General features: G+C 39.3%; 1 protein-coding gene across 1 annotated transcript; it reads right to left on the reverse strand.

The window, feature by feature from the left end:
• Positions 1-4200: 4200 nt before the first annotated feature.
• Positions 4201-60297, reverse strand: FREM1 (FRAS1 related extracellular matrix 1; the record flags this gene model as incomplete). Its single annotated transcript, XM_084225107.1, has 36 exons — positions 4201-4400; positions 5775-5860; positions 13095-13210; positions 13890-14009; positions 14201-14359; positions 14625-14672; positions 15378-15616; positions 16808-16957; positions 17834-17906; positions 19295-19424; positions 21534-21678; positions 22143-22344; positions 23455-23869; positions 28603-28867; positions 29594-29789; positions 31117-31258; positions 33562-33706; positions 35303-35531; positions 36310-36506; positions 37500-37685; positions 38886-39083; positions 40790-41042; positions 41418-41511; positions 42309-42517; positions 43098-43265; positions 44295-44385; positions 45538-45734; positions 46305-46447; positions 47118-47462; positions 48966-49097; positions 50895-51003; positions 52345-52668; positions 53332-53528; positions 54025-54326; positions 54874-54968; positions 60070-60297. The coding sequence occupies 36 exons, from the start codon at positions 60295-60297 to the stop codon at positions 4201-4203; spliced, it is 6528 nt and encodes a 2175-aa protein (XP_084081233.1).
• Positions 60298-60948: the final 651 nt, after the last annotated feature.

Genomic DNA, 60948 nt, shown 5'->3' on the forward strand with positions numbered 1-60948 from the left:
ATATCATTTAAGTGTACTAATTCTGAGAACAATATTTAAATAACACAGAGTTATCCATACTACAGTCAGCATAGCTTCTTAAAGGGTAGCAAGGGAGGAAAACTTCCTCTGAAGAAGACTGAGGTTTCTGAGGGACAAGGACTTTTTCCCATCCTTCTTTAAATCAAGAATCATATTAAAATTAATTTCTACAGACTGGCAGTCTTGCTTGAATTCATTCTTCTTCTTGTATATCTGCTTGCAGACCCATACCTTTTCTCAGGTTTGTTTCTCAAAACAAACAGCATTTTCTCTTTTATATGTGGTTAACACATATATCACTATAATGTCACTATAATATTTACTCAAGAATAGGCCCAAACAGAAGAAAAAACTGAATTCAGAAGCTGATTAGAGTAAACAGTAGGTACATTATGCTTAACTATAATTGCATTTATATTATAAACTTATTTATATTATAAATATAATAGATAATATATAAAAATAATATATTTATATTTAAATATAATATCTATAAATAACTTTATAAAAATATAATTAATGTAATATTAAGCTGTATGTATAATATATAATTTTATATAAATATATATTTATGTGATTTTTTTATAATTTATATTAATAACTAACGTTATTATCACTAGAAATAAGTATTTGTACAAATCTGAAATTAAATTCATATTCACCAAAGTATTTTTGGGGGTTTTTATTAACACACATTACAGAGTTAAACATGACAATATATATAGTGTTTTGAATAGAAGAATTACTGTAGCACCAATCTTCTGATGTAAATAATGCAGAATCACTAGTATTCACTGAATCATACGCATAATTCTCTCAAAGTTATTTTTATAATTTGAGTGAATAAAGACTTGAAGACATTCAATAAACTATCCATGTGTAGGAAGAAGATCTGGAAAACTTTTCTGATATTTTTCAGACTAAATACTTGATATATATAAAGTTAGTAAAAACTCAAGGGTTTTAGAATACTTTAGAATACTGGTTCAGAAAAAGTGCTCCTGTAACCTATTTCTTTTTCATTTTTTTCACAATCATTGGCTTTGAGTTAACTGCCTCCCTGTCAAATTTGTTTGAAATATTGACATATTTAAAAGATATTTGACAGGGAGTGATAGTGGTTAAAAGTGACAAGCAGACACAGTGCTCACACAGCCCATCCCTTATAGAAATCTAAGGTACTGCTAGGTTCTTTTCACTTAACATCTTGGTTCTGTTGCTCTTGGGTATGGATTTATGGATTGTTCTGGTGAAGTAAATCCTTTGTTTATCCAGAAAGTGCGGCATCCATATGCGAACACTAGAATTTACATGTTCCTTTTTTTTACTTTCTGCCTTTTGAAATACTCCTTGCAGTGCTAATCCCCTAAATACTGATTTTTCCTGGAGTTTACTCAGTGTCTAATTAAAAAATCCTGAAGATGAAAAAATCCCCAAAACTCCTCAGGACTGCAGGCCCATCCATTACTAAACTTCTTAGAAGCTATAATTTCCTATGTCAACAGAAAAAAAAAAGAAGTTGTGTTTTCTCTGATTTGAGTATGTTTTCCTCTTCAAACTCTAGTACCTAGTAATAAAAATAAAAGATGTAAAGATCTGTGAAAAAATACCCATTTAAGAACAGGAAAAATAAAATTTATCAGTTAAATGTTTGGAACAGTTAATTGTATTGGAAAAAAAATTCAGCAGCCTTTCAGGGCAGAAATATGCTTGCTCTGCAATACAAGAATTTTAGTTTGATTAGTGTATTGCGTTAGATATAACTAAGCCAGTAAACTCATGCAACTAAGCCAGTAAACTCATCTGTTGTGTAGTGAAATCTTCCTATGCAGAAATCACTTTAAAGTAGTTTAAATGAAGTACAGAAACGGAAAAATTTCCCCTACTCTCACAAAAGCAAATCTGAGGTCACTGTTGTGTCAGATAGTATGAGTCATTTATTAGTTACTGATCAAGTAACAAGCATCTATGTCAAAATCCCCGCTCTGTTGATATCATTAATTTATTAAATAATTGGGAGAGGTATTTGAATAATCTCAATAGGCTTTATCAAATTAGCATCAATAAATTCTATATATTTTATTTTAAAAAGGCCCTAAAGAAATAAAAGGTTATGTCTCAGTCATTTTTCCCTTGAATTCCAGAACACACCACTAAAAGATACTGAGAGTGCTTTTTTGGATGCTGCTTTTTTTTTTTTTCTGCAATGAAAACTTTCAGGAATAAAGTCAGGTCTAAAGCCAGATATTCAGGAATAGTTGGCTTGGAGACAAGTAGCATATCGATGTTGACTTAGAAAACTCCTTAAACAAAGGAGTTTCTGTCTAGCAAAAGTGTCTAGAAACTTCTCATAATTATTATAAATTATTTATTAAAAAAAAAAAAGAGAAAGAGAGAAAACCTAGAAATATTTTTGTCTGCATCTGTTGATAGCAAGAGAAAAGGTGAGGAGGCTCTGTCCCCAGTATGTTTTTTCTCCGATTCTGCAATGCACCCGTATTTACTGGCAATAGTCCTTTCAGGGAGGTTCTTTCCTATTTACAAAGACTGTTCAGCTGCTCACGTGTTGATATAAATTGTCACAGCCAAGGAGGAAGGATGAGTAACCCATGCATGACAAAGGCAAAAAGAGGAAGATATAACCCCTGAAACAGTGTCCTTTAGAGAGCAGAGGTGATTCTGCTCTGTGTGTCCCTTGCAGGACTGATAAATTGCTATGAGGAACCCAAGAAGGAGGATTTGCAGCTCTGTTGCAAAATTGATCCAGAGGCTGGCTGAACAGATGAGCAAGGGGGGGGATCAACTGCCAGCAGCAGGCAGGCAGATGGGAAGGGTGAGAGTTCATAGGTGCAGGGCAAATTCACCCTACTCACTTCCAAACCAACTGCCACACACTGGCTCCTATTGAGAGGAGCTTTAATTTTTATTTTTTTTTTTTAGGAAGCCTATGCTTGTATCCTCATTTCATTTTTGTTTGGGTTTTTTTGGTTTGGTTTTTTATATTTGTTTGTTTGTTGAGTTTTTTTTGGTTGGTTGGTTGGGGGGGGTTTTTTGTAATTTTAAGACTGGCAGTAAAAATTTCCAAAAGCAAGCTTTTGATAGGTCAAATATAAATCTACTATAACGTTACAAAATGGTTATGGTGCAACTGTATTTTTCTAAAATAATAAGTTCTGGCCAGCTGGTTTTTTCCTATTAATTGCTGCATTTTAAGCCATTCTTAGAAATAAATCTGGATTTTTAAAAATTATTTTTAAAAGCCTCAAATCCCTAATAAGGACTTAGATTAATACTTTTCAAAAGCCATAGCTGCTTTACTACAAAAGATATCTCACGATTACATTGGTTTATACACACATATAAATCCTATTGATGTTCATGTATCAGTGAATATCCCCAGATAATATCCTAGGATTAAGTTGTTGGGTTTTTTTTAAATAAATCATCATTTGCTTTAAGATTTGATTTAGAGATGTCCCATTATTTAATTACACTAAAAATTACAGTACCATCCTGCAGTTTCTGGAAATAAAAAAGAAAATTTTTGCTTAGGAATGTGAAACAGATGCAACTCTGTGTGGACATATCCATTAGGTTCTGAAGCTGGCCTTGGGAGGTAGAAGAACTACAAGGCTTTGCTCCTGTTGGTACTCTAGGCAATGTCCAGCCATTGGTACTTCTGTAAGATGTACTAGGGTATCCACCAAACAAACTCCAGTACTTACATGACATCACTCACATTATCACCCAAAAGATATGGTTTTAGACAACTGTTTACCCTCATTTCCAGCCCCAGCAGCATTCCTCTTTTTGTGACTGCAGAGTAAAACTGCAGTTCACAACCCTTCCTTTAAGAGCCAAGCAAATCAACTGACATGGTACTTTCTTTAAAGAAAATGTTCTTTTACACAGAAGTGTGGTGAAAGCCTTGAGACCCAGCTCTTTGGTATAAAAATACATGTGAGTAAGTGACACATCAAAGTCTTTAGGGAGATTTCAAAACCTTAACATGGGCTTAGTTTTTGCAGCTGATCTTTATACCTTTGTTAGAGGCCAGTGCATCTGCACTTCTGGCCGCATATAAAATAAGCCTGCTGATAATTAGAATGGTTTTCTAACACAGTTAACATACTGATATAGCATGGATGCCCATATTCTTTCAGAGGCATCCTCCATCCATTACAACTTTCTTGAACATATATAGCTGTTTGGTTTGACCTTCTTGCAGTCCGTTGCTTGCCATTTTCCTCGCTTCTGCACAAATACACAATTTCTTCCTTTCACTGGAAAGTGGTAGGAGCCTCTTCTCCAGTTTATGTAGGTTACAGGCTCTCCTCCATTCCACTCCCAGTGTCCAGGATTGACTTGGTCATTCAAACCTGTGTGAAATCAGTAAGACCAAATCAGTGATGTTTATTGTCACTGGAGCCAGATACCAAGACAGTCATGCTGTTCTAAAAGTTGTTCTTCAGTAAAAAATGCATACAGTTGCATGCTGAGAGAAAAAGAAAACCTCTGGTAGAACACAAGCAAAACACAGTTTAGGATTTAATTATTCCACTTGAATCAAAGTTAGTGCCATATGAATAAAGGAAAGTACACTTCTCAGCAAGAGTGGTATCTAAAATGTTTTTTCTCCTTTCATCTATTACATGTCTATGACCTCATAAGTTTCTCTTTTGGTACTTGAAATAGCAAGGAGTCTGGGCAGCATCAGATGCTTTCAGATTTCTTCTGAATATAAAATTCTGCAGATCTTTATGGACATGATTTACACTGTTTAAATTAACAGTTGTAAAATTTGTATTAATTAGTACAATATAAGACATATCTTTTCCCCTAGCCTCTGAGTTACTAAGACCAATAGGTGTGGCATAATTTCAGACATAACTTGTCTTCTTATGACAGACCAAAATAAGAAAATTGGCATAACAATCTTGCAGTCATTATCTTAGTCAAATAAGTTTATTTCTTTCAAATTAGCAGAATTATGGTATCATTAAACATGATCCAAAACTAACTGTATTTTTCTAAGTTAGTTTAGTATACCTAGTAGGTTCATCTCAGAAAATTACTAAGAGCTGATAATTGCAGTTCAGAATCAGAGAGAAACAACATGGAGGACAGTATAGCAGAAACAAGAAGGATTAGAAAAAAGCAGTGGCACTAATATATGAGCTAAGGCAGTCATTCACAGAAAAGAGGTATTAAGAAGACCCATCCATATTCCATTTCTCATTAAATATCAAGTGCCTAATAAGAAGTAGCTAAATCTGAAAGTATGTGATGAAATTTTCATTAGCTTATCATCTAATTAATTCATAAGATTTCTAACAAAAGACAACACCATTAAATTAAGAGTAACACAAATGACTTAACTAAGTTAAAACAAAATAAAATAAAAAGCTAAATTAGGGATAAATAAGGAAACAGTTGAAAGAAAGATAAGATAAAGAAAATTGTAAAAGCTAGAACTATTTTCATCAGCTTGTGTCAAAATAGGAAAGGTTTCAAGGCAAAAACAGTCCAGCAACAGACATCATGATAAACACATCTTTTTGATAAGGACTTATAAAAGTAGCCAGGTAAATTATGGCGTTTGGTTTATGCCTTGCACTGAAATAATAAAGCAGCAGAAATTTGAGAACAATACAGTGTTTGAAAACTGTGCTTGAAGTGCTACAGCAGTTTCTGCTTTTCAACGTGTACAGGAACTGCAATCTGCAGAGGGAACTTGCATCCAATATACTTGCCTATCCAAAAGGGCATCTTCCCACTGAAGTCCCACAGCCACTGCATGTGTTGCTCATTAGCTACACTTGTTAGACTCCCCAGGTACCTAAGCTCAACGAGAGAGGGCAGAGTAATTAGCATTCCACAGAGTGACAGACAGCTCCCATCAACTTATCAACAACGGGTGTTGATTCTACTATAAAGCATATAAATAGTGAGTCACAGGAAAACCACAACTTACTGGCATGAAGGAATAATTACATGAAGATGAAGTCTTAAAACTGTGGATTACGTGGGGAGGAACCAAAATCCTAGCCTAGGATTTCTGTTTTCTCTAACAGAAAAATTAAATCAGTTTCGCAACTGAGGGAAATGTATACAGGAAATATGTGCCTCATACTCACAAACTGCGTTTTAAACTATTGGCACAATTATTGATACCTTATTTTCCACAAAATAATAAACTTACTACACTGAAATCAGAGCTACAGAAAGATACAACTTCATCTATTTGGTGGTAGAGCAGGAGATTTAAAATCATGTTTTGACAATATTAAAACTTTGAATAATACATTTAAGTGGCAATGGGGTTCTGAGAAGTAATCATAGAATCAAAAAATCATAGAATGTGTTGAGTAGGAAGAGACTGACAAAGACCACAAAATCTAGCCTGCACATGAACGAACAAAGAACGAACAAAGTGAGCCTGAGAGCATTGTCCCAACACTTCTTGAACTCTGTCAGGTTGGTGCTGTGATCACTTCCCCGGGGAGGCTGTTCCAGTGCCCTCCAGTTCCTCTGTGTGAAGAACCTTCTCACAATATCTAATCTAAATTTCTCCTTCACAGTTACACACACATCCTCTAAAATCAACGTTCAGGCTGTTACACCATTCCCGCCCTTCATTTCCTCCCTCTCCCTCTATCCCAATCCTTTATTTTTTGCATTTTCATCCTTTTCAATTTTGGATTTCAGCTGAGATGCTCTGTTTCTCCATCCTCCTATGAACCTGCACTCAGTAAATGCAAGCATCCCATGGCTTCCCCCAGTTGTTCATCACAAGAAATTTGGTATCTGAAATTGGGTATCTGAAAACTCATTCTTCAGAGGATTATCTGCAGTGAATACACATTCAGTTCAAACTGGAGAGAAGTTTGTATTAAACAGACTATTTCTGAATTACGTTAATGTATAAGTTCTGCTCTGCATTTGTACTTACAGTATGCCAGCTCCAAAGGAGGATTTGCAAACCCTAGCCACTGAGTGGCCTTGCCACTGAGAAGTCTTCCAACCAGTACCAAACATATAAGCACCAGCAGGCTACTCTTAAGCCATTTAGAGATCAGGCTAAATCTTTAGGCATTAAGAGACAAATGTCATTCTTCACATTTGCTGGGAACCATCAGCCATCAGTGGCTCCCCTTTCTTATTTATCTGCGCTGATGTATCACCTTTTTACATGTCACACCTGGTGTTGCCATCCCTCTGATGCTGAACCTCTGGTGCTGACATTTCTTTTGTCCCATATTTCTGGCTGCCGCTCATTCTAAAAGCGATACCAACCCCTTCAGCCTCCTAGAATATCCTCGGTGATAGGGCCAGAGCAAACAACACTGTTCATAAAAACATTTTAGAGAACAAAAAACCTTTTCTAACATCAGAATAAGTAAATGGTATTGTAAGGATTTTATCAATTTCATTACTTTTGCCAGATAACAGAGATAGAAAATCACTATTGCTCCAGATGAAGTGATGTCTGTCTTCTTTAAGAGCTGGGGCAGCAACCAGGCCTGAAGAATGGCATGGCAGACTTGAGCTCACTATGGAGACCATAAGCAGATGTTAGAGTGAAAGCCCATCAGTAAGCATGCTGCCTAGTTAGAGATCCATGCACGGAACTCCATTCCCATTATTGCCCTGTATGTCTTCTAAGAGTACTGATCCCATGGATTCCATATGATGCCACACAAATTAGGGAAGTGGGAAAAATTTACATAAGAAGTATTCAAAGTAGTAGTCCACAATGTTCTGCACAGTCCCTACTGCACAAAATCTGGACCATTCCTTAATCTGGGCCCACAGGGCTAGGATATGAAATAAATTCACTGTGTTTCTGAAGGGGGATGCTCCTGCTGCAAAGTCCTCCTCCATTATCCCTGCAGGCCAACCAAGGCAGCAGGGGATGGAACTGCCCTCTGCTCCATGCTGCACGATGGATCTGCCAAGGCCAGCAGGTCAGCTGGGTGTTAGCCCTTGCCCGTGCAATCACAGCTGCCCTGAGGCAGGCACTGTGCAGTAACAGCAGGGCCATCAGGGACACTCTGAGTTCCCAGGCCACCAGAGAACAGCATGTAAAGTTTCACACTGACACTGGTGTACACTCTCCTCACCTAGAGGTGAGGAGAACAGCCTCAGAACTGTCCAGTAAAGGTCAGGAGTGCGCACCCACTGCGGTAGAGACCCCAAAACCGCACCCGGTGAAGGTGTCAGCTGTACTTCAGCTGTGCCTCTCATCAGGGTGAGGCGTGCCTGTATGTCCCAAGGGTGACAGGCTTCCACCCTTCTGGGCCAATCTGTCAGGCACAGAATCTCTGGTGAGCTGGGAACAAAGCTGTTACACTGACAAACACTGTTGGGAATTTTCATACTCCATCTTTTTCTACAGACAGAGTACAGGAAAGCAGGCATAGTTAATTCAGGGTGTCCTCCCAGGCTAACTGCTTCAGCAGCAGGATTCCATTCTGCCTCCCAGGGACTGTGGTTGCACTGTCCAAATGGACCTGAGAAGAGGTTTGCACAGCAGTTTCAGTGGTATCACTACTAGGTGAACAAGAACAAAACCAGAACATTTTATCTGGCTTCTGCTTAAGGACACTCAAAACCCAGGAACTAATTTACTTTAGGCAAGCATAAAACATCATGCACTAAAAAGCATCAATATGTGTCAGTAACCATGCTATCATTTATGACATACAGACATAGTCTGAGCAAAAACAGTTTCAGACTTCAATCCATGTACCGGGGAGAGACTTCATCACTGTGAAAGGAAAGCACTACAGTAATTATAATGCAACCTAATCTTTTCTCTATAGGAGCGCTTTCTAAGTACAGCTTGAGAAACACATTACTGAAGAGAGAACAACTGTTCTAATTGTTATACCTGTTTAGGGGGGTTATGTATTTTAGGGAAATGCAAACTATCCTGAAAGAACATAGCACTTGCATAATGTTACTTGCTGAACCTCGAGGCATAGGATCAGACACCGGAAATTACAAGATAATGTTATTTATGGAGTGTGCATCTAACACTTCCTAATGTAAATCAGTAGAGATAAGGGGTTATAATGCCTTTTTAGGAAAAGAACCCAAACAAAACCAAAAACAAACAAATAAATTAACACCAACCAAAAGAAGCCACAGCAAACCCACACACATCACTTTTTTCTGTGCTGAACCATCCATTTAAAATTGTTCCTGCATGCTTTAGAATTTTTGTTATTGAGTCATTGAGTCAAGAACTTCCTTTATCTTAGAGCAGTTGCACAACTTAGGGAAACATTTTGGGTAGCCATTGACCTTGAAATATTATATGGAAAATACTTAGCACAAAGACTTTACTAATTTTCCATTAAATAGTCTGATACATTTAGGGGTCTTGTACCCTTCTGGTAAATTTAACATCAGCAAAAGCACACTTGACTAAGTATGAAGGTCTCCATGGGACACAGCATTTTGTTTAAACTGCTGTAGTAAATCCGTGTCCTATACTGATGTTGAAGGGTGTGGGGGTGACTGAAAGTCTGTGCTTATCTCAGTTGTTTGTTTGGTCACCTAGGGAGTTATCCTGATGCCTTGAAATACGTGTCTAGTGTTGCTTACAACACCTCCTATCATTCAGAACATTCAGATGAGAGTGGCAGACATGATGCAGAGCTTGCAGGAGCCCTGCACTTCCAGACTGGCAGTTCAAAGCCAGACAGCATACACAAGGCCTTTAAAATTACTCTAGGTACCTGGATTCCTCTGCTGCAGTCACATATAATAAGATGGGATAAACCAGTCCCTTAGAGAATCTGTACTAGAAGAGGGCTGATGTTCCCAGGGAACACTGAGCCATCATGAAGTACCTAATCTATTACTTTAGGTGTGCTTCAGCCTATAATTCCCAAGGACCGGGGCCAAATGTAGCTGATCAAACAAAATAACATGTCCTGCCTTACATAGCTAGCAGTAAAGGACCTGAAATCTAATAATATTTGAAGTTGAACATTGAATAAATGTTCAACTTCAAAAAAGATAAAGGTATAATATGGCTAACAAGGCAAAAGACACAACTGTGGGTTCTATCTATGCAGTTTTTCCGTCCCTTCAGTGGCAGCAGTGAAACTATCTCACACACAAGTGAGCCCTGCTGCACTGACCCTTGGGGAGGACATGTTCCTATTGGAGAAACAAGAGCTGTGGCATAAATCATCAAAATTGCTTCTAAATCAGACTGCTGTGGGATCACTCAGCCATAATATCCCCCAGATGCTTCTCTTCACGTTGCCAAGAGTCTCTTCATGCATACAAACAAAGCTAGAGAAATGAGTTCTTAAAACACCTTTCTCTCCAATGAATTGAAGAAGGGTTAGAAATAGTGCAAGATTTTCACAGCAATTAACTGAGATTTCCCTGTCCCCCCGTCCCCAGTTTAACACTGATATATAGAAACTTGCATCAAGACAAGCACATATTTTTGTCTGCTTCTACCCCTGTACATGGAAACTGAAGAAAAGGGTTGTATACCCCCTGTAACAGATGGATACAGTGTATGTCAATATAAACTCAAATAGGCCTGCATTATCCCACGCATATGTAGTTATGTCCAACCACAACTGCTTCCACAATAACTTGATAGCATTACTGTGGTGGAATAGAATAATAAACTATCATGCTGGAAGGAACTTCAAGGATGATCTGGCAAAAGGACAGTCCTGACAAGATGGGCTAGCACTCTGTCTAGCTAAACCTTGAAAGTGTCTGATGTTGGGGAATCTACTGTCTCCCTGATGAGAGCCTTCTAACGGCTGATCTGACAGTAAAAAAAAAATTCCCTTGTGTGTACTTGAAATCTTCCCAGGAAAAACTTGTTCCCGTAGCTGTTCATCATTTCTATGTGATTCCTTGTAAAAAGGGAGTCCCCATCCTCTTCTTAGTCACCCTCTAAGTATCAAAATACGGTGATAAGGGCTCGCCTATGCCTTCTTCCTTCATATGGCAGGCTTTACCGTCCTTTGATCAACTTTGTGGCCCTTGTCCAGACACTTTTCAGCCTGCCTACTTCTGTATACTTTTTGTATAGCCTGTTCCCAAGTCCATGGTCTCAAGATTGCAAGATTGTCTCAAAAAGGGTAGGGTAGGGTAGGGTAGGGCAGGAGACTGTTAGTGAATCAACTTCAACAATGCTTGGGCTCTTTTCCCTGTTCTGCATAATAGAAAAAATTCTAGCAAGAAAAATGAATAAGAGTTTAAAATTATGCCATTTTTTGTAGTAGTAAAAAAATTATTCTTTTTTTCATGAAAGTTGGATGATTTACTGAGAGTCAATTCTAATATTTTCATTTAATATCTAGTTTGTTTGATTTATTGAAAATTGAGTAGTGACCTCCATGGTAGTTTTATTTCCCTGTTGGAAACATTTAAATGTCAATAGAATCAGTATTAATAACAGAAACACCACAATTAGCAGTGGTGATGATTGCCGGAGGAGCTGGGGAAAAGCACAAAATAAAATTTAATAAGTTATGTTCTTTTACTACATTTTAGCATGTTCCTGGAGCTGTACTTTTGTAAATTAGTTCCAGATGGAGGCAAGGACTACTCAATTTACTGGGATAAATCTTCCTTAGTCTATGCTAGTATGACATTAATTGAATTAGCACCACCCTAGGATTCATTTCCTTGTGGATTCAGTGATATGCCTTGATTTTCTGTGTATTTTTTTTAACACTGTCCTTTAGTTACTGTTGTTTACATTTATTTACTTTTATTCAGTTTATTATCTACATTTCACATTATCAAGAAGCTACCACCTACAAAAAATATAGGTCACAAAGATCACACTCTTTTAGAAGATAGGAAACACCTCCCAGAAGAGTGACATATGGTTCCAAGAGATCAATTCACTGTTGAAGCCTTCAGAAAAAAAATTATAAAAATATTTTCATTTTATACTGTTGTTTGTTAACAAGTAGCCTAATAAAAGCAGATAATAACAAAAAAATTCAGGAGCTGAAATTGTAAGTAAACAAGCATTAACACAATATTTGGGGTCAGCTCACAAAAGGACATAACATTTACATTTTAGTAAAGAATATCTTCCATTAGCTGGGAGGTAGCAGTATAAAGACTTTTCTTTTGCATGTTACCAAGACAACATGATCTGGCATAACTAAGTGGAATGAATCAATGCTTGTTATGCATGCTTGGCCATGATTCACTGTTCAGCATGTCCTTCCATTACTTACGGAACATATGCTGTTTCTATCATTTCCCACTCTTCCCTGTTTCAATTTTCCTTTGGAGTAATGGAGAGGTCTGAAGTAATGAGGAGGTCTGTTTAAGCCTCTCCTATTTTTCAGGTTAGTTTTCAATCTGGTGCTCACAATTTAGGACAAGGTACAGAGCATGCCTATCCTTGGACAAGCTTCATGATACCATGGCTAACATTTTTTTTAGTGATAACCTAATACACCTAAAGCCAAAATCTCAAAGCACGTATCCAGAAAACAAGACTGGCAGGTTTTTTGTCTCCTACTTTGAGACAACTATTATTATTATTACTGCTGTTGTCATGGTTGTTGTTGTTGTTATATCCTTAAAAAGTCAGAAATGCACTGTTAAATTGAATGCAAAAGTTTTCAAATAGTTACAGAATCTTCAAAGCTGCATCTTCAGAAAAATACAGTGAGGCACACAGAAGCTGGCGATATTTTACCATTGCTATATCAAGAGAGGTAGTGCCAAGGAAGTGGTGGGTAAGAGAGGATTAAATCCTGAGTGTCTGCTGATTCTGAGTTTATCACCTCCCAAACTAACTCTCCCATTAGGAAAGTATTCTCACTGCAGATGGACAGCTTTGGGAATTCATGTTGTGATTAAGATAGCATCACCACCTGAAGCATTATAAGACTAATATTCCCATCTTCCACTGTGTTTGAATCCCAGGATTTGTGCAATTTTGGGGGGGACCTGTGCAAAGCAGCCGAAGCTGGGCTTATCCAAATAAATTTGTTCTCAAGAGCAGCATTTATCTCTGGGCAACAGCAGTGCACAGCAAATGCATGATGGTCTCTTACTGTTCTCTGCAAGCCTGAGCAGCAGTGTTCCAGGTGACCTTGTGATTCACTACCAGGAAGTAGCAGCTGCCCTCATGATAAGTCCATCCAGAGGGACATTTCTTCATAGTTACCTCCTAAAACAAAAGAAAAAGAGGTAAAACAGACTTCTGTCTATGCACAGATAGTCTGTGCACTAGTGTCCAGAATTAAACCAGGCATGAACTTTGTTGTCTATAAATAAAGCTACAGCATTGCTTAAAAGATTTAAATAAACAATGCCTGACAGAGGATCCTATAGTTTATAATTAGTAGATTTAATGGTGACAGTAGGATTGAGTTCCAAAAATCCTCTAAATATTTTATATTAATTTGGACACAATTTTCTGTCTCCTGTAGTCTGTACAGGGAAAGCAGTGCAACAAAATTCATCATGGCATCTTAAGTGGTGGGGAAAATGTATGTTTACAGAATACCTAAGTTAGCTTATTTTACTAAATTCCACCTATTCTCCCACAGACTTCATTCACTGACTGTGTTACGCCCCCACCATGACAAGCACCACAAACCACAAGTGCTCATGTGGTTTGTCCAGCAGCACTTGTGGATGACAGAGAGGAAAGGCAACCACAGCAGTCAAGTCCTCATCATATTCCTGGGAAACTTCTGTTTCTGCTGAAAGCAAACCTGAATCTGGATAAGATTTTTGCTCTGTTCAAGTAAATAACAGTTGCAGGAAGGTCCTCTGCTTTAGAGTATCACCAGTTGTAGACTTCATGCTCTGATGTAGACACATACACATGGCTACATTTTTACCTTGCTTTGGGAATTCCACAATTTCCATGATATCCCATCACACTGAAATAACTTCTGTGTGCTTTCTTCATAATGCAAGAGACCCTTTAAATCTGGTGCACAAGTCTTTTGAAAAGAGTCCTGGAAAGAGAAAATGTCATTTGAATATTTGAAGGAAAATAATTACACAAAACAAGTGAAATGAAACAGATTAATTAGGTCTTACATTAAAATTATATGCCATGAAAAGTCTTCTAGGTGTTAAATTATTTTGGAAAACAACACGACTGAAAACAGATGGTGAAAATGCCCATGGAAAAAAGATTTCATACCTTATGTCTTGATCTTGGTTCAGCTGCAAGTTCTGCCTTATCAGCCAGTGGGATTTCTGTTTTCCTTGAGGAGATTACATTTATCTGTGGTTGTGCCTTCTTGTTGGTTTCAGCTGAGGAGGTGTCATCCTCTACTTTGAGTGATACAATCCCATGATACTTCATTTTACAGTATCACACAAGAACAGGAGAGGAAAGAGAGGGTTAGTACATACAAGCAGCTCTTAAATAAACTAAATTACAAATAATAAAAATTAACTATTATAAAAATTATCATAAATCAAGGGAAATTACACCAAAGAAAAAGAAAGATAGAAAAATAAAGTATAAGACATAACAAATTATTAAGAGTGATAAAGCCTGGAAAGAGCAGAATCAGAAAGAAATCATGGAAATGTCCAACCAATACCCCTAATACTCTTACTTTGAAAATCACATCTGTTTCATTTCTAAATACAGATGAAGGAGGAACCTGAAAAACATAGAACAGCAGAATGAGATGGGTATGTTCATGTATTATAGAAACAAGAAGACTTTATGCAACATTTACTACTAGGTTATACATCATGCAGAGCATGTCTTGGTTTAGTACTTTCTCTTTTAGTATAGAAACATATCATTTCTGAAAGGAGCCATTAAATAGAACAGATTACAAGTGTAATGCTCCACATAAAAAGAGATTCCAGTAACTCTTAAGGTCACAATAGCAGAAAGTTACTGAATACCTTGCTAAATCAATATAGCTTAACTGGGAGAATCAGTGGACAAGGTTTAAATACTATTCCATGTTTAAGCTATCAGTATTTTCAGCTTTATAACCTCAGTACCAGATGCTCAGCTTCTATACGTTTGCCTGGTTCCACCAACTTCTAACTTAACCATAATTTTTATAAAATTGGAAGTTTCATAATTGCTGAAGGTGCTTCATGCCTGTTTCCTCACCCCAAGCCTTGATTTTATTCCTCTCAAATGGATCCTCAAAATGTTTGGTTTGGTTTTGGCTTTTTCCTTACAGTTTTTTTTAAATAGCCCCCAGGTCTGACTCAGAGCAAACTCATGTGGTTTGCAGTTATTGTGTGGTCAGATAGAACTGCTACAAAAATGGCAGTTAAATGAAGATATCACATCACAATAAATTCACAAATCAGTTCACCAGTGAACTACAGAAGAGTCTTACTATTCTGCCATTTCCAGTTACTCTCAGCCTGGTCCTTGACCGATTCACCAAGCTGTGCTCCTGCCACATATCCCCTCCATGCTCTCTCATCCCTTTGGAAGGAGGCTGTGGGATGCTTTCCAAGGAAACATTGCCAGGCCTGGAAGGTGATGAGGAGCCTGAGGAAACTGGAAACAGTGTGCCTCTCCCCCAGAAGTCATGCTTGCTTTGGCCAGAAGAATGGGAATAGCTGCATTGACCTGAAAGCATAAAAAATGGCAGATGGTCAGCTCCAATTGCATGAGCAAATAACTGGTCATGTTGACATGGGCACATAAACAGCTTGTCCTTAAAAGTTGGATGATTTTTTTCACTTGAAGTAGTTGATTTGCTGTTTGTTCAGTCACCCTCCTTACTGGGGTTATCTATGACTATAACTGCAACTACTATCTATATAAGTAAGATTTTATATGTGATGCATCTGTCTTCCCACAGGTCAGAATTCAACCAAGCATCTGCTGAAAACACCTGGTTTCATTCTTATACTGGGCTTTGAAGTGCTGGGGTTTTTGGCCCTGAATATATAGGTATCTTTAACTACCATTGATGATAGTTCCATCATCCCCAGAGAAGCCTCTTCTTGGAAATCCAGGATACTGCTGTTTCAATGAAGTCACTGTGTCAATTAAGTCCTGATTTACACTAGGAATATTTAGGAGAAAACCAATCTGAAATTTTAAAGGGGCTTTTTGTAACATGAAGCCTAATTCACTGAAATGTGGATATTTTAAATATTGTTTCACTAAGCACCAGAAGAAGAGACACTTTTCAGCAATGAGAGGCTGAAACTGCTTTTCTAGTTATTTCTATTTTTCTACTGTTTTCCTGCGATCCTGTTTCTACAGTTGACTCCTTTTTGGTCTGGTTTCAGACACTCCACATTTATCACTGAAAAACATAATGATAATGCAGTCTTCAAAGACTAAACTATTTGCTGTGAAGTTGTGGACTTTGCTTTTTAAGCGCTGGAAAATATATTGCTAAGATATAAGTTAATTTGCTACATTTCTTTTTTGAGAGGAAAGTAAATCTCTTTTAGAGGGTGTGTAACAACTAAATAATAACAGGGAAAAAAATCTAATGGATCTAAAACCAATTTTTCCTACTTTAATAAATGCAAACTGAACTCATGTTGTTATGAAAAGTGGTTTCTTTCCTGGAACTTTTCTCATTTTGTACTCATTGCTTTCCTCATGCTGTGTTTCCTAAGAGGATGCATATGATTGTGTGAGAGAATAAAGGGCCTGCAAGTGTCGAGCCTGTTTTCTCTAAAAATAAATTAGGCAGTTTGGTCTAATGGTGAATGTTAGGAACAACTCGTGGTTGAAAATAGGTAGCTGTTCAGCCAAGATTGTCCCACCTTCTTAGTCACAAAGATCAAAAGTGAATACCTCCTTTTGAGTCCAAAATTTTCACTACAGCTTTTGTCCGTGTGCCAAGAACAGCATTCACAGGGGAGTTCAGAACTACTTCAAAGACTTCATCATCTTCCTCTAATCCGTCATAGGTAATTGCTATATTCCACGTCTTGGTTGACACTCCTAACAGAAATAAACATTTTAATTACTCTTTAAGTGCTATTTCAATCAATCAGGGTGTCAGAGAAATAGATTAATTAACATGTCTGCAGCTAAAGTGGAGTAGATTGTGTATGCTATTGTGCTCCTACTGGCTGACTGGACTCCTGCTGTTCTTCCAAATAATGTTAAGTTTGAATTTGTTCCTGGGCAACGATGATTCAGTTGAAGTGCATACACTGTAACAAAATGCTGCTGTAGATGTGCAAAATTGCACTGTAATACATAGATTTAGGACTTCCACTGCGATTTTCAAGAGAAAATGTATCATAGAGTTTGTATCTGAAAAGTTTAACTTTAAAGATGGAACAGTCATTTAAAATACCTGCAAATGGATCAAAAACCATGTTAGATTGAAGTGCAACCTTTTAGGCAAATTTTACCATTGTCTTTTCTTGTTTCCTTGTTTTTACTGGGTAACTTCAGGATTGTATGTGAATGAAAAAGGGCCTTGGACATCTTGAATAACCTAAGTTGTTCTCAGTTTTGTCTAAATTTGACCTCTGTCCTGGGCTTTACCTATAATGACTGAAGTTTTTAAAGCATCCCACAGATCAGCTCAGGGTGAGTCCTATCCAGCCTAGTTGTTGGGAGATTAGGAGACATCATTTCAGCACTTTTGATATTTTAACCAAAGTGTAAGAATGTAGGCAATCTCATGCTAAATAATAAGGGTACCAATTCACAAAAGAAGCACTTCCAAAAAATGAGCCCAAGTCTTAAATACTATTCAGCTTCTGTAGCTACAGATATGTAATTGATTGCACTCTCCAAAGCAGGAGGTTACTCTTCTAAAATCAGTGAATTAATTTTAGAGTTACTCAGTGCACTATTTCATACCTGGATCAAACTGAACAAGCTTGGAGGGAGCCCCTGTGAAGTCCTTTCCCAGCCTAGCAGATATTTCATTGACCTGAGAAGAAATCAAACAGTAAATACTGCACTATGACCCTTTTCACCAAACCACTGCATTCTGCTGTATGCTGAAGGAACTTTGTATGTCTCTATAAACAGACAGGCCAACCCATACATTGACTGGGAAAAAAGATAAAGTGCTGAAGAATAAACCTTCTTATGCACAACTGTCAGTCTGTTCTTGCTCATGGCTTTAAAAATGCATCATAAAAAAAAAAAATCCCTATCTTATAGCTGTGCTCATTCCCCTCTGAGATTGCCATTTGACAACACCAGGTAACACCGCTGTTCACCATGCCTGGGGACCCTGCCATACCTGGCTCCTGGAAAAGCACATCCTGTCATCTCAGAAGAGCAGCAACCACTTGGCCATGTTTCCCTACTTGGCCCTTTGTGATGTCTTGAAAGAAGCTTTTCCGCACAGAGCCTTCTGCCACTCCCAAAGACTCATTAGGAGAGATGTGAACCCTACATATGTAAATATAGGGATTCCAGCAACTCCCTGGAATTTCATAGGAGGCACCAGAGGACACCAGTTTCCATACTGTGCATGTTTCCAGCTCTTGATGCTGGAACCAATTTCACTGGTGCGTTTTTGCAAGTGACTGCTGGAGTAGAATCACCAGTTTGTGAAGGGTAGGACAAGATGGCCCCTGAGGGCATCATTAGCAAAAATCTCACTAATTTCAGTAGAAGAAAAATCAAAATTATATTTCTTACTAGGGCTATAATCCTGAGAAGCTCTGAGGGGAGAAAATGGTATTCCTCTAGCAAGGGGAGCTGATAAAATACTGGAATTTCCATTTTATGAGGAAAGATAAAATTTATGAAGGCAAGTTATACAAAACCTGTTTTACAAAATTATAGCCTGCAGCTTTCAGTCTAGTCTTTTTGACATAAGACAGGCAGTCATGGAAGGTATAGGGGATTTTCCTTGGCTGTGGGCAGTAGGAGGTGAAATGGAGAAGGCTGCTGTGGCTGTGTAGTTGAAGTACCTATACTTCCTTGGCTCCTACAGCCTGAGAAGGCAAAACAAAAGCCCCAAGGCCCCAGATTGCCCAAAACCTGGATTTTAAAGTGGCAGATCCTGGAAACCAAGCTCCTGAGCATAATGCCAGAGGAAAACTGCCTGCTCTGTTTTTTCATCAAAACTGAAACGCTACTCCAAAACATTCCAGGTTTGGTTAATTAGCATTTTTACTTAAAACACAAGAAATTTTGTCAGAAGTGTTTCAGCCATCTGTAGTAGCAGGGACAATGTCCCAGTAAGTATAGATTGAATCACATGGCCTCTTTGATGGTTATTGAAATATATTTACATCTGAGGAATAAAATAACAGGCAGCACTTATTATTATTAAGTTAGGTTGTTGGCTTTTGGCTTTACCTTCACGGTTATAAAGGCAGACTCCCCCAGGTGTCCTGCCCTGCTGATTTTCAGAGACACCACTCCTGTGTTTTCACACACTTCATATTCAGTCTGCAACATTTCAATTCGAGACCATCGTAGCTCCAGCCTGTGGGAGAGGGAGGAATGTGAGTTTAGAGCAAAGCCACCTGGCCAGCCATCCCCAGCCATCCCTGCTGCTCAGGGGCTGTGTGAGGAGCCTTCTCTCCCGACTGCTGATTTAGCCAATACACATCCTGAGTCTTTGTCTCCAAATCAACATATTTGTGTGATTTAACTGATTAGGAAGAGGCAGTAATGAATCTTCCAGACTAGCCCTGATGTACCCTAAACCAGCCAGAGGGATTCTGCAGTAACTTTGAGAAAAGCAGTTTGTCCATAAAAACAATAGGCCAAGGCAAGTTATCATGTTTATCCTGGTTCCCTTTAGCCTTGCAGTTTTATTAAACTCTCACTCCCTACTCTTTTCTCAGCAATATCCTCCTTTCCACCCATCTGCCTTCATCTGCCCTCTATCTCTCCTCCTGTAGCACACAGAATGTGCTCCAGGACTTTTTGTCTCTGTGCAAGGGCCTTCCCTCCTTCCCTTACTTTAGTACTCTGCACACTTCACTCTTCCACCTTTCCACTATCTGATTCCAGGTGTCTTACACACTGAATTTTAGAATTTTTTATGGAGGCAGTGTCTGAACCTCAGAAGACTGTGTGCTGCACAGGATCACCAGTAAAGATCTTTCCCTTTTTAAAGCTGTAATAAAAATTAGCGAGAGTCAGAGAAGGATGAATGAGAGTGCAAAGAAGGAAAATAAGCTGAGCCATTTACAATTTGACCTTTACTAAAACAAACTTCTAGGCCTTTCATGGCTGACTAGATCTATCACCAGTCAAAGTTCCCTCCTGTCCTCCTCTATCCTCTGATGCTAATTTTGTGGGAAACCCTTTTAGAAGCTGATTTGCTTTATTTTTGCTAAAGAAGATGGATGTGCCAGATGTAGTCCAGCAGCATTCAAATAAAAGCTGGGACACGAACAATAAATTGCATATTTTGAACCAGTGATCTTTGTGTGATAAATACTTTAAATTGAAAAATTACCTCACAAGGTTTTAAATTCAATATTAAAATGCTTTTTTTCATTAAAATTACCCTTTGGTATACTAGCAGATAACTTCACTGAAGCACCTATTTTCTGCAAAACCAGAGTTTTTTCTTTGCTCTTCTCCTAAAACTGTGCTATGCATTGCCATTCATTTACAAGGAGTTGCATTTTCACGTGAGAAGTGGCATCACGTAATGGTGATTTTTTATCTGCAAGCCAGCATAGAGCAGCTGGGCTGTCCATGCTCAGATGTGTTTGTGTATGGGGACACCTTTTGGCACAGCACATAACTGCCTAAGTGCTGCCTCCAGCTCAGCTCAGTCCCTGTCCTCCCTCCAGCGTGCAGAGAAGTGCTTTGCCCCTGGGTACAGCTTTTTGCTTCTCTTTCTTCAACATGAGTCCTGGTTTGTAAGTAGCCAGTTTAGCCCAAAAAAAGATATTGGTTTTCCTTTTTTTTTCAATTTCTTCTGATTAAATAAGTTGGTTTAACACTTAGCCTTATTTTCAGGAATAAAGAGAAGCATTGCCTCTCCTGAAGAGCTACTCGCACCTCTGGCTTTTATCATCAAAGCCCAGTTCGGATGATATTCTAATTTTTCTACATGAGGCTTATATTATGTCACAAGGAGATATTGGATAGCATGCCTAATAGATGCAGTGGGTGACAAAGAAGGTGCTGTGTGCTCTCCACCTCCTTTCAGCTCTTTTGCAGAAATATGGCACTCATAGCTTTGTCATTTGAGAGCATCCCCTCCACTGTAATCTCAAGCTTGTGAAAAATGCTGAGGGCAAGAGTGACCTGCAGCTGCTCATGAAGCAGTAGTCCCATCCTTCAGCACCCAGCATCTCAGATCTCCAAATTCCCAGCCCCACTAAATGCATTACGTATCCTGGTGAAGCCCGGAAGGCCCTTGAGAACTGTGACACAGTCTAACCTGGAGCTCAACCCTTGTTGAGCTTCAAGGCTTCACCTTCTAGAGGGGAAGAAACCTTCTCTACTCTAACAAAGGCAATGGCAGGCTGAGTTGTAGCTATGTCTGTGTCTGCATGGCTGCAAGCCCAGCCCCAAGGGGTGGCAAGCACAGTGTAGCACAGCCCGTGTCGCCAAGGAGTGGAGCTACCTTCGGGGTGCCGCAGAGTTTCCACTGGCATCTGTCACTCGAAACTCCAAGCTGTCTGAATTCACTTCTCGTGATTTGTTGATGACATAAAGTATGATTTTGCTGTTTAAATCCTTTTGGCTAAATCCTTCCTGAATGAATCCACCTAGGAAAGACAAGTTGTATGCAGGTGAACCAAAAGCCTGCTAATCATGAAGAACCATGTAGGTCATATAAATTCTTTTCAACTTTTCTTTTTGTTGAGAATTTGAACTTTGAGAAATGCAGGTTTATAGCTGAACAGCAACAGCTGCTCGTTATAAGCCCCTGCCAATTTCTTTATGTGTAACCTGTTTATCAAAAGGCCAAGTTCAATATTAATCTTTTTTTTTTCTTGATAGAAATGAAAAAGTTTCTCAACAACAGTTATTAAAAATTGTCTCAAACTCTTTGAGGATTCATAACAAACTTAAGACTCAGGTTTCATTGCAAAAGTTTTGTTATATACAGTCAAACATTATCCAAAGTTTGCTAAGAAATTTTGATTCTGTCTATCAAGAAACCATTAACAGGGTAGGGTTTGAAGTCTGGTCTGGTATGGCCCAAAATAGAGATTATAAAAGAAATCACCTGTTGTTATATTTTCCAGGTAGCCATAATGAGGACCTTGCAAAATCTTGAAAATTATTTTGTCATCTTCTGTATTGGGGTCAGAGGCCCTCAGGGACCTGGCAGTAATATAGATCCCATAATTGCCATTCTTCAGCAGTTCCACATCAGAAAAACAACGGAGATGAATAATTTTTGGTGCTATTTTGTCCAAATGATCCACCTAAATCAAAGTCAGACATTCATTTTATAACATCAGGATATTCTCTATCCTGCTTTTGCTAAAAGAGCAGTAGCCAGATCAGGGTGGCAATACCCACTTTGGCTCACGGTCTGCTGCAGACCTCTGAGTTCTAGATAAGTTGTGCTTCACGTGAAAAGTTCCCAGGCCTAGATTGCCCATCACTTGCCACATGTAGCAGGGTATAGTACACACTGGGGAATGTAACATTAATTCTGTATAACTCTGCCCTGCTGTCCCACATTCCTCATAGTCCTAATTTTTTGTGTAATTTTCTTCACAGCAAAATATAACTGCAGCAAAGGTTTGTCACCTCTTTTCAATAATAACAATGCCATCTTTCGCAAATTCTGGTGAACCTTCTAGCAGTCCCCAATGGTTGGTACTGTTCCCACATCTCACCCTCTACTGAAATAGTATTCTTCACTCATCATATACCTTGAAACTTTGTCATCAAGAAATATTAACAGCCTCTTCATTAGCATCAACACAGAATTTTGACATGCTGTGCAACCAGGCATATTTTGTGTACTGAACCATGTGTCATAGATGGATACAAAAAATCACAGCAAACAAATCTGAGCCTATGACAAAGTGTGAAGGACTTGAAAACAGGGAAAATGGGAAGTGAACAGAAATATTCTAGCAAAGAAAGAAGAATCAGAGCAGGTATCTTGCACAGAGAGGACAGATCAGAGATGACGGGATGTCTAGGTAGGGAAGCAAAGCGGCTGTAATTCAAGATTCCTGTGACATGAAGATCAGCAGTCGTACCCACACACCCATAAGTGCAAATCACAGGGTCAAGTGGGAAAGAAGAGCAGGAGAAAGTTCTATCCTTCCCATAGTGGAGATTCCTATGTAAAATTTTTAGCATGCAATTATTAAGTATATAAGTAGTTACTTGCTAATCTTTATGCATTTTGGCAAGTAGTTAGTTCCCCAGGTTAATTGTTCGTGGAACACAGAAAGCAAACATACAAGCTGCACAGTTAAATCAGAGACTGCAGCAAGTACCAGCCGTCATCAAAATGCTACATTTTTGACTTTATCATACTATTTATGACAAAGCAGGTCTGTGGTCGCACTTGCCTGAATGGTGAATGTCACTGGCTCGCTCTGCACCCTCCCATTCACGATGAAGCCTTGGTTAGTCCTATCTGAGGCAACAAATGTAAATCTGTCAGTCTGGGAATTCCCTCCTCGGTGCTTGTATGCAACATCCCTGTTGTCCACATCTTGCTGTGTGAAACTGTACTGCAGTAGCACAGCCCCATTGTGATAGAGATGACCGTACTGGGGGAGCTGAGCCAAGAGGAAGGTAAGGTTTTCTTTCGCAGTATCTGGGTCTGAAAGCTGCAGTACATCAGGAGTAAGAAGTGCCATAGCTCCTTCAGTTAGTCTTAACCCCGTGTTCCTAGATAGAGTGGGCAAAGCCTGGTCAGCTGCCTCCAAGGCAATCTTGAGTGTCCCATGCTTAGTCCTCAGTCCATTGCTGATGATGAATCTGGCAAAGAGAGGCAAGGCAGTCCTCAGCATCTGTTCTTGATTCATCATGTACTGAAATGAAATGATAATGCAGACCTTTACTACAGGACTTGCCTGCGTTGATGCTGCAAAGGTAGAAGAGCTGGGTGGAGCACAAACCTAGACACTGAGTGGAGTGGATGTAAAACTTAAACACATGAAAGCAGACAGCCAGGAGTTACAATGCACTGACAGGGATTGAGCAGATGCCAGAGGAAAGGCCTTGAAGATCAACAGTCAGATGGAGCTGATCTCAGCTTCTAGCTGCGATACAGGTGGAACACATCTAAAAGGAAAGGCTGCCTGGGGAGCTTATTGTAGCTTCTGGCATACATATTTTACACATCCTTAAAATTTATCTTCACTTGGTTACTTGGCAGTAGCACCTACAGCTTACAGAAAGAGGTATGTGAAGTGCATGACCTGCCTGGTTTGGTTTAGTTTAGGTTTCTTTCTGTTCACTGCTACAAATCTTTTCTACCCAATGTCCCCAAAGCTATCTGAAAAACCAAACTGGAGAAAGACTCAGCTTTAACTCACTTCATGGGTTTGTTTAGGCACTAACTGTATCTTTAAATTTTCTTCTATTCAGCAGAATATTATTTATACTTCTTTACAAAAGTAAAGTTTCATTGAAATGCTAAGATATTGGGCAGAACCATACAAATTGATAGGATAATGTTAATAACAGAGATATCTATAGCATATACTGGGGACAGGGGTGGGTGAGGGAGAAACCAAATGGTAGCAGAGGGGAAGAACAAACCATGTGATACAACATAAACTATTCAGTGCAATATAGAGACTACTCTGTGCAAATCTCTAATAACCCAGTGCAAAACAGCAACTAAGTAAACTATTTAGTGCAATACAGCAGGAGGAGATGTTTGGAGTGCTGACATTTGTCCTCCCAAGTCACTGTTGTGCATGATGGAACTCTGCTTTCCTCGGGATGGCTGATCCCCTGCCTGCCCACAGGAAGCAGTGAATGAATTCTTTTTTTTGCTTTCAATTTACCTATGAAACTGTCTGTATCTAATACCATGAGTTTTTTCACTCTCACCTTTCCAATTCTCTCCCCAGTCCTACCACGTGGGGAGGGAGCAAGCAGCTGGCTGGTGCTTAGTTGCTGGCTGCAGTTAAACCATGACAGAAGCATATCAGCTGGCTATGGGCTTTTGCCATACATGTGACAGCATGGTCTGCAGAAATTTATTATTAAATTTAGTTGTAGAGAAAAATAAGGAGAAAACCAATCTTTTAGCCTTTAAAATTCATCTTGGATTTCATGGGCAAGATCATTGTTTATGTATTTACTTCTGAAAAGAATTGCATGGAACATTCTCATGCCTGTAACAAAAACTTTTGAGGGCATATGAAACTAAAAATTGCTCTGAAAATGTTTCACGATCCTTCATCTCCTATCAACTTGTAGCATATATGAGTTACCCATCTTTCTACATAAATTTCAGTGATTATGCTGCACAGTACACGCAAAAAATATTTTGTAAGGTGGTTTTTCACACAGGTTTGTTCTGCCTGAGTCAGAGCAGAGTCTAGTGTGCAAAGAAATTTGTCTCTGCTGGAGTGGCACAGTTGTTTCAGACAGTATGAGGGCCAGGCTAGCTGGCTGCTTTCCCTGTAACACTGCTCTACCATACTTCACTGAAATGGGGAGTGGCTGACATTTAGCAGGCTCTGTTTCCCCTTGGTCTCTCGACTGCAGACCTTGAAGATGTACTCTTAAAATGACAGGGTCAACACCCCACGTATTGCTGTGTGACTTGGATGTGAGTGACTTACAGTAGGTCATGGAGCAGCTTACTTTATGCAGACTGTCCATCTAAAACTCCTCATTGCCTTCACCAACACTGGATGATTAGAGCTTGATCACTTGTAAACTGGCACCGTGCCATGAAACAGATGGGAATGAGCATAGGCAGACCAGGGACTATGTAGCAGTTTGAAATATGTTTACTGAGGATGGTATTCCCAGCTGGGAACCCAGAGACATCTGCCTGCACTGACCTAATGCTATTGTGCCAATGGTAAAAGGGTTGTGCTATTTGTAAACTATCAGAAATCAAATACAGAACTAGAATAATGATGATAAATACTGCGTTAGGAGAAAAAAAGGGTAAAGCACCTTCCTTGAAGACCTTAACCTTCTCTCAAAAATGCCTGGAGCACTGCAGAAGAAGTGAATTTTCTATCATTCTTTTGACGGTGTAAAAATGTTTGGATGATGTCTCAAACAATTTTTAGTGAAAGATTTAGGTAATTCAGTTCATTAATCTGAATATTCATCCACCCTTCTCCAGAATGCCAGATAGGAACAGAGCTCCTGCATGGATACACAGACTGAAATTTACCATGAATTTCATGCACTGCACAGTTTCACAGGTGATGAAACTCCCTGTGTCCAAGATGTCCTTCTGCACTTTGGGAGATTTTGGTTATTTGTTTATTTCTAGTTTATGTCTGCTTTGAAAGTTCCCCAGGAATGGAGAGCAGCCAGTATTCTCACTCTGATAAAATTTAGGATACAATTCCCAGACAAAGTTTGGAGGACATGTTGCATGGTTTGATTTCACAACTACCAACATTTCATGCTTTCTGCAGTTTGATGGCAATGGAGTTGGCTACAGGGCCTACCATCTGTCATGGCATTTAAAAGATAAAAATGGAATCATAAATAGTGCCAACTCATTACAAAATCGAGCCAGCATGTCAAAATGGAGGACATTAGCATGTTCTTTGAGCATTCTGCTGCCAGCATCTGATGTCAGGTTGCTAATCACTTGAAGTCATCTGTCCAAACAAGCACTGCCAAATCTTTCTTCCAGGCCAACAGCACCAAACAATACAGGTGAATTTATGTCTGAAGGAAGTACTTTAGTGGGAAGTAAAAATCTGGTCCGTTAATTCCTCCTCGTCCCACAATTACCCATATAATTAATTCCTTGTTGAAATAATAGTACTGTTCTGCCAGAATATTTATATGTCTACACAAAACCGATTTTCCAAATGATAACATCAAGGAAGTTAATTATTTGGATTAAAATAGTTATCAAATATCAATATTTATTAAAGCATCGTAACCTCACTTTAATAAGACTGACTTTTTGGTTTGGTTCTTAGCCATTGGCCTAAACAGAAAACACTGGGTTTGTCCACATTTGCAATTTGCCTAGAATTTTTTGATCTGCCTTTGATAGTGGGATATGTGAGTCATACTGACACAAGCCGCTATACTATGCTGCCCAAACTAGGGCTTAGATGACTGCAACCTTACTTGAATGATCTAATTCTAGTTTTGGTGAACATGTTTCACAATTAAGAAACATAAAACCAGGGAATATTTCCTCACTTTTTCTGTAGTGAGTACAAATGAATCAGACAAATCTCCTAACCGGAATTTCTACCACACTGAAAGCAGTGGAAGGGGTGGTAAAAATGTTGCATCTGAGGAAAGTTTCAGAATTACTTTTGGGTTAACTCTGGACAATACCACCTGATTCAGTATCATAGGAAGATTTATTGGATGTCTCCATGCCCCACTTGCTTGACTTGCCTGCAAAAAAGTTCTCAAACTGGATGATGTAATATGTTCTTGAACTTCGTCATGCCTCACAGAAAAAGCCATTCAGATCAGAAGTCTACTCTAGGAGGGTGTAAAAAGGGGTCTTTTCAGAACTGCAGCTCTTAGGAGCCAACCCCTTAATTTTTCTTAGCCACAAATAAAAAATAATAATAATTTTGAATTTTGCAGTAAGTCCATCTTCTGTTAAAAGCTGTTTTCAGGAAAAATTACCAACATTAGCAAAAAGTAAGCATTCTTCCTTTAGAAACATTTTCTTTATTTTTGAGCTTTTTCTTCTCCCTGATTTTGACTTTTTTTACAAAACTGTCCACAGTTCATCTGCTCTTTATCTGATGATAATTCATTGCATCCTTCTACTTTATAACCAAGAGAGGTCCATTTCTGAACAAAATGAATGCACCTAGTATAAACTGTTCTAAGTGGAAAATTTCAGAAACAGGTAAAAAATAATTATCATTAGGCTGCTGAACTGCAGGTAAACCTACAGTTTAGGCTGGGCCTGTAGGTAAACCTATGGATTTACCTCAAAATTTCAAGTGTCTACATGAATTTCCAAGTGCGTCAAAACAGCATGTCAATGGTAGTATCAAAATCTATTAAGTGGACTGGTTTTCATTATATTCCAGAATACTTAGGGATTCAAAAACCCATAATCAAATTAATATGATAAATTATAACAAATAACAAAGGTGTTATTTAATACCTGCGTGGACCAGCTTTACTATACCCAGCTGTAGCAAGAAACCAAAGGAAAATTCCACCAAGTATGTTCTCAGTCCTTCTCTCTCACTTAAATCTCAACAGCTGTGTATGTCTGAGTGCTGTAATAATGTTGAAGCTAGTATTGAGTAAATACTAGCTGTCTCTGGTTATGTTTTCAGAGTCAATGAGAAAACGCATTTATTACCAAAGCATTCCCAACTATATTTATTGCAGTAGAAATAGATGTGCTATATAAACATTGGGAATTCACACAGAGCCTCCCACTCTTTTAATAAATTATTTTAGGGGGTTTTTGGATGGTGTTTTGGGTGTTGTGTAGTGCAGGCTTTTAAAATACCTCAAAAATTCAAAGGGAAGAGCTTGGGGGGTGGGGTACTATCCCTTACCTGAATGTATCTTCACGAACAACTGCCTTGGCTTTGTGAACATAGCAGACAATCTGTCGTGCTACATCCATCTGACTGAAGCTCGTGATGGGGATGCCAGGAGAGCTGACATACTCTATTTGTCCATACTGGGGTGGGGAGGTTATCACATAAAGGAGCTCCTCTGGCTTGTCAGTCCCATCCAGCGCAAGGAGGACATCAGTTGTAATGTAGCTGTGATCTCCTTTTGGCACTCTAAGGAGTTTTGTAAAAACAGCAATGTCTCCTGCAGAATAGACAAAACAACACTAAAAGAGTCACGTTGAACTGGATGATCTCTTCTGCATTGTTTAGTCACAGAAAAGCCATCACTGGTAGAAAAACTATAAGACTTTAAAACTATAGAGAAATTCAGCACGAAAGGGACTTCAGGAAATCTTTATTCTGACCTTCTGCTCAAAGCAGGGTCAGCCATGAGATCAGCCATAGCCACATTGCTTGGGGCTTTATCCTGTTGGAATCTGAAAACTATTATCCTTTTGAGGCCAAGGATGAAGACACCACAGCCCCTTTTGACACACCTTCCAATCATAACAGTGTCAGGTAAACTTTTTGTGTTTCCAATAGAGAGGGAATAAAAAAAGACAGACCCTAAGACTGTAGAATAACCTGGAAGACAGAGCTGTTTCTCAACAGTCTTTTGCCTACCTTTTTATATTCTTGCCTTTTTTCTGTGCTGACTTACTCAGACATAAAGCTAGTTTCAGAAAGATATTTTTAGCTCTATTTGCAAAGCAGTGGGAGTCCTGGGAGGCAAAGTGCAGCACATTGTATTCAGCAGAGCCTTTTCAAATCCCAGGACCTGGCCAAGAGTGAAATCCAAGCAGTTAAATTTACAGGATCTGCAGGGACATTGGCCAGGGCCTATACAAGGAACAGATCAGGACACATACTCAAATATCTTGGTTTCAGAAACAGGTGCTGTAAAACATCAAGTTTAGTGGATCTTTACCCTTTTCCAAGTCCTTGATATTTATGTAGAAGTCCACAGCTGGGGATCTGTTGTACCCGTCCCAGAGGTAAAATGTGAAGCTGTCTTTGTTCTTGGACCCTGCAGTTCCTGCGTGGACATACCTCACAAGGTTCATATCCAGCTCTTCCTGAGTGCACTTCATTCCAGGTAGGAGAGTAACCCACCCTTGTCCTACCTGGAAAGCACAAGTATCCTTCATTGACTGATAATCACCCACACATCCTCCTCAGTTAATTGTTCCTCTGTAATAATATGGACTGTGAGAGGCAGCTGTCTTTCCTTCTATAGGCTCTTTCCTCGTAGTATGTTTTTAAGGGCAGCAAATAAGTGGAGTTTTTTCCAGCAAATATAAGGCTGGAGAAGATACAATGATCATTAATAAAATAGAGTAATATGGAGTTTAGCCACTTTTACTCTAGGAAATCATTTTATGCACACTTCTCAGTCAAGACACCAAGATGAAAATTAAACAGTTCCTGACCTAGCCTATGTTTTCTATTTCTTAATTTCACAAATCTGCTCTTGATTCTATCTGAAATCATAGCTAAAACAGTATCAGAAATAACTTCAGGAAAGTGTGGAAATTTTAAGCCCCAGAGGACCTCAGCTGCAAAAAAAATAACCCAAAAAACGCAAACAAACAGAAAAACCCAGCAAAAAACCAACCAAACAAAAAAAAAAAAAACCAAACACAAAAAAACCCAAAAAACCAAAACAACGAAAAAATGAAAACAAAACAAAAAAACCCTTACACCATAAAATTTTTTGCCTTTCTGAAGATAGCCTAGTACCCTGAATTGAACTGATCCATGAAATTCAAGTCTCATGCAATCCACAGATTGATGCAGAGATCCAGCACCAAAATGCTTTCCAAGTTCACAAGATTTAGAAACAGAATTTTATTTCTATCACATATGCATGCTATTTTAAAGAGGCTTTTTTATTCAATCTTTGTTCCTTTTTCTTATTTTAGGTCAACAGATTATCATCTCACCTTCCATTTCTAATCTTAATTTTTGTGATTCCTCTCGACTCATCCTTTCTACCAGCTTCCCTTTCCCTTCTTTCCCCCTGTTATTTTCTTCTAGTTGATGGGGTTATTACTCACTCTTTAACGTGCAACTCCTTCCATGTTTTCTGAACCCTGAAGTAATTGAATTAAAGGTTGTTTTTTTTTAAAAACAACCAAGGACTTTCCCCCATTTCCCCCAGCTTGATTTTCCCCCTTTGTGGCATTATTATCCCAGAATCTCTCTCAGTTTTCACTTCAGATGATCTGCCATGTTTTTTGCCTTCCATCTTCTCCTGTTCAGGATCTGGGTTTTAGTACCAAAGCCTCTGGGACAACATCATTGTTGTTGCTCCTTCAACAATTACACTGGCCAAACTGTCTACTTCAAAATATGACAGGCATTTGGGAGAAAAGGAAAATGAACTTCATTTTGCCCTAAAAGGAGAGAGTTCTTTGCATGCCTGCTTTTTGTTGAAGTACAAAGACTAACCTTGAGCTGAAGCTGGCCATTTTCTGGAAGTCTTTCAAATAAGTAGTAAATTCTCTCCCTGGGGGTATCTTTATCTTCTGCTGACAGAACAGCACTAGAAATTATATGACTTTCACCTATGTTCACCTCTATATCGTTCTTCCTGAAAAAATTAAAAGTCATGTATTGATGCAATAAAGGAACCTTTTCAACATGTAATTTCTCGGCCAGAATTATGGATTAACCAAATGCTGACAGAAATCCCAGTTTCAGAGAGAATACAGGAAGGGTGCCTATTTCAGTTCAAAAGAGTAAAAAAAGCAAGCAGTGCAGACAAGCTTCTCCTCACAATGGTAAGAAACAACAAAGATACCTAAAACAAAGTGATTTAACACATCTCTTATTCGTCTGTACCCCATTCTGCTTACCTTCATATAATTTGTAAGAATAAAGCAATGTAAACCAGTAGCTTGCATTATTACTGCTATTATAGAGTGCAGCAATACTGGCTCCAATGAACTGATTGCTTATTTAGGAAATGACTGTCTTTCAAACAACTAGTCTTCAAGGCTCACCTTTATCTGTGGGAGACACAACCATATCTAACTGGCTTCTTCTCTATGCTCCTTCTAGCACCCACATCTCATTTTGGGAAGGAGCTCTCAAGAGGAATGTGTGGAGGCTTTACATTCCCCAAGGGCACTCTCTGCTACAGGATGCAATCCAAGAGGTGACAGATTGAGGTTTTGGCAATCACTCTGAATAAGAGGCGCTGTTTGGCAGCCAAAAACATCCCATCACAGGTTCTTCAGTCTTTTGACCATAACTAATGGAGATGAGAGCTGAAAATCCCTGGGGTGGAAAGTGCCCCAAGATCAAAAGGTTAAGAAAAGCTTTAAAGTACTGCCCAATATTCAGCTGTTAAACTGCACTAGCATAAGGAACTCTGTACCTACAGTGAAGATGTAGTGACTGAATGTGGCAGCTAAATCACCTCAGTGCCAAACTGAACACTTTCTTAAAGCACTACTGCCTAAATACTGGCAGCACATCTCATCTAAGTAGAGGGGTAACAGGCAAGAGGCAGAAACTTCTTATAAAGGAAGGCTATTTTGGGAGTGAATGTCTCAATCTATGAAGTTGTTCACCACAGGAATGGCAAGTGCTGAGACCTAATATTGCCAGACAAGGAAGAAACAGTTTCTGGATCTAGCTGGGCAAAGCTAAAAATACTTGACTTCTTGCACTTCATCATCTTCTTTCACAGAGGGGGGGTGGAAAATGGCAGATCAAGCCATAGCACGTGAGGAACAAATAGGCAATTATCAGTAACTATCCGTACATGAGATATGCATACATAAATTATACTCTTTATTCTAACTGAAAATGGACATTCTTTCATGTTAATGTTATGTGGTCATTTAAAATCTTTTAACTAAGAAACTGACATTTGTTATTGCAGGAAGCTCTACCTGGTAAAAAAATAAAAATTACTCTGACCTGAAAGTAGGCCAAATACCCTGAGGGATCAGAAATTCCCTCCTTAGTGGCAGAGGTGAGTCTGAAATACAACTTTAGAGGTTCAGAGCTATACCCACAAAACCTTTGGACTCTTAGCTTCCTGTCAGTCCGGGGCTAGAAAACAGTCATAAGTATGGAGGTCCTGATGCTCTGTGACAAGTCATCAGTTGGAGATCCCAAGGGATGAGCTCCTTTTTAAAATGCCCAGGAGGTTTGGCTCTCTTGAAGCCAGCTGCCTATCTATAAATGCTCTGCCAGGCAATTTCTGATCTTGTCTAATTCCTTTATGACTCCTGGCTTTGAAGTGTAAGGGAAGTTAGTGTGTACTTTTGCAGCAGTTGAATTACGTCAGAGAAAAGAGTTTTAGAATAAAAAATAAGAGAATTATAATCAGAAAGCCCTTCCCCTGCTTCAGTCTTGTGGATCCACCCATTCCAAAATCCAGAGCTGCTTTCAGAGAGGTATTTTAGGCAGGTCTTTGTCTTAGGGAAGAGAAAAGCAATGCCTTGGTGGTCAGTGTTCAGCAGAGGTACAACAGCTGGCAAACACCTTGAAGCAAATTATGAAAGAAAAAACGAAAATTTTTCCCCACACACTTTTCTTTTTTCTCTATTTGCTCAATGTAGAGCAACACTAAGCAACACTAAAGCCCTCTTTTCAGTAAAAAATTTTTTGTTAAACAGGCTGATAGAACCACCTGACCTATATAGAAATATTTTTACTGACATTAGTCTGTTGCTTGTTCTGGCTTCCTCTTTGTATCAGACACCAAAGACATGGTTTAATGGTAAACATGGTGGGATACTATACTCATTGGATTTGATTATCTTAAAGGCCTTTTTCAACCTTAACAATGGTATGATTCCATCATTTGGTGTTTTGTTCCCTTTTCCATCATTTTGTCTAAACACATCCCACTGTCAAGAACAGGAACATGTGACTTACTTGCTCAGCACTGGTTTCTCATCATTAACTGGAATGACCTTTACTGAAATGGTTCTGAGGACTTTATGTTTTCCATCTGATAGCTGGATTTTAAAGCTGTCAGTGAGATTTTCAGAGTTGTCATGCATGTACAGCAGCTTCATTCCTGTGTGAGGTAGGAAGGGGGAAAAAAATAAGAGAGAGAGAGGGAGAGGGAGAATGGGTGAGAGAAATGGAAGGAACAACTTAATCTGACTCCTGCAAAATCCCTCTCATCATTTCACTCTGCTTTAATCACCTTTCTTCCATCTCCCCTCCCCATATGGTAGGGTAACAGTAAACTTGCCTTAGCTATCACAAGATTAGTTTGTTGAGCCACTGCTGTTCAGTGATCTAGCAACATACTGTTGACTCAAGGTCGCCAGCCTGACCTAAATAAGGAGTGACTCTCCAAAAAAGAAGTCTCTGTCAATCTGAAAAAGGTACATTTCTTCTCCTTTCCATATTTCAAATCACTTTGATGGGAACCATAAAGAGGATCAACCTGTCAGACAATACTTTCCTGTGATTTAAATAATCCTCAGGGAATTTTGAAGAAGCCTTTGGGAAGGACAGTTGGCTTTGTATCTATGACCATGAACCACCAGAAGTTCCAGGCCAAAGATGGCTCTTCACCATTTTGGATAACAACAGGAAAAAGCCAAGAAAGAAAGTCAAACCCAAGACTCGGGAAGGCAGAAGAATTTGGGGTGGACCCCTGATATTTCTGGAGGTTCATATTAGACAGGCAGAGAGACAAAAAAACTTTTCTCAGTTTTTGAGGGCTAAACTGAAATTTGAGTGACAGTATTGAATTCATGCTCCTCTTTATACTGATAGATTCCACGTTTTACTAAATAGCCACAGTCAGGAGGGATCCACCGTATTCCTTGCACTGTTCAATACACTTTTTCATTACAGGTACTTGAAACAGATTTGCTGCTTTAAAGCAGGCTGACTGCTCATGCTCAGCTGTGGAGTCCTAACTTGTACATTTATTGCTAAACATACAGTATATTGCAGCCTTTCAATGTCTAAAGAAGGTTTATAGGAGAGATAGAGAGGCTTTTTACCAATGCCTGTAGAGACATAACAAGGGGCAGGAGTAGGTCTAGGTTGGACATAAGGACAAAATGTTTTACACTGAGAGTGGCGAGACACTGGAATAGTTTGTCCAGAGTGGTTGTGGAAATCTGGAAGTGTTCAAGGTCAGGTGGAATGTGGATTTAGGCAACTTGGTCCAGTGCAAGTTGTGCCTGCCCATGGCAGGGGAAGTGGACTAGTTTACCCTTAAAGATCCCTTGAAACCTAAAATGTTTTACAATTCTGTGATCATTTGAAGAAATACTTAACCCATGATCAGTTAATGTGTTTTTAAATCAGTCTTCTTGTCTCTCTATTCTAGGTGCTGTAAAACATTTACAAATCTATTTGATGATGTTACATTATGTTATATTATTCCCTTTATTTTTTTTCAGGACAGATAATTTTCCTAGTCATATTACTACCCTTTTTGATACAGAGGTCTCTCAGGATGATTTTATAGACAGTTCCTAAAATCAATAGATAAGAATAGCATTAAATAGGACAACTTCCATTCCTAAACATTGTCTTGAAAATAAACATAAGGCAAGTGAATAAATAAATGATGGAGATTTATTTGGTGTGCCACTTGCCTCATCAAAATAATGAAAGACCATTGTAAGAAGAATGCTGCACCTACCATTCTTCAGTAGCTCCATGGAAAAGCCATGAACAAGCAACCCATGGCTGTGGTGATCATGGTTAATTAACTCTTTATAGTGTAGAACATCACTGCCATGAACACCATTAATAAGGAACCCGTACGAGGGTCTCTGCACCACCCCAAATACCAGAGGGTCTCTAGGCACATCCAGATCAACTGCATTGATAACAGACAGATCCAGCTCTTTCATCTCCCCTTCTTGAACCTGAACGTGAAAGAAAAAACATCCAATTCTTTCACATAAAAAGAAATAATAGAATTCTAGCTTGGTTTCATGAGCATTTTTGTGTGCACATATATCTCTTGATTCCTCCACCCTTGCCCAGTACCTTTTTAACCAGTTACTGATTTCAACCAGTTTAAAAGACAGAGAAAGTAAGCGGTTACAATGATGAAGAGAGAAATTGAGATAATGAGTTCGTGTTTGCCCAGATTAATAGAAAGTGTGTAGAGTCAATGCCAAATCTAGGGCTCAGAAACGCACAAAGGAGAAAGCCTTTTAATATATAAAGGTATCTAAAAATGTGGATGAATATAAATTTATACATCCACTTTTTACTTTACAATAAGATTAAGTTTACACTCTGCTCACAGTTATTTATATTAAAAACAGTCTACAGAGAGGGGAGAAGCTATTCCAGAAATATAAAAAAATACTCTATTAAAAATGTGAAAGCTCTTAGGAATGCAGAAGGAGACTAAAGATCTCCCTGCTTTCTAGATCCCATATTTGCTTAAAAATTTGATCCCTTCTTTTTACTTAAGTGCAAATTTCCAAGATCTATGCACTGCTCCTATCCCACTGAAGTTCTATCTTATAAGTTTGCATGGGATTCCACTGGGCTGTTTCCTGAAGTAGGCTGAACTACACAAAGTAAGGGAAATATGCAGAGGAACAGGCATCAAGACAATGTTCTTATTTATATGAAAGAGTGGGTTTTGTTAAAGTAGTTCTATGACAGGCATTTTGCTTATTTCCTTACGGTAATATTCCTGGCTATGAATTCTGGAACTTCGTCATTAGTTGGGCTGATTCGCACAAAAAATGGAGTCTCTGCTGAGCGATGCAGCCCATCAGTGACATAAAGTACAAATTTGTCTTCTGTTGGCTCCATTCCCACGTGCCTGGCTTGAACATAGTTTATATTCATGGCTTTCAGGTGCTTCAGCTGAAATGAACCTACAGATTTTAAAGAGAAAATAAGTTAGCACAATACTTTCATGCCTTCTAGTCTTATACGTCATTTTAAAAAATGAAGCTATGTCTTATATCAAAGAAAAAATAACTTGAATTTTTTAAGTTGTTTGCCATTTTTTGCCTGTAACAGTTACATTGCACATGCTACTGCAGGAGACAAGCCCTTTCCCCTCAAAAAATGCATCATTTTGTTTCAGATGGTACTCTGAAGCTTCTCACTTTTCAGTTCAGACTGCAAAACTGAGTGCACATAAAAGCAACTGAAATAGCAGGTAGGAAAATGTGTGAGGTCCAAGATTCCTTGACAGTGCTAGATTAATCCCTGGACTTGATCCTTTTTCCAAGCTAAATGATTCTATGATTATATTATTCTAATTACACTTTGGCTGACAGACCACAAAAATGAGAACTTAAAGACTCAGTGATTATGGGTTTCCAGCTGAAGGTGCTGGTAAAAGGTGGTGGCATTACAAAGCATGTCGCAGTCTGGACTGCTGAGGGTGAAACTGCCTCACACAGTTTGAAAGTGGACAAGGGAAGTCACCATCTAAGTCAAACACCACCTCCATCACTTTTGCAACTTCTTGGAAACTAATGTGGGACCCAGGCTACTGCATTTAATTGACAGATGTGTAGGTGAAGGGATACTGGAGTCTTTCATGGGGGACTGAAGAGGAAGGCAGGGAGAGCAGATTAATATCTCATATCGTGACTTCCAATAGATCTCAGTTGGAGGCATAAAACAAGGATTGCCTTTTTTGCTTCAAGGGCCAATCCTTTACATTTGCATTGCTTCAGTCTCCCTTTGAACTCCTGCCCAAAGTCCCACTGCTCTTCATTTGTCAGCGCCTGCGTTCCTCAGTACGCCCCTACCAATGCCCACACCTGCATCTGCACCACCAGAGCCCTCTGCAGAGCTTTCCACAAGCCCTCCAGATCCAACCTGCTTGATTATCCTGAATTGTTAAGACTCACCTATGCTTATTCCGATGTTGCTCTTCTCAAACCCGGGAGAAGGCAGTACGTTTTCAATGTAACCAAACTGGGGAGGAGAAACCAGCACAAACTCTAGGTCATCGGCAGTGGTGTCGGGGTCAGTGGCAAACAAATGTTTGGTACTAAGGGCTGCTGAGGAGCCCTCCTCCACCACAAAGCTTGCACCTGCGCACAAAAACATGTTCAGCATTTTTGGTCATGAGCTGATTTTACTGCTGTTTTTGTTAATAAGAAGGGAAATAATAACGAGGGGCGAAATACAAAAAATACTGAATTACTGAGGGGTTTTGTTTTAACGTTTTCTTCTCTGCTTTCACCAACATCTCTGTCTCACCATCACAGAAGTAGAGAAGAAGGGGATCATGAAATTATTTTACTGGTTAAGTTATTAGCTAAGGTTTATATACTGTGCAAAAACAGTTGTTACCTCTGTCTGTCAGAGCATTAATTACATGAGAGCTGTTAAGAATTGCTCATAATGAGCAAATTTTCATGCATCGCTGCTTAATTTCCCTGCTGGGACAATGCTTCATTTCCAGAACATCACTTGGGTGAGCGCCTGCAAATTACAAAGCTACTCTACTCATACATACGCTTAAATATTCTCTGAGATACATAACGTGTACCTGATACTTACAAACAAATGACATTGAAAGACACAAGCATATAAAAAACATACTTTTAATATGTATACTACAGACCCCACTGAAAAGCCCAGGGAATTGATGGCACATAACGGGCTGCAGTTGGACTAGATGTACGTTAAAAACTCTATTTCCATTTTAACTGAATTTCTTAGATTCTGAAGAGTACTTGATGAAATGTGGTTTCATATCTATTAATGTATAGCTTTTGTCTTTATTTGCTAAAATAATTAAATATAATGATTCTGTCCCAAATTTATGTTTTATTCTCTACACTCAAAGGTAAATAAATGTCTCTATTTATGTTTATCCTTTTGCCCTGTATAAACCTGATACCTGTTGGGCCATGAGTTCAGTTCAGGGACAAGATATATATAGATCACTTTTACCTAGACATAGCTTAGATATGCAGCAATCAGCATGTAGACATGGTGGGGAGCAGATCTGAGCACTCTCATCTCTAACTGCATGCTTTAAACACGCAGCTGAAGAGCAGCAAGCTCATACTTGTCCTGCAAACACCCTGGATTGGGTGTTTGCACTGTACAAGGAAATGAAAATAAAACTGACGAAAATTCTGACACAAAACTTTTGTGTGCTGATGTCAACTTGCTATTTCTAATGCTAAAAACCAAATAACAAAAAAAGCCACTCTGAGTCTTTAGCCATTGCAGTAGTGGGTGGCCCACTTTGTACTGCTATGGTGGGAGGGAGCTTTCACCTGTTGCAATTGATGGAGGCTGGTTGTCCACTGGAAGTACAGTGATGTTAAGGTCGTAGACAGGAAATGGATCATCACGTGAAACTGGGGGAGAAGCAGGTCCATCATAACAGCAGTCCTCCACATCTAGGCCAGCCTCGCCGTCAGAGACAATCAAGGTTAAGATCTCAATGCAAGGAGTCAGGCCAATCTCACCACCTGGAAAAAATTATTTATAAGAAATTATTTACCAAAACTTCATGAAGACTAATTTTTATCCTACAAGGACTGTCTTTAATATCAAGTCAGAAGAAAAAGAAAGCAGCAGCAAAATTACTGGAATTCTTAATTCTGACTAGTGGGGTGCTGCTTGGTTAGAGATTTGGTTTGTTGTTAATAAATAATTTTAACCAAGTCACTTCCATGATATAAGAAGAGAATGTTGAAAAGAGTTTTAGTATTGTTATAATAATTATAATGTTATAATTATAATGTTATGATATTATCTTACATTGTAATAAAATGGCTAGTAGTCCTCAAGATTCTTTGTGCACTAATGTATGTACACAATTTATATTGTGTGGGAAAAGTGTTTTTCCTGCACTCCTTCTCAAGGAATGTAGGAAAATCTTTCTTTTATATATGGTTCCTCTATGACAAATGGTAACATCCATGCTCTTTCAAAAGAAAATTTTTAATACAGCAAGTACTGCATGCATTCCCATGTGCTTCCTATCCTTACAAAACAGACTATAACAAGGGCTGTACTTAATTGCTGTACTTTATTATTGTACTGTATATTGCGCCTGTATGCAATCACATTTCAAATGTGGGCTGATACAGAACTGGGAACTGCCATCCCTTGCAAGAAGCACCTGTGGGCTCAGAGTATTCCAGCTGTCAGCACTTCTGGCAGCCTGTGTCTTGCATTGCTGCAAGGTGTCATTAATAAGCAGCCTGCAAAGGGAAGTGACTCCCAGTCTTCTCTTGTGATACCTACTGACAGCACGTTTAATGTTAGAAATTTGGAAATGAGAACCACAAACACTGCACCCTTGAAAGTAAATCTTCATTGTCCCCACAAAATATTGTCATTGAAATACTGTTTGTGGTATCTTTAGAAAGCAGAAGAAAAGTTTGTTGTTGGTGGCTACAATTAAGTACTTCCTTTTCAAATACCAGCTGTTCGTTTCAGACAGTGCCAAGCTTGAAAATATCACATCTATTCTCCATGCTAACACAGAATTGCAGAATAATTAAACAGAAAACCAGAATGTTTGGGGAAAAAAAAACCACTAAAGCTGTTATTCAGAGATGTAGAAAGAGAACCTCTTTAATCCCAATGAAAGGATAAATTTAAGTAAGAAAGGATGTTAACCAGCCCTTGATTTCTGCCAGTAATTAAAAAAAATAAAAGGTACTAACAATAAAACCACAAAACAAAGACTTTTTAAACATTTTGTTTCTCATTAAGTCAGAACTTCCTTTATCTTGTGGTAAAGAAAGACTGTGAACTGCCCAAAGAAGATAGCCTTCTAGACGAGGCAAGCAAGAGTAAAAATGGGGGTTTTTACTGCCATAAAACACATCAAAATACTCTAGTTTGTACTTAATAATAATTTTGTCAAAAAAGCCCAAGCTATTTTGTCAGCAACAATGAAAGAGTTCTTCCTGGATTTATGGTGCTTTCAGATACTTGTTTGCATATAATTTTCAATTCGAGCAGGGGAGAACATATTAAAACATGTGGTAGTTGTCCATCAGACAACTCTTTTTTCGAGCCAGTTTCTTTTTTTTCCTCTATACATGGTTTCCAAGAAGATCCTACGGGAATTCTGCAAAGGCATGGATTCAGGTTAAGATTTTTATTTTACCAATACTTGTCTGACCACCTTTCATTCTAATTCTGTCCTTAGCTCACTTACCAGTGTGCTGGTATGTGACTGAACCAGCCAGGACATCAGCTTGGGAGAAGCGATCCACGGCAATGCCGGCTTTCCTCAGTGCCCCGTGGTGGGGCTGGCGGGCCAGCAGGAACGTCAGCCCCATGTCATCGCTGTCCACATCTGTGGCATGAATGTACTCCGAGGAGAGGACTACTTCTGCACCCTCCAGGCAGTGCAGCACGGGAACAAGGCCTGTTTGCATAACAGGTAGCTCATCATTCACAGGCAACACCTGATCAGAAAAAAAATTAAGATTTTCTCACTGTTCGTTTCAGTGGATGCCGGTTGTTTCAGTACACTGCTTTGCAGCTCAAACTAACATTTTGATGCCACTGTCAGAGCACACTGAGCTTTCTCTGTGAGCAAAAAGAAACCGGCTGAATTAAGAATAAAAGACCAAACTAGATAATTATGGTTTAAGTACAAAGTGCAAGTCAAAGCTTCTCAGAAATTTGCCACGTGAACCTGAAACCTAGGGTTGAAATGGAAGCCTAACATATCCATTATCTTCCAGTTTCCAAGGTAATGCAAGGACTTTCATGAATCAAGCTTTGAACCATTTGCCTCCACACAGAAAATTGCTCTCAGAAACACACAACACACTGACCTTGACCTGCAGGATGAACTCTACAAAATGGATGCCATCTGTGGCTGCAAAGAAAACATCATCAGTGAGAGTCTCAGAGCCATCATGACGATATCTGTGGAAAAAAGATTATAGAGCTACACAAATTTTTCACATCTAAAAAGAATCCATGCTTTCTGGTCATGCCTTACGATGTGTATCCCTCCCCATATAAAAAGCTGCTCCCTGTGTAAGGGTGTGCACCTAACGCTGCTGATTCTGAATCAGAGTTTCTCCAAAGGGCTTTTGGGGTCTCCTACAAGAAGAAAACTCCCAAAGTAAACCATTCATCAGTCAGGAAAAAGGTTTCCCTAAGGATTTGACACCTATGTCCTGGCTGCTTGTGAGGTGTTTACTAAGCACGTATTTCAGGACTGAGTGCTCAGTTTCTGACAAATGGAAATGGAGCCAGGGAGCTCTAGCTCTGCCTGCATGTGTCGTGTCTTCTTCTTGCCACAAATAAAGAAGCAAAAATCTTCTTCTCTACATTAATTAATGTTAACAAAATTTTCTTGTAAACGAACCAAGCTTAATAAACACACAACTTTCTTAAAAGAATAAAAGCTGGCACCAGTGTCTTCTTCACAGGAACTGCATGGCTGAGTATGGAATTTGTCTCCTCACCTGCACAGAGCCGCGCTTTTACAGATAAATCTATTTACAGCAGGCATGCTGACTCCCATTTCCTGGACACTCAACAGCTCATTTTATGGGGACATTGCAATCCCAAGGTTCAACCAGCAATCTTCTCCAGGAGCAGCTCTGCCAGAGCTGTGGTGAACATTGCCATGGTGAGTTCTGCACCCATTCAGGCTTTAGCTCATTCAACTGAGAGCCTCAGTTACCACAAAAGACAGCCACCACTCTTCTAACCTGACTGCCAGGGCACGCAGGTCCTCACAGGAAAGGCTGTCACCTCCATTCATGGGATTGTTATCCAGCTCCACTATCCCATGCTGCGGCTGCCTCTGCAGAAGCAGGAAGAGATGCTCTTGTTTCGTGTCTGAATCAGAGATGAGAATGTGTCCCTCTGTAATAGGGGTCATGCCACCCTCTTGCACTCTCAAATGGGTTGTAAAAACCTGCAGGGAGGAGAAATGATGAGCTTCCTGTGCTGTTGCACCTCTAAACACACACCAAACAGGGTTTTATTGTGCCACACATCCTTATAGCAAAGCATTTGCTGTGCTCTAAGGATGTGTGACACAATAAAAAAAATATGCCAAAGGATCTCTCTTTTCTGCTGTGTTAGAAAAAGCTAAGGAAATTACCAACAGTGGGCTATAATATGTGCATCCTAGTTCTCATCCCTTTTTTGGCAGCTTCTGACCTCCTAAGGCAATAAGCAACACAAAATGTAGGGGTGCAGTTTTGCTAACCAAGATGCAACATATATGTTTTTGTACAGATATATAGATGGCAAAGATAGCCCTCACCTTGTCACGAAAAATGACATTGCACACTCGCCAGACTTCACCAGAGAAGTACTCACCAGGTATGTCTATCCCAATGCAAGCTGTGAGCAAGACTCTGAAACCCTGATTCCATGGAAAATTCATTTTGTATCTCAGTTAAATCAGAACATTTCTCTGTATTTTGTTTCTACCCAAAGCAATTCCAAAGTCCTTCCTTCTCACTTTCCTGCACTACATACCACCCTACCTCTGGGGCTTGATTGTCCACAGGAAGAATTGTAATATTGAAGCAGATCCCATACAAAGTGCCTCCGTGCTGATTGCTGACAGAAAAAATAAACTGGACTTGCTGAGGTTCGGGTCCAATGTCCTGTAGGGGTGGCATGTAAGCAACTTTCATATAGTTCACAGCATGCTACAAAAAGAGAAGCAGGGTGCATGTAAGAGGAGATGACGGGGGTATTAATAATCCATGACATTGGGGACCTTTATCATCCCCTGTTTAGATGCTATCCAGCCATCAAAATAAATTTTAGAAATTTTTCATGTACACTTTAGCTACTAGCCATACCTTGATTAAATGCATCTTTAGGTACAATTTAGGTGAGTACAGGTTCAAGTACTCAAACCTCTAGCAAAAAATATAGATATGGTTTAGAAGTGATAGAAGAGGTGATGGCCTGAACTTCTTTATGGATCCCTTTCAAAATGCCCGTCCAAGGACCTTTCTAACTGTGACTTTAAAATAAACAATTCATAAAAGCTAACATCTCCCATAGCAGCTGAATTTGCCCTCATTAGTATGGATAGAAACTGCATGCCCTGTGTTTCCTGGTGAGGACAGGCCAGTGATAAGAACATCAAAATTTTGCATTCAGATGATACCCATGTTAGGCACATGGTTTAGGGTCTGTAGGGTCAGAGCTCTCATTATGGTTCTGCAATGATCATTATGCAACTTTAACTGTACAGCAGGATATAAAACAGGACACTTTAGTAATACTTATTTGTCAGATACAAAAGCATGAAAACTGAATTACAAAATCCAGAAAAAGTTTATTCTAGCCTGTTCTATCCTGTGCTACTAGTATCTACTGGTAGAGACACTGAGGTGAAGCAAGAAACTGTCCAAGATCTCATTTCCACATTTTGCATTCTTTTTCATTCCTCTTTCATCATGTGAAGCCAAATTCAGCCTACCCAAGCAACTGTAGGCCCCGCTGGTTTTAGGACATTTGTGTTTACATATTGCAAAACAGAAACATGATAGAAATTTGTTTTAAAATCTGGTATTGGAATAGCAGAGTTCTGAGCTTCTTAAGCAGAGACTGAGAGTACTGCTCCTCAGTTTTCACCTCTTGTTTTCCTGACAAATAAAAGCTGTATGCTTGTAACTTTTCTTAATTGTTTAGAACTCGTTATGGTATCAGGTAGCATAACAAACCTGAGTAAATGACCGCAGTGCAAGAGCAGCAGGATCCTTGACCAGTTTGGGGATGGTGTCCACCATAAACAGCTTCCCAGCATCTGAGTAGCTACACAAAAATACGTGTGTCACATCTTGGCTAGCAATACCAACGAACAATAAAAACAGCAGCATAGCTCACTCAATCTTGCATTTCAAATTAGCTTCGTACTTCCAGCTTCATTGAAAGGAAAAACATTTTCCTTTCTTCCATCCTTGTTATCCATTCTAACATTACCACAGAAAACTGACCAAAAGAAATACTTTTCAGGATGATAATGAAAACTAATCTCATAAGCAAGCTCTGGAATTACTGCAAGTGTGTCTCTACACACCCCAGATACTATTTACACTACCTGCCAGTCTAGTCCATCACAGTATTACTATTATTACTTGCACACCTGCATTTATCTGTAAGTGGAATAATTAATTATTTCTAGTTTCATGCATCTTATAAACTCTGAAATTAACCATTTCCAGCAGCCCAGCTTTCCAACAGCAGTAACCAGCAAACTGGATAACCACGAGGCTATTTGACTGATTAGGAAAACAGCCTTCTCCCCCAGCTGCATAATGATCCTTTGACTCTTGAGGTCAAAATTGAAAGTGTTAATCTTCAGCTTAAACCATGCAATTTCTGGATTTAAAACTTTTCATTTAGCAAATTGTTGCTGATGTAATGAGATCACAGCGTCAGTGATGTAAACTGCTATTGCACCCATCATTCCACACCTCCCTTGCTCCTACAATGTATTTTGCCTGTTTTCTGCTCCACATCTTCCTAGTCCACAATCAGGAGTGTCTGATACATATTCTTGAAAAAGCTGCTGCACCTCCTGGTCTCAGCCTGGGGCAGGCACAGATTAGCCCCATTCTAACAGTAAGAAGAGGTGCTGTGACTTGTGCCTGAGGCTGTACAGAATCCCAAAAGTCAGTGTAAAAAGCATATCAAACAAAAGGAAAGTATTTCACAAGATTTACTCCTTCTTATTTCTTGTTCAACTATGAATTACCTATTTGCTATTACTCTGTGTATTACTCTGTTGCTTCAGGCTCTAGCTTTCCCTTAATCATCAATAGGAGAGCTGCATCCACTATTGGCACCTGCACTTTCAACAAACAGAAGAACTTGAGGCACGAGTATGTTGCTGCCACTGAGGCTGCTGCTCTTACATGGGTTATTCCCCTGTCCCATCTGAAAGCTATGTCAGGTTGCACCTACCCATGGGTGCAAGAGAAAAATGGGGAAGTGGTTATGGTGTATGTGAGCTCCCTGTCTTGCTCTTCCACATCTATGAAGTGGAGATGTTTCTTAGTTAGGTGAGAAATCTCAGTCTCCTTAACAACCAGGTGGCGGGTCACTCCTGGAGCTTCTCTGGGGAGCTGATCATCCACAGGGATAATGTGAACCACCATCACCTGCAGTTGGGGAGACAGTAGAATCATCAGCCATTGCTCTCAGTAAGAGGGTCCCAAGCAGCTGTTAACCAACAAGCACACAGAAGTGGATCACTGGACTGTGAGATACTGGATGTGGCTGTCATGCCATATCATCAACATGTGATTAATGGAGGTATACAACAGTTAAAGGCAAAGCTTTTGAATCTTAGAGTTTTCCCCTTTAAATTAAATGCAAAGTTAAATTCAGTATGTTGGGCTCTTGCATTAAAAAAAATAGTCTGTTTTCCATTGACTTCAGGATGGTTGTTTAATTTTTTTGTACTGTCCCCAAATATGATTTGTTTTCAGCATTTTGGTCTTTTGCATAGGAAGAAGTCTTTTCGATGAACTTGACTCTATTCAGCCAGGGAGAGAACCACCCCACTGAAAGCAAGAACAAGAAATAGCCCTAAAGAACGCTGTTTGTTGTGATGACTGTTATCAGAAAAAATCCCTACCACTTTTATTTGAAAGTCTGTCAGAACATTTAAGATATCAGCCATTTGAAGAAAAAATTCAGGAGACTGCAAAGATACTTCCATTCCATACCTGCGGCTCTGAGAGATTTGGAGGGTCATGGCTATCGCATAGCACAAACTCAAGGGAATCCTCAAACACTTCTCCTCCCAAATGACGATAATAAATCATTCCATTAAATAGATCCCTCTGAAGAAAACTGTTGACAGAATACCCTGTTGAAATGAAGAATTCATCTTCTATTGAACACTCCATTGTTTTAATACTACATTAAAGTTAATAGCTGTCCAGCTAATTCAGGAAGTATAATGTCCTCTTTTTCACCCTAACTGGAGCAAGTCCTTCAAAATGTTCTCTCATTGTCTTCCACATTCTCTGAAGATCACCATCAATTTCTTTTCTGTGTCACTTAAAGATCATTCAAAAAATGAAGCAAACAGGCCGAAAGCCCTGTTCAAAAGTCAGAAGAGAATTTGCAGGACTAGCAGCCTCTACAGCTAGCACAGGAATTTCTGGGTTGTTACATGGAAGAAGAGTTTTCTCATCATCTAGCATAATTAGGATCATGTCTTAGCTCTGAGTTTGTCACAGATCCTTGCACGTAAACTAACTCCTGATTGGCCTAATACTTTTTCCAGAGTAAAGAACTGCAGGAAAATGGACTCAAAATGGAAAAATTACAGGATAAATTGTGTACACAAGGACATTTATGCAAGTGCAGGGACCAACATCAATTAGTCATGGGGTTTTTACACTACAATGACATAAGTCCAAATTTGCCATTATTTGTCCTGAGCCAAAATAAGGCATCTGACTGTAAAATTTACTGTATTTTTAAAAGGAGGGGACAAAGAAAAGTGTACTTTCATGGATGTACTTCATTACCTATCAAGTTTGGTCCAGGCTTTTTCAAGACTTCTCCAGCTTGGGGTGGCTTGGTAATATTGAACATTATGTAGTCATCGCTGGAATCCATGTCCGAAGCATGAAGCATGGAGCGCTGAATCAGGATTGTCTGTCCCTCTTGAATCTCCATGACCACATTGCTGATCAGAAATGGAGGGCTATCATCTTTGGGGAGAATGTTTATTGGAAACTTGTGGCGAATACTGTGGGAGCCATCAAAAATTCTAAATACCACAAAGTCCTTAGTAGAGTCGCTGTCATCATGATGGTAGCGGACAACTCCAGCCTGAATGTCAGAGACAGTGAACGTGAATCCTTTCCCTCCTGCCAAAACAGTGGAAGAAAACACATCAAAAATGTGTGGTAGAGCCCAGAAGAGTATCTTTCCACTAATATGAAGATTATTGAGGTAGACAGATGAACAACATGTTGCTAACTAGAAAAATCAAATGTAACTTCACCTACCAAAAAAAAGTTTGTAGAGGTTGGAGTAGCTAATAAGAATGCAAAATTTGTAACTGTGACAGCAGAGAAAATCCTCCAAATGTCACTTAAGGTAACCTGAGACATCAAGGATTTTTAACTGTGATTGTTTCCACTTTAATTTCAACCCCTACTTTCTTGTCAGAGCATTATACAGATATTTAAAGCATCAAAGAATATATCCATATATATAATTAAAGATCAGGATTTCATTTCAAGTAAAATATAATGATGTAGGGATTTTGGTATATTGAGGTTATGGTCTGTATATTGTGTTATTAGGCAAGCTAAAGGATTCAAGAACTGCAAGTGGCACTAAAAGGTATGATCTCCCCAGGGCCACCAAGAAAAGAGACAAGAATTCCTCTAAGGTTTTACAAAAAAAAAGACAATTGCCAGAAATTGTGCTGATGTTTTCCTTAGCATGAGGAGAGACAAAAGAGAATAAGGCATAGTCCCTGGAGATAGAATACCCACCTCTGGCTGGGGCATGGTATCCTGAGAAACCCCCAAAGGCAGGATGCACAGGCAGGAGATGGCCCTGGCTGGCTGCACAGTCTCCCCAGCGCTGGGTCTGAACCCACCCAGCACTGCTGACAACACACAGCTCCAGTCTGTAGCTTTGCAGGAAGATGATCTTGCAGACACTGGACTACTTGCCAGGAGTTTCCTGGAGTTAAGTTTACTTCTGAATAGTTTCTATGTCTGCTATATTCAAAATACCACCTTTTGTTTTCTTTAAATAGTTTTTTAATCTGTCTTTAGGTTGTGCATTTTACATGAATACATTTAACTATCAAAAAAACTCAGCATTGATAGCGGCGCATGTTCCCACCCTGCCAAGAGCAGAGTGATTTCCATTACATAATCTTTTTCCCAAGCACTGTGGTGACTGATATGCTAGAAAGTAAAACTAGTGATATTGATAATGCAGAAGGCTAATGAGTTAGAAGTCTAATTTAATTTCAACTCTCTGAAATAAACCTTAAACCTGCCAGTAACAACTATATCCAAATGTTGTCTGTATTTGCCAACAAAACAAAATCACTTGGCATTCCTTAAAATGAGCAAGCAAAAATGTAAGAACTGAAAATGTATTGACTCTCTTTTTCCCAAATCATGTTTCTCAATGAAAGCATAGCTGATTTCTTTAAAATTTTGCCTTTGGAGTGTAAACATACATTAGGAAAGTAAAGGTTTAAATATTGAATTTTTTGAACATTCCTGTTTCTAATACCCATTCCTATCATGGTTGTATTAGGGGAAGGTGGTCAGCAGAGGGAGCAGAGCTGTTGTTTTATCATAGAGGAGATTTTTCCAATCTCTGCAGCTGAGATTACCTACCTCTGACTGACAGCCGCCCATGCTGTAAGCCATCAACTGTGACCAAGCGAACATTTTGGATGTCATCATTGTCTACAATTTGGAAGTGCTGCCAGGTGATGGGTCGGGATTGCCCCTCTAGGAGGTTGAGGCCTGCAAAGAGCAGAGATTTACATCACTGTCAGCATCTAAAGTTTCTGAAGGTGTTTCCAGCCAGAGAAAAAACCCAGAACATTTAATTCTATCTGCACATCTATGTGTGAAGGGCATTCCAGCGGGGGTTTAGATATGAGGAAAAATTTCTACACTGAAAGAGAAATTTAGCTTTGCAACAAGCTCCCCAGGGCAGTAGTGGAGTCACTATCACTGGAAGCGTTCAAAAAACAAGCAGACATGGCACTTCACGATACAATTTAGTCAGCACGGTGATATTCAGATGAAGATAAATTTGGAGGTTCTTTTCAACCTTAATACTTCTATAATGCTATGATTCTCAGGCCACCTAAAAGTCTGATAACAGCTTCTGACATACTTGAATTTTTTCATTGTCTTTAAGCAATCTTTTTCAGAGAAATAACCAATTCTGATGTTGCAGAATGTGCAGGTAGCTTCACGTGCAAATTGCATATTGTGTCCTGGTTGGGGGGAAATATCTGAAGCCCCAGGCAAAGAACCATCAATGGGCATGACCCTTTGTCTAAAAGAGGGCACGGGGTGTGTCTGGTCACCCAGAGACTGCAGCAAGAACAAATATCACCACTGGAACAAGTACACACAGATTGTGGGGCTATAAAAGTCAGGGATTCCTTCGTTCAGGGTCCCTCCCTGGAGACTCCCAGTTTGAGCTAATTTTGGGCTGCTGCGCCACAGTTAAATTACATAAAGGAAACAGACAGCTAGGATTCTGATATGGGAAACCCAGACTGAGCCAGTAACAGAAAGTTGTCTGTGTGTGTGTGTGTGTGGTGAGTGTAGGAAGTCAAGCAGGACATCCATCAGGTCACTGGAGCCACATGCTGAGAATGGCTTCAGTCCCAGCAGTGAGTCTTGGGCAGTGCAATTGTGGCTCACAGAGAGGGGTATCTGAAAGGTAAGGCAGGAAATTTCCTCGACATCTGGCTTCTAATTATCTGCTAATCTAATGAGGCACATTTCTGGACATTTGCACCAACAGGAGCATTGCACTTGAAATCTCACAATGTCTGAAACTGGGCATTTAGATTCTTTAGTGAGTCTGCAGTTAAAAACATATGTTGATCCTCCTGAGAGAGGACAGTGCTCCTTCTTAATTACACAGTCATTTCAGGTGAGGTTTCTCTGGAAGACATGAGGTACCTTCTTCTCAGCTCCTTTCCTTTCCTACCATAGGAAAACTGCACTTTCCCTGGTGTTAATTCCCAGACATGTTTGATCTTATATATTTTCCTTTTGATGATTAAATATAAATGCACTCTAGATGAGAGACACTGTTCCCTTTCTAGAGCAGGCATTATAAATCTGTTTGAATTAGACCCAACCCTGTAAGGTTTCCAGGCTTCAAATGCTGGTTCCTAGTTGTTAATTTTTGCACACTTCCACTTTAAACAACATCAATAAGCCTCGGTCTTTTCCATGTGCTACCCCTCTTTTCCTATTCCATCATATATTTGTCCTTAATATTCATACTTTTCTATGTACAGGTCATTCATCAAGAAAATGCTGTATAAATAAATCACAGTTTTCCTGTAACTCCATTTTTTCTTTATTTTTCATTCCAGTTATTAGATCTTTTTCAAGTTGTTGTAACATGTTCCCTCCAAAATGGATATAGGGAAAATAGATTCCTGCTCCTTTTCAGTTTAATGATCCTTAGACTCCAGGTGTAAATCTGATTTTTAGAGCTTTGTCAAATATGTGTGTCAAAATGTTACTGATTCTCAAGCAAAATTAACTTAGCTTAAGAAATCTCACCTGTATTCCACGAAACCCGAGGGGCATTTGTATCTGTTGTTCTGATAGAAAGATGTACAGTGATTGGCAAACTCCTTTCAAAGTAGAAGTCATGCACCTCAAATTCCACCTGTTGTGAAAACAGATAAACTGCTTATTGAAAACTGGAAACCAAATGCACTCCAAAACATGTAGTGCATTCTCTTCTGAGAGATATTACAGGCATCTGATAATGTGTTAATGAATAAGACTTGATTTAGCTTCTAAAAAGAGTCACAGAAGTTCTGCACCAAACTGAGCCCTCTTTGCAGTGAATTCTGTGAAGCTTAGTTTGTAGTGTGTGTAATTTTCATTTTATTTGGGGTACAGTAAAATAATCAATTAATCTAGAGCTTTTTTTAACGAGTAGTAATAAAAGTGGAGGAGACATTTCATGCTCTTTTAAGATGTGTAGGACCAGAAATAGATATGACAGAAAATATATGCACTAGTACAGAAAAAAAAATTTAAAAATCAAACTCTTGAGTTTTCAGACTCCAGAACTATCAAATTCTTGAGTCTGCAATCAGACAATGCTGAAAGCAGAACAGAGATGAGGCACTTAAGGAGCAGGTGTTTTGGTAGGATGTCTGGTCCTCTCTTTAAGGAAACAAGGAAATGAGGCTCCTGTGGCAGCCGAGAAAAAAAGTGAGACAAGTGTCGTGGACATCAATCACCAGTTACTGTTGCTGTTCCTCTGCTTTCCAGGCAACCATTTCCTCAGCTTACCTTGCTCTGATTTCCTGTTTATTCACTTTTATTACTTTAGTACCTACCATTTGCTTTGATTGGATAATTCCCTAAGTAACTTATCAGACACTTATTTCATAACTTACTCAAGAACCTGCAGACAGAAGCCTGAACTCATTCATCATTTGCATCACACTCTCTGTGTTAGAGACATTTTACTACTCCCAGCAGGAATTGCTGGGAGCCCTTTTTTGTTACCCCTAAACCACCATTATCACAGCAGGCAGGCTGTAAGGCCAAAGAGCAGTCCTGGCCTTTAACTGGTCTGCCTTTCATTACTTTAAATATGTCCCCTCTGCAGAGGTCACAGGGATCAGTAACATCATGCAGGGATAAAAGCTGTGTGGAAAAGGCACCACTGATCTTTCCAAAGCCTCTTGGGTAGAAGGACAAGCACTGTTATTTCACTATTCCTCTTCCTAAAAGAAATCCTGTTTAAGTATTTCTCAGTCAGAGGGGATAAAAGGTTTTCAGTACAAAGAAATTCTTATGGAGTGAGCAATAAACATCTATGTGTCATAGGAGAAAGTGGTAAATGATTTTGCCTCTCCTCCTGTATTGCATATAGTTTTAAAAACATTTTTCCCCGAAAAATATCCATTACACACAACTACATTTATTTCCATTTTACTAAATCTTGAGGAGGTGAAAACCAGCAAACGTTCACACATCCCACTGTTACCTCATAATTCCTCCTCTCTGTGTGGCTGTTGTTTGGAGGCTGATAAGCAATGAGGGTGTCACTGAGATCCTTCCACGTGAAGGAGCCAACAGGTTTTGTGTGGTCAGAGAGGTGAGTGATAAAGCCTTGCAGGGGTGGCTTGGTAATGTTGAATACAAGCAGGGACTTTGGAGTTTCATTGTCTTCAGCATCAATGGTTGTGGTTGTAATAGGGGTTAAAATAAATTGATCTACTTCCAGGAGGAGCTTTGCCATTGGGGCAGCTTTTGGTATTTGGTTGGGAACAGCACCTCTAATCTGAACAGGGAGCCATGCATACTCCGTCTACAACAGGAAAAAAATGGGACAACTGAAAAGGCAAAGTAAAGTGAAAAAGTAAATAAAATTTCTTCTAGCTTCACATGGCAAATCATGTTAAAGCAATAACTATTTTGAAAAGAAAAATTAAAATATTTTAATTAGAAAATGCCTAGAGTAAATATTGAGACATCATGAATATGACTTTCAGGTTCGCTAGTCTTATTTGTGTCCTTAATTTGGGGCTGAAATTACTTACTTAATTTGATGGGAGTTTAATGAATAACTTTATCTGACAGAAACATGCACAAGCTATTAATTATTATTAACTGAATATGTTCACAGAGCTCTTAACTTATAATTACTGTGTATGCTGAAGTCAGTGTAGATCATGCTGTACAAAATTGTGGAATTATGCCAGAATTAATTTTTCTCTCAGGATAAACTACTTATGTCTGGCAGTAATCAATCAGAGGTGTTTCTCTATAGCCATAATGGTCTAATCACAGAGGCATGGAGATAATGCCTTTCATTAGCTTAGCTGGCAAATTTCTAAGAACTGAAAAAATTTAAAGGCTCTCTATCTCTCTTCAAATGTGACAGGGAGCAAAAAAAATATTGAAAAAGAAACAACAACAACAAAAACCACAGGATGACAACCAGACATCATAAACTTGCATAAAAACCTACCTTGTGCAGCGTTTTGCTTCTGCTGTCTGAGAGATCCAACCTCACAGGAATATAATCAGTGTCAGGTGAGGGGGGGTCAAGGTGTCGATACTGAATTCCCATCCTCAGAAATTCTTCACAAGTCATCTTTATGTTGTTCATGTCTCCTAGTCCCAGTGCACAGCTCCTGTTCCTGCACGGTTGGCCCAGGCTGTGCTCTGTAACCCAAAAGCAATAGTGAAAGTTACCAGAGCAGAAACCACCATGAGGAACCTGCCCACATAGCTAAAGTACCCCTGAGAGAGACAGTGTGATGAGAAGTAGGGCTCCTTCCCTTAATTTCTCCTACAGGATTTTGTTTCCATCTGATGCCTTCCAACTCCATCCTACCTTGGTGTTTTGGTTAGGTGCTGCCTCCAGCAATTACCTGTGCTGTTTCTACTGAGTCTTGGTGCACACAAAGCTGTCACATTGGTCCACACATCCGTGGGCCAGAAACAGAATCCAGCCAAGGAATTATTGACCCAGATCTGTGATCTGCGTGGTGCCTCACAAAAGCTTCATGTCCCTTCCCTGCCCACAATAGCTCAAGCTGTTCATTAAACTTCACACGACCCACTGTTACACAGCACGCCTGAAACAACCCACTGCTCCAGACTTAATCTGCTGCCTCTCTTTGAAGGCGCTAATGCAAACAAGAAAAGCACGTCATACTAGTGCCAGGGAAGAAGCCCCACGGCTGATCTCCACGAAACTGCCCTTGCTGCGCTTTCCCAGAGATAAGCTGGCCGTGAGCAGGCAGGTGAGTTTCTGAAGAGATTATGGAAATGGTGCAATCCAGGTTTATCTTCCTGTCGTAATCAAAGGTGAGGACGTTCTTGTCAATCACCCTAGACAGACCGTAGTATTCAGGGACCTCCAACGCCTGGGAGCGCATTTTTATGATGTTACAGTCTGGCTCAAGTAGCTGCACATGAAGGGTGAATGTTTCTACAAACGTTTCTGTTTCTGTAAACCTGCAAGTGACAGAAAAAAATTAGTTATGCTTCCTGCCATCTTCTGTGGCTTTGTGATTTGGGCATTGTCCTCATCTTTGAAACGGAATTACTTGAACTGATTTCTCTCTTGTGTGCTCAAGCCTTGAATCACCATAACCTAGATCCTGCAGCCCAAATTCCCCTACTTATAAGGGTGTGTGTGTGTGAAGAGGTCACTCTCTGTGTGTATATGAGAGTGTCTGTCCCTGTCAGCAGGATGGCAGAGAACATGCAGTACTCTGAAAGTGCTGTTGCCATTTTCCACAGCATAATGAAAAATCACTGGTTTTGTGTAATAAGCCAGCAATACACAATACACGTTAAATGAGCGTGTCTGCAATACATGGTGACAAATATTTCTGTAAACAGATGGTCACTTCTTGACTAATGATGCAGCTAATGGATCTAAGTAGCTATAACATGTACAGCAGAACATGCTTTAACTGTAAAAATTGGACTGCTTGCTCTTCCTAAGGTCAGCTTGGCTCCTGGTAACAGTGAAGTGTGATCTGCTGCTGCTGCTTACCTGTACAGCCTAAGCATGACCATGTCTTCATCTAAAAGAGGACATCCTTTGTGGGTGTATTTGACTTCATTAGGAAGGAAGTGACAGTCAAAAACCTGTGAAGGAGAAAGAATAGACTGGCACCACACTGCTAAAGATGTTAACTTCACAGCCCCTGCTCCACTTCTCTCTGAGTGCCTGGAATACATCAGACTAACAAAATGTTTAATACGTAGCTCATTTCTGTGAACAGGCATTCACCTCTACTGTAATCTCCCAGTGAGAGTCAGAGCAACCACATCACACGGGGCTGCCTGTGTGCCACAATCAGAAGGGCAAAGGTTGTATGTGATTGTTTCAGGCTGCCAAGTCCCTCCCCAGTACAGCAAACAGTTTGACCCCACCTTTTTTACCACTTCAGCCTGCGGAGTTAAGGGTGTGGATATACCCAGCAGTACATACAACTGCAGTGGTGCTGAAAAGCCAGCAGTTCCAGCATTATAATTTGAGATTTATTGACTTTTACAGTTGCTCATGACAATAGCTTGATTATATAGTAATCTTGCTTTATGTCCTCGACAACTATACCACAGTAGCACGACCCAGTGAAATTTCTGTTAGAAACTTCCCTAACGTAGAGTTGTCCCCAGTTTTTGTGACACTGACTTTGTACCAGTAGCTCTTTTCTAGATCAGACATCATCTCTGTGCCATACAAATATCCAGCCCCAAAATCAGTGTAATCCACAGCACAAAAGCAAGCAGACACCTGCTTTCCTACCAGCTAATTCAAAATAGACTAATTCTTACAACATACCTGATACAGGAAAAATTTGTGGGTCTGTCTGTCCACAGTTTAACCATCTAAGGCAGATTGATTTATTTAATGGTTGGTTGGCTTGTGAAAGCAAGGCAATGAGGAAACATGCCTGACACGCATAGAAAAAAAAGATTGCTTTGACACACCCATTCTTTGGATAAGGGATCTGCATTCTGAGGAATACAATTTCCATGTTCTCAAATACTGCAATTGGCAAGACTGGCAGTTTATAATTCCCATGCAGTATTGTTTCTTTTCTGAAACACTAGCTGAAAGCTCCTAGCATTGATAGACTATGTTAACTTTGTGATAAAAGGGAATCCCTGTGCAGTCCATGGGGAATGGAAGATGCTAATTTTTCATATCTACAGAGAGAAAGGGCGTATTCTAGCCAGCAAGAAACCAAAATCACTGCATTTCCTAAGCATTTCACTGTGAATCTAAACATAGTTTTCCCTGCATTTTTTGGGAGCAGAATTCACAAATGGTTATATGGATTTCCACAGACTAAAGTGAAAACTGTTCAGCACTCACTAACAGGCATAATAAGGCCATAACTAAGAGCAATTAATATATCTATATGGCTGACTGACTAGCCACTTTTTTTTTCTCCAAAAAAGAAGAGGTTATTTCTTAATGACAGTAATTTTTTAGAATATGACAAAAGAATAATGAAAATTATTTTTTGTGCCAATTCATGCAAATGCCTTGCATGAATTGTCTTCATTTCCCTAACTACTGTAAACAATGGTGAAATGACTGAGGGACTTTAGTAAGGTTCTAAAACTTTGACTGAAAGTGTAACTCATAGAGAAAATCTTTGGATGCTCTGACTTTAAGTGTAAAATTTATGTAATTATTTAATTCTAAATTAATTGTTAATACATATTTAACTGAAGCACCTCATGATTTACATAAAAAGATTTAGGAATTATTGAACTTTGTTTCTTTCTAAACATTACACAGAATATAACTTACATCCTTCTCTAATGGAGAATGGATGGACAATGGATTTTTCTCAGCTTTTATTATTAGTGAGAGGGTCTGCTTCCACTGAAGTCATTCTCAGGTGCTCAAGCAATGTGATAATTTTTCTATATTCCAAGTAATTTTAAAATTTATTGCCTGCTTTTAACTTCCATCAAGAAGTGCATTGTACAAAGTCTTTCCTTTTTTTAGTTGTTTTTTGGGATTTTTTTAAGTGATGAGGTAGGTGATTTTCAGACATATATATACATGAATTAACCTCTTGGAATGATCTGTGGGAAGTATGGGAAGTATGCTTGGTTTTATTTGTTGGGACTGCTTAGAAAGGAAAGACAAGAACAATATGTGGAAAACAAAATTACTCTCATATGATGAAAGTTCTGACTATGTTGTGGCTGTTCTGTTGTGCATTATTTTCAAATTCTGTAGAAATATGTGCTCTGCTTTTTTTTCAAACAAAAACAAAAAATATGTCTTTTTCTTACTTAATGTCCTTTCTTTCTTAGTACAAACTAACATAAAGGAACATGATATTTCAGTAATAAATACTTAATTTATTACTTAAAAATAATATTTAATTTACTTTTAGACTATCTTATGTGAAAATCAACAAAAACGGAAAATAAAATTAAGTGGTTATGTGGTATGCTATCTTGAAGAAAAAAAATAAGTATATTATATACAAAACCCACTTGTATTGTAGTTTCAGAAGTTTAATCTTGTACATTGAAAGTAAGATTCTTCACTGACATAAATCAGTGTAGAGCCCTCAAAGTCAATAGGATTTTGGTTACATAAGGGTGTTGTGGGGAGCAAGACCAAAGGGATTATGGAAGTCCAGATAAAAGACATCTGAGCCCTTCCCTGGCCCACTGATGGAGCCACTCCATCACAGAAAGCCAACGGGCTGGGCAGGCAGGACCTGTCCTTGGTGAAGCCACGCTGGCTGTCTTGAATCACCTCCTTGTCCTCCATGTGCCTTAGCACAGCTTCCAGTAGGATCTGTTCCATGATTTTCCTAGGCAGACACTGACAGGTCAATAATTCCCAGGAAAGATCTACCCTTTCATAGGATGGGCACCGTAGCCATCCTCACCTGACTGCCATGACTTTTCACATATTGTGGCACGTGGCTTTGCAGCTACATCAACCAGTTCCCTAAAGACTCTGGGATGCATCCCACTGGGTCCAATCATATCAAAGAATTAATGTCCTTATTTTTAAGACATCATTAGTTCCTCATCTTAATTGGTAACAAGAGACTGGAAAATTTTGAACCTTTCTACAAAGGTTCGTTACCACTGACTGACAGTCAGTTTATATGTGTATTGAGACACAATCTGCTTTGCAAAAAAGAAACATCTGGTTTATGTTTCCTGATATGTTTTCTTTTTGTATGAACAGGCAACTTTAATTGTCTATAAATTCACTGGGTAAGACAAAGGAAATCTAAATATTTTCCTAATTACTGTTGAGCTTTGGATTTTTCCACTTCAACTGCTTTTCAATTACAATTTATAATTAAATTGTCATACATTCCTAGAACATTACCCAATTTAATGGAAGTAAACCAGATCATACCAGAGACATCTTCTGGCTGCAGAGTTCCCTGCAGAAAGATCATGAGTGGCACAAGGAGATCTGGACTATGGGACCTTTTTCAGGAATGGTGAAAGCTCAGGCACCAGGAGCAGGCAGAGTCTTTGTCCAGCCTGGTGCTCTAGGGCCACCTGCCCAGCAGAGCTCTTCCCCTGCACCTGTGCCTGCAGCTTCCACACTCAACTGCCTGGGCAGATATTCAGGGCCATGACAGAACAGGTGCTTAACAGATGTGGGGCTGGGAGAGGGGAGGTCGTTTGGAAAATAAGGTGTAGGTCCTGGGATCTCTTGAAAAGGGCCTCTAGCTACGTGCTTGAAACGTGTTGGGTTACACAGGACAAAGTGGATATTTCAAAATACCTGGGTCCTACTCCTCATAGAAGCTGAGGCAGAAATTAAAAGCAAAGTTACTCCTCAGCCACACAGATTGCCTACAGAAGAGGTTCACTGTAGGTTTCACATGTAAGTCCCTCTTTTCCTCCTCTCATTTAGGTTGTATATTATTAAAAATTTCTTTACTGAAAGGTTGGTCAGGCATTAAAACAGGTTCCCCAAGGAATGGAGGAATCACCATACTTGGAAACATCCAAAAATTATATAGAGGTAGGTCTTAGGGACATGGTTTGTAGTGCACTTGGTAGTGCTGCGTTAATAGTTGAATTCAAAGCTCTTCAAGATCCTTCCAGCCTTAGTGATTCAATGTTTGTAGGAGTCAAGGACCAGGCTATACTGGGGAAGTAGAGTTGGGGTACTGTGGTCTGTGTCCCTGGGCTGGCAGAAATCAAGCCCCGGGTAGTTTCAGCAGATGCACTCCACTACTCAAGGCAGTCTCTAGGGAAGATCAGACATTGTCCTTTCCATCACCTCCTGTTTTCCCTGGTGTGCCTCTGCTCCTTAGGAGTGCTGATTCAGCTGAAGTACTTGTCAGTGGTTTGCAAAATTAATACTGATGACCAAGCCAGAAGTTTTGAAAAATCTATTGAGATTGGTACTCCTTCACCTATCTTCTCAGAAGCCACTAAAACTCCTGGAAAGGAGGATAAAAACTACGTTCATACACAAGCACACAAAAAAATATATGCTGTGGCACAAACCAGAATTTTTCAAACACAAAAACCTGCTTGGTTATGAACCATTAAAACCATTTATCTTCTGTCTATAACATTACATCTTCATGACAACTGTGTTCAGCTCCTTTCTGCTGCAACTCAGGTGGGCAATTTGTAAAGCAGATGAGTAGCAGAATGGTAATACGTGAAATATATTTCGTCATTCCTACAAGCTTGACATTTGAACAGAAAACAGCGGAGTTTTAATGTATTTGCCATCTGCTAACAATTTGGCTGTTGCAGAGCAGAACAAACAACGCTGCACACAATGTGCTTATTGTATGCGATTATTTTTTCTTAATTGGTCCTTAAGTAATGGCTCCGTGACTAAAATTCAGAATGCTGTAGTGGGCTATGCATTATTCAAGGGGCACTGGTTACCCTCATGGGAGAAAAATAACCAGCTGAGAGACTGGAGGATATCTCCTAACTGGAAATTTTGAAATATCCACTCTTCACTTGTGAAAGGAGACTCTGACCAGACTCACTTCTGTGCACTCGTGCTACTGAGCTCAGCTTTTGGATTTCAGGGTTCTCTGCCTGCTGTCTGCTTAAGCAAAAGGCTGAATCCCACACACCATTCATTTTCATGCCTTTTAGTCACTACCCAAAAGAAGAACAAAAATCAATCAAGCAGCTCCTTTTAGTTTCTCCAAGACCGGCACACGCTAGCACTCAAGGCAGCAAAACAGAGCCTAAATACCTGTGGAGTAAGTTCCCCAACCCTCCGTGTTATTGGCTCATTGATCACTTCTACTTTGCAGGCATCTTTCTCTCTGGGGATGGAAAAGTTGAGGTCTTCTTCTGACAGGAAGACAGACTGTCCCTTCATCACTTTCACCCCAAGGTTCACACTGATAAAGGAGGAGTACACAGCTCTTAACGCGACAGGCAGCAGGAGAAACAGCCAGCCTTTCTCAAAAGGCTTCATGTTATAAGGGAGTGCCAGCCTTTTTCACCACTGAAAAAATTTCTTAGCAAAAGGAGTCTTCTTCCTCCACCAGCAAACTTTCACCATGTAATGAAGGCATTATTAGTCACAGATAAAAATATTATGACATGTTTTCTATCAATAGGCTCTCCTTGACTGAAGTTTTGGCAGTTATTGGGCAGATATTTTCAAAATATCCTTAGGTTTTTATAAAATTCATTGGTCAAGCCTGACAAAATGATGAATGTGTTCTCAACGTTTGTTCATCCTGAAAAAAAAACAAGAGAAAGAAAATTGCTATAAGGCATCAGGCAGCTATAGGGATAAAAACAAAATTACTAACACATACTAAATACTTCCACCATTTATGACAAATGCAGTTCATCTCAATACCATTCAGTGCACACATGATCAGAAAATAGCAGAAAACCCCAAAGTCTGAGAAAAATTCAACAGAAATAAATAATACAAGATAATATGGAAAATAAATTACACAAGTTTCTCATGCCCCTAATTACAGTGAATCTTCATCTTTCATGTTTATAACCTCAAAAAAAAAAAAGAAATTCTGGCATTAAACAAGCACTATTGAAATACTTTTAAAAGCCTAATTTCTACAATCCTCCAAAATAACTGAAGTTACAGCCCAAA

Source organism: Fringilla coelebs, assembly GCF_963513975.1.
Source record: "Fringilla coelebs genome assembly, chromosome: Z".
In the NCBI taxonomy this organism is placed as follows: domain Eukaryota; kingdom Metazoa; phylum Chordata; class Aves; order Passeriformes; family Fringillidae; genus Fringilla; species Fringilla coelebs.